The sequence below is a fragment of the Pseudonaja textilis genome, chromosome Z (assembly GCF_049901715.1).
Source record: "Pseudonaja textilis isolate UNSWEBS1 chromosome Z, rPseTex1.2, whole genome shotgun sequence".
In the NCBI taxonomy this organism is placed as follows: domain Eukaryota; kingdom Metazoa; phylum Chordata; class Lepidosauria; order Squamata; family Elapidae; genus Pseudonaja; species Pseudonaja textilis.
This window is the reverse complement of record NC_142008.1, coordinates 10,277,161-10,349,249: the sequence shown is the minus strand read 5'-3', so window position 1 is coordinate 10,349,249 and position 72,089 is coordinate 10,277,161. Positions and strand designations below refer to the sequence as shown.

The following is a 72,089-nucleotide window of genomic DNA, read 5'->3' as shown; positions in this document are numbered from 1 at the left end:
TCTCTTGAACATTGCCAGCTTGTATCAGCATGATCTTGTCTTCACTAATTTTTAAGCCCATTTTACTTGTCTCTGCGTCAATTGCCAGTGTCATATCTTTCAGTTGTGTCTTAGTGTTTGCAAGTAAAGCAATGTCATCAGCAAAATCTAGGTCAGTCAATTTGCCTTGTTTATTCCATGGAATGCCAAAATCCAACTTATTCATTGCCTTTTTCATGGTATAGTCCATGATAATCAGAAATAAAAATGGATATAGGATAAAACCCTCTCTTACACTGATATTAATTACAAAGAAGTCAGCATTGCCATTTTCAGTTTTTACATAGCATCTAGTGCTGTTGTAAAGGTTTTTTAAAAAGATGTTAACATATCTCTTAGAGATACCATATGTTTGTAATGTGTTCCATAATGACTATTGACAGAGTCAAATGCTTTTTAAAAATCAATGAAGTTAATTATCACCTGCTTTTGGTATTCTTTTCTCTGTTCAATGATATTTTACAGTGAGTGATTTTGCTGTTCACTGCATGAGTGACTTTGTCTGAATCTAGCTTGTTCTTCAAGCATAATTTGTTCAATCTTGTTTGGGAGTCATTTGAGTAGGAGAGTACATAGCACTTTTCCAGGGTCAGAGAGAAGTGTGATTCCTCTTCAATTGTTACAGTCACTTAGGTTACCCTTTTGGGGTATCTTGATAATGATACCTTCCCCCTATCATCTGGGACATGTTTATTTTGCCAGCTATCATATAATAGTTTAGTAGTCTTATAAATAACCATCTTGCCATCATGTTTCAGGAGTTCTACTGATATTTCACCTAGTCCGGGTGTTTTATTGTTCTTCAGTGCTTGTATTGTTTTCTCCAGTTCTGTTTTGGTCCCACGTTTATAGATCAATGGGTGGTAGGCTGCCCTAGTCACTTACCGTCTTGACTATTGCAACATGCTCTATATGGGACTGCCCTTGAAGAGCATCCAGAAGCTCTAGTTGGTGCAAAATGCACGGGCCACTGCATTTTGCACCAACTGGAACTTCCAGGTGCTCTTTTGTGCAGTTTCCCAGTGTACACATATTACACCTCCCCTGCAGGAGCTGATTGGTTGCTGATTTGCTGCTGGGTGCAATTCAAGGTGCTGGTTGTCACCTTTAAAGCTCTTCATGGCTTGGGACCAGGGACCATCTCTTGCCGGTCATATTTACCTGATCCATCAGAGTGGGGAGGCAGGGAGATACAGCTGGTGGGACCCAGAAGAAGGGCCTTCTTTGTGGTGGCTCCCTCTCTCTGGAACATCATTCCCTCAGAGATTAGAACAGCCCCCACTCTTATATCCTACGAGAAGGCGCTGAAGACCTGGTTCTGCCAACGGCCTGGGGGACCCAGAGCCCATTAAATGGCTCGTATGATCTGTTATCACTGGGCAGGGGCTGGAAGTTGGGGGGTGATTTTGTTATATTGTACTATATTAATTTATTTGATTCTTTTTATTGTTTTAAATGAGGTTTCATATTTGATTGCACCATGCATAATGCCAAACACTGCATTTGGAAATGGAGAATTTCTTCTGTCACTTAAGTAATTCAAATATAACACTAGATGGCACTGCAGGGTATAATGAATAACAATTCTCTCCATAAACTTGGAGAAAGGCAAAAATTTTAGCTGATGATCATTTTCTGATGTCTCTAATTTGGGCTATGGATGTGTTGATAACACTGAACCTGGAAAAATAGAGTTTTGCCCTCAAAAGACAAATGCACAAATGTAACCCAGCCATACTTTCCACCAAACAAATACAAAAGGGGAGAGGGGAATCTTGACAATTTTTTTCATAAATTAGATGCTATTATTTTCAGCTATCCATCAGCCAATTTTAGGTCAACAGCCCTGACACATAATCCTGCAGGGCAGTCCACTCGGTATTCAAAGCTGATGAATCATGTTTTGGACTAATTTTATTGCAATTTTTAAAAAAGAAAATAAGATGAATCATGCAATGTTCCCAGGAGGGAAAATTATACTTTTCAAAAGCTATGTAGAGCACAATGACATTGGGTAAGTTTAATTACTCTGACACTTAAAAAAAAAAAAGAAATTTAAAATAGAAGTAGAGAAAAAGAATCGGCATAGTACATACTGAAAACAAATGTAGTACCAAAATAAGAACATTTTCACTATGGAAATAAAAACTTAGCAATGACGTAAACAAGCTTATTTCCCTAATTGCCTTCTTGTTACAGGTAGTGCTTAAGCTAAAACCATTGTTGGGACTAGAGTTTCTGTTACTATGCAAAGCAGTTACGTGAGTTGTGTCCAATTTTATGACTTTCTGCCACAGTTAAGCAAATCATTGCAGTTAAGTGAATTATGTGGTCATTAAGCGAATACAGCTTCTCCCATTGACTTTGCTTTTTGGAAACCCACTAGGAAAAATGCAAATGGTAAATCACATGACCCTGGGATATTGCAACCATCATAAATCCTCCTTGGTTGCTAAGTGCCTGAATTTTGACCATGGGAATGCTGTGACAGTCGTAAGTGTGAGAACGTTTTACAGTGTCATTCACAAAGTTTCCCCCACACTTGTTCTGAGATGTTTTAACCTCATTGTGAACTAGGAAGAGAATTCAGTTAAGGAAATGAAAAAGAGGTGTTGGAAGAAATATCAAATTCCAGTTCTAAGACAAAATGGAGGCTGGAAGCTGATTGGAAAGAGTATCCATGTATTGATGAAGCAGAAGCGTATGGATGGTTCTGGGCAGCTGATCACATGGAGTGGAGAGTGGGAGTATTTATACCTTCTTTTGGACTTTTCACTTGAGCTTTCTGTTCCTGTGCAAGAACATGTATTCTATTGGCTGTTGTCAATCTCCTATGGGGCCATGTACAAACCCTAGGAGTTTGTCTGAGCTAAATTTGGTTGAAGTTTGAAGTGCTGGGGGTGGTGTACCTGAGATGGTGCAATGAAGGGGCTTTGGGCAATTCCTATTGTGGCTGAGGGCTAATCCTATCTTCTTTGGATCTTAGGTGAGGGTATTTGCTTATGAATAGAGCTATCTATCTCTTTATCTCTTAAGTGCTGACATATGCTGGGGGCTATTAAGAAGGTAGGGGCTGCTTTCCAAGAGCATGTTTCTCCATTTCTCATTCAGGGAAATATAATATTCTGGCTTTTAAAAATTTCTCAAAATATTTCATTCTTCTAGGAGTGGGGCGGGTGCTAACTTTCTACAGAGAGATTGATGAAAGAATGATCAGCAAGCAAAAATGCATCTGTAGTTTCACAGCAACCTTTGTGAGAATGGAAGTCACAAGACTACTTTCACTAGATTTGATAGGAGCCGGATAGGAAGTGTGAAATTCATCTAAAAGCCACCCATAATTCCAACCAGCATGCAAAATTGTTGCTGTGTAAGGACACATTATAACTACTGATGCTTGGATAGCAAGTTCATGAAGCACTGTCAAATACCATTCAAAGAAATAATTCTGGGCATTATCTCTTCAGTTCTGATTTTTATGTTCAGACTACTAAGATTCCAGTGAGAAGGTTTAAGAGAAGAACATGATGGTGCCACCCAACAGTGGTGGGATTCAAATTTTTTTCTGTGGGTGTGGCTTGGTGGGTATGGCAGGGGAAGGTTGCTGCAAAATCCCCATTCCCTCCCCACCCCACTAACCTGCTTTCCAGCTCTGTTCTCCTGTGCAGGGCAACAAAAGAAGACCCATCTGATCAGCTGGGACTCAGGAGGCAGTGAATAGATGGAGGAGGAGCCAGTCAAAGGTGGTATTTGCCGGTTCTCCAAACTACTCAAAACGTTCACTACCGGTCCTCCAGAACCGGTTGGAACCTGCTGAATACCACCTCTCAGTCACAAGACTGACAGCTGCTTTCCAGACAGAATATACATTCTTGGGTTTCAGGAGAGATGTCTTGGTGGGAGAGCTTTAATGTGTGCGTTTGCGTAGGTGTAGTTTAATGCAAAAAGAAAATCAGTTTTGCAGCTCCTTAACTATTATACTGTTTCCGACATTATATTTTGTGGTCTTGGTGCTTGGGTATTTTGCAGTGGTTTGCTTGAATGGATACGGTTAGGGCTCATACTTTCCACTAAGCCAAAAATTTACAACATTGCAGTTTAATTTATGCCACCATCAATTTGTTACTTGTTTTGCTAGACTAATATTTTCCCAATCCAGGCAGAAATGGGAAAGAAATGAAGTAAAGAGACTTAGGACTCCGTTCTGCAGGAGTATCTGTGGAGTGGAGTGTCAAAAATAAAATAAAGATGGTGCTCCCAATTATGCAGTTGAATCTTTGCACCTGTAGATGGCCCTGCTATCAGTCAATCGGTCTGATAGAAAAAACAGAAGAGGACAGATGTGTTTCATCCAAGATGGGGGAGGAAGGGGAATGGCCAGCAATATTCCAACTTCCTGTCCAACAGAGTTTCCATTGGAATAGACTAGGGGAATGAGTAGTCCTCATTTAGCGACCACAATTTTGACTGGCATCTTGGTCATAAGCGAAGTGGTCACACAGTGAAACTGACAGTGCTTTTTATCTCCCTTTCTTTTGCTTTACAGCCTTGCAAAATGCATACACATGAGTATTGGTTGCAAAGGTACTTTTTCCTCACGATCATAACTGCCAATGGTCACTATCTGAGGCAGTCACTAAACAGGGATGACCTGCATTTTTCTACTTAGGCTCCCAGCTGTACCAGGCTCATTTTCAAGCCTTTCTTTCATCAGATTTGCTCCTATTCTGTTGTTTACACAGAACGATCCTGTTGATGAGATAGATAGACAGCCACAAAGACAGACTGAGCCCACATGTTTAGGTAATTCATTTTCAACTATCCACCCACTTAAAAATAACAGGTTATTTGAGCAAGATCTCATTCTGCAAATATTGTACCATTCATGTTATTCTGGAGATTTCTATATGGCAAGATGCTAATAGATGTCCAGTTCCCACACTTTTAATTTCTGTTGATAAGACTGACATATTACCTGCCACACATTTATTTATTTTTGTTTATTTATTTGTTTTGTCAAACATTTACAATTTAATAGAAATAAGAATAAATATAAGTTTAAATACATGAAATAGAAACTAATAATTGGGGACAATAGAACAGGGACGATAAGCACAATTGTGTGCTTATGCACGCCCCTTACAGACCTCTTAGGAATGGGGTGAGATCGATAAAAGTTAGTTTGAGGGTAAAGAAGTGGTGGGGAGTGGAGTGATCATGTGACAACAGAATCAGGTAATGAGTTCCAGACATTGACCACTCTGTTGCTGAAATCATACTTCCTGCTGTTGGTAGAAATACCCTTCTGGGTTCAGTTCCAAGTGGGGAAAAAGACACTGGAAACATAGAGGCTGTTTGGAAGGTTTAATGGCCTCTGGAGCTCCAGAGTGAAAAGGAAGGGTGATCATGTGATCATCAAGGTGAAGGAAGAGATCAAGAAAACAAAAAAGGCTGAGGTGCTGAGAGTGCCTGGATTTTATAACCTTTGTTGGGATTTGAATTGAAGCTTGTTTCTAATTGGTTGCCAAGCTCCCATGAGGCCATGCAGGGGCAACTCTGTAAGCTGTCCTGAGTTCCAGGCTTGGCTAAGCCTTGCTGGATGCACTGAAAGGGCTTTTGAGCAATTGCTGTAGCTTTACCTGGAGATCTTTGTTATGTAAAGTATTCTGGCCCAGGCCTTAATGGCCCATCCATTAACAAAGGTGGGTGTTGTGGAGCGATGGTAAGGAAGAGGCAGAAGCCAGAGCGTACAACTAACAAGGCTTTATTGCAGAGAATAAAGGGTTGTCGCGTCTGCTTGCTAACTGGCAGACCAGCGGGCGACAACAGAGCTGGCTCTGCTCGACAGCCGGCTTTTATAGCCGACTGTCAAACGGAGCCAGCCAATGGGAGCGGCTGGTGCTCCCGCTCAAACAGCGGACCTGGTTGGGAACTCCAACCAGTTCCACAGACATAACACTCCTTTCCCCCAGCTGGGAACATGTGTAGTCTTGTAGGTAAGTTGGCTGCCTGCGCTGGCGACCAGAACGTCGCAGTTCGGGTGAACTGTTGGCTGGTGACAAGTCCAGGCCCTCGGGACATGCCTCAACGGTCGTTGGGGCATTGGCTTGGCCTGGCGTAGTGTTCTGAGAAGTCGGCGATTTCCCTTGCTCGGGCTGACCTGGGCGAGTCGCGATGTCCGGTTGGCAAACTGGCTCGCTCGGCTGCGGGGTCGGTGATCCTAGCCGGAAACTCGGGTCCTCCAGCAAACCCTCCTGATCGATGGGGAAGACCGGGTTCCGCAGGGAGCTTTCGTCTGGCACCGATAGGGAGACGTTGGCGCTGGCAGGTCGGGTTGGGTTGGTATCGGTCGCACTTCTCCGTCGCCTTCTGAGTTGGTCCACGTGTCTCCGCCACAAACGTCCATCTTCCAGGAGGACCCTGTAGGATCTCGGACCTGTGACTGACACGATTTGACCTGGTACCCACAAAGGATCCCCCGCATAATTCCTGGCGTACACCAGGTCTTGCAAGGCAAAGTCTCTGACCAGACTGTCAGACCCTAAAGGGGTGTCTAGGCAGTAGTGGGGGTGTAACCTGTCCAGGGTGGTTCTAAGGCGTCTCCCCATTAAAAGTTCGGCCGGGGATTTGTTAGTAGTGGTGCAAGGCGTCGTATGTTGGCTGAGCAGGTAACGAGACAGTTTAGAGTGCCAGTTTTCCTGGCCAAACCTGGCGAGTGCCTCCTTGGCTGACCTAACTGCTCTCTCCGCCATCCCGTTGCTAGCGGGGTGAAAGGGGGCTGTAAGGACGTGTCTGATGCCCAAATTAGCAACGTACATACTGAACTCGCATGAAGTGAACTGCGGGCCATTGTCAGACACCAGCGTGTCTGGAAGTCCATGGGTGACAAATAAACGGGTCAGGGCCTTAACTATTGCCTGGGTGGTGGTCGTGGGAAGCAGGGTCAAGTCTATCCACTTGGAGTAGGAGTCCACGACCACCAAGAAAGTCCTGCCATGCACCGGTCCAGCCAGGTCAATGTGTAGGCGAGACCAAGGAGCACTAGCACTTTCCCACCTGGTGGGCGTGGCAGCTGGTGGGGCAGCCCTGGTTTCTTGGCAAGGTTGGCAAGAGCTTACCCAGTTGGCGATTTGGGCATCCATGCCGGGCCACCAAACGTAGCTGCGGGCCAAAGCCTTCATCCTTACGATGCCCGGATGGCCCTCGTGAAGCACCTTCAGGATGGGTACACGAAGGGTGGCTGGGATGACTACTCTTGTACCCCACAATAGACATCCCTGTAGCTTCGACAGTTCCTGCTGGCGGGTTTTAAAAGGAACAAAGTCAACTGTACATTGAGTTTCCGGCCACCCCCTTCCCACCCAGTCCAGAACGTGGGCAATTATCTTGTCTTTTTTTGAGTGTGCCGCAATGTCCTCGGCTGTCACTGGCAGCTTGAGTTCGTTGACCTCAAAGATGGCATGAATCGGTGCTGGGTCTTCGACTGGAACTGGCAGGGGGCAGCGACTAAGGGCATTGGCATGACTTAAGTTCTTGCCAGGACGATGCACCAACTTGAATGAGTAAGCGGCCAGAAACAAAGTCCATCTGGTCATTCTGGGTGAAAGTACCTGCGGGGTTTGCTTATCTCCAGATAAAGAGTCCTAGGAGAGGTTTATGGTCAGTCACAAGTTCAAAGTGGTGGCCAAACAAGAATTTGTGGAACTTTTTAACTGCAGCAACCGCAGCCAGGGCTTCTTTATCGATCTGGCTGTAGTTCCTTTCTGCTGAGGAGAAGGTCCTAGAAAAGAAGGCAATTGGTGCCTCGGAGCCATTGGGGAGTCTGTGGCTAAGGACAGCCCCAATCCCAAAAGGGGATGCGTCAGCCGCCAGGACCAGGGGAAGACGTTGATCGAACTGAATTAAGACTGCTTCCGATGTGAGTAAGGATTTGACTGACTTGAAAGCATGGGCTTCTTTGGGTCCCCAATGCCAGGGTGAGTCTTTATCTAATAGTCTATGCAAGGGTTCAGCGACAGATGCTTTGTGCGGGAGAAATGAGGCGTAAAAGTTTAGTAGCCCCAGAAAAGCTTGTAGTTCAGTCTTGTTGGTTGGTGTGGGTGCCTCGTGGATGGCCTTCACCTTGGACTCAATTGGGTGGATGCCAGAGGCGTCAATCCTATAACCCAGAAAGTCCACCTGCCTAGTGGCGATGGCGCACTTCTCCCTTTTAAGTTTGAGGCCATGCTGCCTAAACTTCTCTAGCACTGTCCTGACCCTCTGAATGAGTTGGGGGCGGTTGGTAGCTGAGACTAAGATGTCATCGAAATAAGGAACAACTCCTGGGAGACCCTGGAGAAACCTTTCCATGAGTGATTGGAATATACCCGGGGCCACACTGACACTGAATTGGAGGCGTTTACATTTGAATGCCCCTCTATGCGTGACTATGGTTTGTAATTCAGCTGTCTGATCATCAACAGGGAACTGTTGGTATGCCTGGGACATATCTAACTTGGCGAAAATGGTGCCGGGTTCGAAAGTGTGTAACAGGTGCTGAATAACAGGGACAGGGTATGCCCTGACCTGTAAATAACGGTTGAGTGTGGTTTTGTAGTCTGTGCAGATTCTTAAACTGCCATCCTTCTTGAGTGGGGTGACTATGGGGGTCTCCCATTTGGCAAAATCAGTAGGTTCTAACACCCCTTGCTTAAGTAGCTTATCTAATTCTGCGTCCAATTTGGGACGGATGGCGAAAGGCACCCTGCATGGCTTAAGGTGGAGAGGAATTGCCTGGGGGTCTACAGAAAATGAGATGGGGGTGCCAGAATAGCAACCTAGCTCACTGCTAAACACATCAGAAAAATCAGAAAATAATGCATCTACGTCAGAAGTTGAGACAGCATGGATCCCCGTTACACTAAGGCCGAGGGAGGGGAACCAGTCTAGTCCCAACAGGCTGGGGAGGGCACCATTAACAACCACTAAAGGCAAATGGCCTTTAAAGGCTTGGAATTGAACGAGGAACTTGCCTTTCCCGAGGACAGGGATGTTCTTGCCCTGGTAGTCCCGCAGTGTCAGGTGGCATCTTTGTAGCTGCTTCCTTGACAGTCTGGGCTGGATCTTCTTCAGGTTTTCCCAGGAGATGATTGAGAGCGCAGACCCCGTGTCTACCTCCATCCTGCAGGGTTTACCTTCTAGGAAAACAGAAATTTTGATTTTATCAGGGGTTTGGGAAGTATGGTTAGCGTGGTAGCAGGTATAGCAGTCCTCCACTTGCCTTTGGGAATTAGAAGGTGGTGGAGGTCTTTGAGGCAAAGTGCGCCCTGCTTGGCAGACTCTAGAGAGGTGACCCTTCTTTTGGCAGTTCAGGCAGATGGCGTTTCTAAACCTGCAGGATGCCCTAGTGTGGGAGCCTCCGCAGGTTAGGCAAATGGGAGATTGTTTGGGGGCGAAGTTGTTTCTCTGCCCCGCTCCTACCTGTGGAGGCTTCTGATGGTTAAGGCGGTTAATGTCTGATGGGTCTGTGGGGTCTTCTTCACTGAGCACTTCTTCTGAATGGACTGTGGGATTGCTGGGCTTTAACTGGAGTGCCTTGAATCTCAGCTGCTGATTGGGCAGAGAGCTCAGCAGCTAGGGCTTCCTCCATGGCTAAGGATAGATTCAAGTCCTTTTTTACCAGCAAATGTCTTTGGAGCCTCAGGTCTCTAACCCCACAGACGATCTGGTCCAGCAGCATGTCTTCCAAGTAGTCTTTGAAACCGCACTGCAAGGCAGCTGTCCTCAGGGCTACCATGTATTCGTTGATTGACTCCCCTACTGCCTGTTTCCTAATTCTGAAGGCGTACCTTCTGGCTATCAGGGATGGTTTAGGCGAGTAGTGGTTGGAGAGTATTTCTTGTAGCTCATCCCAGGGAACGCTTCTGATGGCGCGTGGAGCGACTAACGCTGTAGCAGTGTCAAAAACGGCAGCCCCGCAATAGCTGAGGAAATAGGACTTCTTCCTATGTTCAGCAGTGTCAGCCAACCCGATGGCATTGAGAAAATGGCTGAAACGATTTTTGTAGGAGTCCCACGTCTCCTCGTTGGGCTTGAATGGCGGAAATGCTGGATTAGCATTCATCGTGAGTGTGCAGGGTTCGTCTTCTTCAGGCGTCTTTTGAATTCGTGCTCTTAAAAGAGCGCAGGCTGTGACTGTCTCTCTGGGCTACGTGGCTCTTTTTGAATTTCGCGCTCTTTGTGAGCGTCGGCGGCCGCGGTTACAGCGCCCGCGGCTCGCTTCAGTGAATACAGCTCAAGCAATGGCGGTTTGAATTTCGCGCTTAGTGAGCGTTGGTGGCTGTGGCTTCAGCGCCCGTGACTTCGCTCTTCGTGATTACAGCTCTTTGAAGCAAACGCGTCTGACTAGCCTTCGACCGATCCCATCCTCGTCGCCAGTGTTGTGGAGCGATGGTAAGGAAGAGGCAGAAGCCAGAGCGTACAACTAACAAGGCTTTATTGCAGAGAATAAAGGGTTGTCGCGTCTGCTTGCTAACTGGCAGACCAGCGGGCGACAACGGAGCTGGCTCTGCTCGACAGCCGGCTTTTATAGCCGACTGTCAAACGGAGCCAGCCAATGGGAGCGGCTGGTGCTCCCGCTCAAACAGCGGACCTGGTTGGGAACTCCAACCAGTTCCACAGACATAACAGTGGGGGTGAGTTTCTGCCTCTGAGTTTCTACTCTTTTTAGAGGAAATATTCTGCCTTTTTAATATTTCCTAGAATATTTCAATTTTCTAGGAGAGGGGTGGGTGCTAACTTCCTATACTGCAATAAAATTTGGAGTGGTTTACATTTGGTTTATATCTGTTGTGTGCTCTTGTGTTGTTGTGAAATATTCATTAACTGGTAAGACTTGTAACATATCATTTTATGTACTATGCTTAAGTCCAATCTTAGTTCAAGGTAGTCTAAGCCTAGAATCTCAAGTCTGGTGGTGTAGGGTATTCTGTTGCGAACAGAGGAGTGTAGTACTCTTCTTGCAAAATACTTCTGGACTCTCTCAATTGTATTAATGTCTGATATATTATCACATTATTCCTTGAAATCTTACCAGCATAAAATAAGCAAAAAGTGGAAATCTGGCCTGAATCACAAAGCAATTTACCAATCCCTGGTGTTGTCTTTATTGCTCAGAATCACCACGGGTAACGTAGGGAATCTTTTAAAACAAAACAAAACAAAACAGAATTACAGCCCGCGGAACATAACTGAGGAATTCTGGAAACTGAAGTCCACCCATCTTAAAGTTGCCAAAGTTGAGCAAGACGTCGATGTATTGCATTTCAACCCAAATTAATAGTGAGGTTTGTTGTTATACATTTCTGGCTTGCATTACAGTTACGCATGGGGATCATAGGAGTTGTAGTCCATCCCATCCGGAGGGCACCGATCGGGGGAAGTTAGGCTTAAGCAACAAAGCGACATCTACAACAGCGATCGGCATACGTAAGTAAATAAGAAAGAAAGAAATATTCACTGCGCACGCGCAGCAAGCCTCCGCTGCTGCTTCTTCCACCACCTCCTCCTCCCTTAGAGGGCAGTCACGAGTCAAGTTGCGCGCGCATGCTCAGTGAGATTCATTTAGCAGTGTCAACCGCGGGAGAATTTGAATCTGGCAGCGGGAAGCGCCAAATCGAGTTGGCTGTAAATACAGAAGAAGCGGGAAAATGATCCAGGCAGTCCGTGGGAAATAGCGTCCGTTTGAACTGAAGCCGGACTTGGCTGGGGTAGGGAGCGAATCCCATATTCCAGAGTCTGTAAAGAAAAGGCGTTCAAGTTACTAAGCCCGCAAGAGCCTGCAGCAAGGCGAGCCAGAAAAGCGGGTGAGTGTGCTTGTGTTCAATACTCCTGATGATCGGTCTAGGATTATGGGTACTGAGGTAATCTACGAGGAGGAGGGGGGAGAGGGAGAAGGGCTTTCATTAAGTGAGTTTCCTTGTGCCCAGGATGTGAACCTAAGGCCTCCTTAGTGTGATTCCAACATGTGTGCATGTGTAGTTGTGTTTCTGATCTAGGTAGGTGATCAAGTACTTGGGTATGTGCAGACTTGGGTGTAGCCCTTGTCTGGCTCTATGGAATACAATAAAAGGTTGGGCATCTCTATTCTAATGGTTATCTGCGCGTGCCTTGGTTTCCTGGCAGTTGGGATGCGGATCGCTAACTTTTCAATAATACAAAAGCGGGATCAAAAATGTAATAATGCTTGATAGGCAGACAAAAATGCCATGTTGGTTTAAACATCCAGCAAAGTGCAAACAATCAATACTAAGAAAATTTACGATGATCAGAACACACCCCAAAAACTTTAACTTAGACTTTAACTTAACTTTAGCTTATTATTGACTTCACCCCTTTCCTAAGAGGTCTGTAATTGATGTGCCTACCATCTCTGTCCTATTGTTTCTTTTTTATTTGTATCCATTTTATGTATTCATAACAATGCTTATACCTATTATCTTATAATTGCTTGACAAAATAAATAAATTAAATAAATAAACTGGATAATTTGTGGATCTGAAACTATAATGGATATATTTGCTACAAGAGAAAGTCTCTGGGGTAATTCTCTCAGACATTGACAAGTTTTTTTAAAAAAAAACTTTCAACAGATTCTGGATTTTTATGTCTTTTAAACTAAAGTATTATAGTTGGATTATGAATTTATCTCTACCATGCTGTTTTTACTTTGCTTTGCTGGTATATAACTTTGACATTCATTTTCAGATTGTGACATAGAGGATTGGTATAGAAATAACATCAGTGAGAAGTGAAATTTAATTCCTTCTCATAGAAGGAATTTAGAGAATAAATATGTTTTTCTTATAAAAAATAAACAGTAGAATGTATGCTTTTTACATATTTTTTTCTGAAGAGTAAAAGCTATGCAATGCATTATTTTTTTACTTTGTGTTTTATATTTGATCAACTTTTACTGTTACTGTTAAACAATTTGTTAACTCTAGGCAGCTGTTTAGCAAAATAAAGTTTGATCTTCTAGCTACTCTGTGGTAGGAGCCTCGGACACAGAGGTTAGAGTGCAGTACTACAAGCTACTCCTGCAGCCAGCTGCCTACAGTTTGGCAGTTCAAATCCCACCAGGCTCAAGGTTGACTCATCCTTCCGAGTGAGTAAAATGAGGACCCAAATTGTTGGGGGCAATAGGCTGACTCTAAACCACTTAGAGAGGGCTGTAAAGTACTATGAAGCAGTGTAGAAGTCTAAGTGCTATTTCTACCTCAAAGGCAGAACAGAAAATTGGTAAGGATTGCAAGCCATTGTTAGAGCCACTTTCTGAGGTGAACTGCTCCTAGGCAAATTTTTAATCTAGCATGCTTAAAAAGTAGGCATATTTTTGAAAACTTGAGGGCCAACAACCCAATACAGTAACCCTTAGGTGAAGTACTGAGCAAATTGAAAGTTTCTTGCCTCTTTCCTAAACAAATATTTCAGTCTACATATGATTCCTCAAAAATCAGTGTTATGTCTTTCAACATTATTTCTATGTTGTAACAGATAGCAGTTCCCTGATCATGTTTTGTTATTTTTTTCTTAGAGTTTGCCTGTGACTGGTGACACTGTCTCAAATCACATCAGGAAGAGCTTTCTGTCAGATAGTGATCAACTGTACCAGCAGATGGTTCTGGGGAGTTGAAGTCTACAAGTCTTCCCCACGGCAGATGGTTATGTCTATATAGAATGCCAGATCCCATTATCCTCAAAAGTTGCAAAATTTTGAAGTGCGATTCTAAGAAGCTGTTTCATTCTTTGCTCAGCTTATGGTAATTGCTAGACACACAGTTGTTGTTGTTTTTTTAAACTATGGCTATGTTGGGTGGGAAGGAGAGGGGAACAGTAACAGATTTCTTTGCAACTCACCAATTTTTTTAGGAACTTACAGAAAATTCCCAGAGATTGTTAGAAATTCTGGGAATTAAAATTTACTTATCTGAAGGCTGACCAGCTGGTTGTTTGTTTACTAAATTTAATACTGCAAAATTATTTTAATTCATTTTGAGGTGCATTTCCACAAGCTTAGAACTGAAATCTTGATCTGGTAATAAACTTAGGATCCTATGAAATTAGAAATTTGGCTGAATTGCAATTCATTTAATTGTCTTATTGTTTGTTACAATATTTTCCCCCTAGACATCTGAACTACAAATAGTATATCATGACAAAACGTGAAGTTTTCCTAAAGGCTGTATGTGAAGGTTCTATTAAAGAGTTTTTGCATTTCATCCAGCTTCACGTAAGTAAATATGGCTAAACTTTTTGTGTCCAAAATCGGAGGGGAGGAGAAACTCAACCTTCTTTACCCATATAAAAAAACAGGTGGAGCTTTGATCACACTATTGTGGTAACATCTTGATTTTTTTGACCATATCTTACTGGCACTTCAGGTGGCATTCCTTTAGCCTTTTCGGAAGTATTTTCTCTTTCCCTTCAGTATCTCTCCTCCTCCTCCTTAGACTAGAGCAGTGGTGGCTAACCTGTTTGGGCTCCTATGCTGATAATTGCATGCATGCTTGCCTGCTTGTGCTCGTGTGCCAGAAGGCAATGTGCACACACCCCCATGTCTCCTGCTCATGTGTGTGCAACCTGCATGACCTGTGCTTCTGCGCATGCACGAATGTCTCCTGCGCACCGCTGCACCCCCAATGCATGCGTGCCAGATACCCATCAATCAGCTGTCAGGCGGTGCACGTGCAGTAGACCTTTTCTGGGCGAGTACTCATGTTGGCAGTAATGGCTCTGTGTGCCACTTCTGGCATGCATGCCATAGGTTTGCCACAATGGGACTAGAGTAAGGACTGAAAACTTGCCAATCCTTTGCTTTGTCGAACTTCTCTGGAGGTTTGTTTGTTTGGTTTTGTTTTTTTTTAAAAAAAAACCAGTATTAAGACCAGAATAATACCAGTTCTTTTGTGTGGGTTTCTAATTCCTTGCTCTTGAATCTTATTTTTATTTAAGTTAGACTTTTTTCAGCTTACACTTAAATCTGAGTATCAAAAGAAATCACCCTATAAAAACTTACTTGAAAAATAAATGATTTGGTAAATAGATCATTTACAGGTAATAAAATAGCCATAGGGGGATCATTTCTTTTTTCTTTTTCTATGTGGTTCATTGAGATTCATTATAACAAGTGAAAATAAATATTAAGAAAAAAGAGGTTCATTCCTCATGTAAGTGTATATTTAGATTTAAGTTGCTGGTGGGCTTATATTCAATAAAATAAATCAACCAAACAAGTTGGTCAAAGCTGATAATGAAATGCCTATCTAGAGTTCTTTGGGCATAAGTGATGATTTCTTGAAATGAAATTCTTTTAGATACTGCACTTTTTGTTATTGAAAAAGGAATGTTTTTTGTTCAGCCTTTTGGTTAGCGTTTTATTTTATCAGATAGCATTGATATACACAGTAACAACTTAGTATATAAGACAAATGGTTGTCCAATCTCTTCTTTAAAAACCCTCAGTGTTGGAGCATTTACAATTTCTGGAGGCAAGTTGTTCGACTGATTAATTGTTCTCACTGTCAGGAAATATCTCCTTAGTTCTTGGTTGCTTCTCTCCTTGGTTAGTTTCTACCCATGGCTTCTTGTCCTGCCCTCAGGTGCTTTGGAGAATAGTTTGACTCCCTCTTCTTTGGGGCAGCCCCTGAGATATTGGAACACTACTATTATGTCTCCCCTAGTCCTTTTCATTAAACTAGACATATCCAATTCTTGCAACCTGTATGTTTTAGCCTCCAGTCCCTTAATCATCTTTGTTGCTCCTCTCTGCACTCTTTCTAGAGTCTCAACATCTTTTTTATATTGTGATGACCAAAACTGGGTGTAGTATTCCAGGTGTGGCCTTATCAAGGCATTATAAAGTGGTATTAATGGTTCACATGATCTTAATTCTATCCCTCTGTTAATTCAGCCTAGGACTGTGTTGGCTTTTTTGGCAGCTGTGATACAGTGCTGGTTCATATTTAAGTGATTGTATTGAGCCAGGTACTAGTATTGAGCCAGGTTCCACCTATCCTATAACTGCATTTGTTTTTTCTTGCTTTGCCTTGTAGGGGTTTACTTTTATCACCACTGAATTTCATTTTGTTAGATAGACCCAAGTCTGTCAAGATCCATCTGTATCTTCAGCCCATCTTCTGGAGTATTGGCTATTCCTGCCAGCTTCCTGCAAATTTGATGAGTTCCCCTTCTATCCTATGGTCAAAATCAGGGGTCCTCAAACTTGGCAACTTTTAAGACTTGTAAACTTTACCTCCCAGAATTCCTCAGCCAGATATCCTGGCTGAGGAATTCTGGGAGTTGAAGTCCACAAGTCTTAAAGTTGCCAAGTTTGGAGACCTCTGGTCTAAATTATTGATGAAAATATTGAAGAGTACTAGGCCTAAGACAGAGGCTTGGGATATCCCACTGCATACTTTTCTCCATGTAGATGCAATTCCATTAAGGACTACATGTTGAGTGTAGTTGGTCAGCCAATTATTAATCCATCCATGGATACTGTCCAGTAATCGTTCCAACTTACAACTGCAATGAAAAAGGTGACTTATAACTGGTCCTTGCAGCATCCCCTTGGTTATCTGATAAAAATTTGGATGGTTCGGAACTGACAAGTATTTATTACTATTGCAGCATCCCCGGGGTCATGTGATTGGCATTTGTAACCTTCCTAGCCAGCTTCCAACAAGCAAAGTGTGGGGGAGCTGGATTTACTTAACAAGTGCAGTGATTCACTTAACAACCATGCCCAGATTATAAGATTAGATGCAATTCACTTAACAACCACTTTGCCTAACAATGGAAATTCTGGTCCCGATTGTGATTGTCAGTCAATACTAGTTTACTTTATTGTCATTGCACCTTGTACAACGAAATTACATGCCATCCTCAGTGCACATTGTACATAAGAAAACTATAAAAATAAAACAAAAACATACATCTTTCACATTCTATACAATTGAATTGAAAACCCCTGATACTACATTAGTATTACACTATACAGTAGAATTCAGTATAGTTACTGCTCTGGGATAGAAGCTGTTTTTCAGCCTATTTGCCCTTGTTTTTATTGCCCTTTACCATCAAAGACTACCTGTAAGAAAGCTCATCCAAGTGGACATGTGTAATTGTAGGGATATAATTAAGATTTTTTTAAAATATAAAAGTTGAATTTCTATTTTTAAAAAATTGGTATTTGGTGGCTTTTTAAAGCTCAGAACTTGATTTTATAATATAATGATGTGTAGTATGAAATAATCTGCTATTCTTGGTCTATATTTTTAGAAGGATGCATCAGATCCCTTTGATCTATGTGAACTGATTCAAGAGCTATCAAGAAAGCAAAAGGAGATATTGTGGAATAGATTAAAGAACTTGTTATCAGAGGTTTTGCTAGATAATCCTGTAGAAGAATGGCAAAGAATGATGGATGACAGCATGGAAACTGAAGAAAATGCAGCACAGGTAATTTGCCCTGAACATGCTAGTTGCTTAACATTTGGGTGCACATATCCTTTTAAAAGTAACATACTTAAGATTAGTTTGGTGTACTGGTGAAGGTACTACCCTGGAAACCAGCAGACTGAATTCTAGTGCTGCCTTAGGCGTGAAACTTTAATTGGCTGACTTTAGACCAGTCTCTCTTTGCAGAACCCTCCTCACAGGGTTATTGTTGTAGGGAAAATAGGAAGAGGAAGGAGGATTATGTATTTTCACATTATAAAGCAATTAAGGTGGGATTAAAAAAAGCTAAAAAATTAAAAAAAGAAACAATTGAACCTTCTGGGTTTTAGATATTGTTCAAGCTTTTTAAAAAAAATAATATGACTACTTATTTACTTCAGACTGAACCAGTGGTTTTAGCTAATTATTGCCCATTTAAATTGGGTATTTCTTGATTTTCTTGCTAGAGGTATTTATATTTATATTCATTTATTTAATTTATTATAGCTATGCAATATTCTTTGAAGCAATATTCAACTCACCCCAATAAAAACAGGAAGTCTAAAACCACAAAGATAATCCGGAGCTTTATTGCGTATATTTTATTGAATGTTTATTGACTATAGAGGACACACTTAGCTATTTTTAACACAAATGAATTTATATCTGAATAACACCAAGCTTTATTTGCTAGATATTTTGTAAAAATGTGTTTGTTGAATCTTCTGAGCTGCTTCTCTTTTTAAAAATATACTTTTGTATCTTTTTAAAGTCTATAGCTTTCTTTTTATTTGTCTCTGAATTTTCAACAGCAAACTACAGCTGTGATTCAAGGTGTAACAACTGTAGTCACTGCATCCATTCCTACATTAAATGAAAATATTGACACCGAAGCTCTTTTAGAATGTGCTGTGATGTTAAACGGTATGTATTGTGGGTAGGATGAATATAATCTGTATGCCTCTGACAGCAGTCTTGGACTGATGCTTGTGCTTTTTCCCCATGGAATTGCATATTTCCTTAAAATACTTTTAATTTATCGAAGTTGTGCTTCAGTGGTGCAATTTAGAGTGATTGTATATTCTTCATAAATGCTTAGCTCTTGTTTTGAAGATTCTCTTACTAGCAAGTAGTCTAAAATGTTGATGTAAATACTCAATCTGCTGATGTGTTTATTACTTGAATTTTTGAGTAATGGCCTGATTTCCAAGCTAAATGCTCCTTTGATTGAATGAGTTTCAGATTGGAAAACATTATGGTTAATTTTTCAGAATCAAAGAAATTTGGTTGGACACCAATCTATCCAGAATTGCATTAATTTTGCATGATGAACCAGGCTATTTCTTAAGGAATATGTAAATATAGGCATAGTAATTCTAACACTAAAATAACTTTCTAAAAGGGTTTTTGTTACAATAGGCATAGTGATGTCTCAGATGTTAATGACTATCTAAACATATCTTAGTTCTGCTATATCATATGCAAAATGCAGTTTTGATTAATCAATAAGCTCAATTAATTCTACAATTTGTTTTTACTTTACACATACAGATAAACACACGCACACATTCTGTTTCTTTCATTTACACATGATCACAGTTGAACCTGAAATTAGGACCATAAATTGTTGTCTTGATAAGTCATGGCATCCATGTGACTGGAAGTAATTTTCTGGTCTTTTTTTTGTGGCAGTCATTAAACAAACACTGCAATTGTTAAGTAAACCCAATTCATTTGAATGGATGGGTTGGTTTTTTTTTTTTTTTTTTGCAAAATATGCTACAAACTGGTAAGAATCATGGTAAATTGCAGTCATGTGAGGGTGAAAAGTAACGACTGGTCCTAACCCCCCCCCCACACACACACACAACATGTCATGCGCCTGTGGGTGGAGGTGGCATGATCATTTACAGCAGCCAGGGTTGCTTCACTGGCTGCAAAACATCCTTTCCATTGCTGTCACAACTTTAAACATTTATAAATCTCGATATGGGTAGTCCATGTTTTGCAACTGTTTAAAGTTGGTCCTTGACTATCATAAAAATAGTTGATTCGTAAGAGTCATGGGAAAACTTTAGAGCCGTGATGGCGAACCTATGACACTCATGCTGGAAGTGGCACACAGCCATTTCTGCTGGCACATGAGCCGTCGCCTGGAACTGATTCACTGCACATGCACGCACGGCCACCCGCCAGCCAGCTGATTGTTGGGTATCTGCCACGAGGGGAGATGTGCATGCGGAAGACGTGCATGCATGTGCAGGGGGGCACAAGCAGGGTTTTTTGCAGAGGCACATGGCACGGGGTCATGTGCATGCACGGGGGTGGGTGGGGGTTGCACACGCACTGCATTATGGGTGCAGGCACACGCACACACTTTCAGCACGCAACGAAAAAAGGTTAGCCACCATTGCTTTAGAGGCATATGAAGATTACATTCTTTTTGTTACCCCAAAAGCCTCTGCATTTTCTTTAAATAACTGTTACAGGCATCCTTCCTGTACTACCGGATTCTGAACAATCTCTGTCGGAAGCCATTCAATGCTTTTTGCAATGCTGGTGGAAGAACGGATTAGAAGGAAAAGAACAGCTTGGGAAAACTGCTTTTTTGATGTTTCTGAAGAAGAGTCTGGAGAAGAAAACCATTGTGGTAAGCAATATGTGTTCAGTGCCTAAAATTATATGTATCTGTTTGAGATAGACTAAGCGCCACTTTTGTGTTTTAATGTACACCATGATTCATTTAAAGGAGGTTAATTTTCTTTTGCTCTGGATAAACCTGAAGGAAGTCAGATGCTTTTGGAAACATTGGCAGGAATGGACGCGTAGGTAATAAATGATATATCTCTTGGGTTGAATTATATGCCAGGTTAGAGTAACAAAGCATCTAGGCTCCAAAATTTACGTTCCCAGCAAGAAGCTGTTCATGGGAACCATCCACTGGATCAGCCCCAACCAGATGATGCTTCTAGCTTATGCGTGAATACCATGCATAACACTGATGATCACAACACTTGGCATTCCTCCTCCTCGTATTTTTTGGCAATTTATGTCTCTTGCCTCATCAGTGACATGGAATAATCTTACTTGTCTCCTTTAGTGGTCACATATAATCTGCCTATGTCACCTTCAACCGGTTCTGCAGTGTTTTGATTATGACTCAGAAGAGAGTAATGAAGTTAAAGATTTGTTACTTCAGTGCTTTATGAGCTCAGGCTACATTAAAAGAGAAGAGGTACGAATCTATGTATTTTTAATGCGCGTGGACTTCTTATATATACACCATAATGGTGAACTCGTTGGGTAAAATTGGCTGATATTTTATACTGTGTTGTGTTATTTATATTTTTAATTATTGGCTGCATTTTTATTGTTTTTATTTTGCTATAATTGTTCGCTCCTAAGAATCATGTAATTAAAATGGGTGGCCTTATAAATTTATTAAATAAATTAATTACCTGCAGTGCAGATATATCTGGAAAAGAAACTTTAAAGAAGGAGTGTAATTTAAATATGTTATTGAAAACCTGAATAATGCAAGATAGGGTTCCCTGCTTTCTTGAAAAAAAGAGGAAAGCTAACTTTTTGGGTGCTTACATTTTGTTTGCTTAATGTTTTGTAGAAACGTCTGTAATTGCACACTTCATTGTGAGTATATTTAAAAGCTTTCTAGAGCATGTTGTACAATCTAATCCTACAAATAATCCTTGACTTATGACCATAATTGGGCCCAGGAATTATGGTTGTAAGTTGTGCTGATTATAACAGGTCATCACATGGCTATGCACGATTTTACAAGCCATTTTTGGCAGTTAAGCAAATGTGGCAGTTTTGGCAGTTTTTAAATGAATGTTAAAGTTGTTAAAATTGTCTACAGTGGATATTTTTGACTTGAGCCTGGAAGTGAACACTGGTTTTCAGCAAAAAAACAAAACAAAGAAAATAAGGTCATGTTCATGTGATTGCAAGATACTGTAAATGCCCATAATTGTGGCCTGGTTCCAAAGCAATCATATGACCACAGACAAACTGCATTTCCTGCGTCAGAAGAGGAGAGCACATCTTTCTCCTTCTGTCCTGGCCACTTTTTACAGAGGCATGATTGAGAGCATTTTAAAAAACTGTATCCCTGTTTGGTTTGGTGGCAGCAGTGCCTCAGACAGAAAGCCCGTACAAAGAGTGGTAAGGACAGCCAAGAGGTTCATAGGAAGTTAACTTCCCATCATTCAGGATGCTGCTTATAAACGATGTATACTTAGAGATCCCATGTGTCCACTTCACAGTCTGTTTTTGTTGCTTGCCCCTGGGAGGAGGTTTTGAAGTATTTCTAGCAGTTCCCTATGCCATCCCTCTGGTAAACTCACAAGATTCATTATTCTCACCATGTACATGTATACATCCAAACTAGACTTTGTTGTTTCTCTGTGTCATATATCTGGGTGTATGAATTATTTAGTTAGTTAGTCATGTTTATGTAGTGTATATTAGAGGTGGAGACCCTTTGAGAGTTGCATGCAACAAAATTTCATTTTAATGTATGCCAATTAATATACATTCAAAGTGACAATAAATTATTTTAAATCTAAATCATTTCCCCAGCAATTGGAACTTCAAACCTGGCTTATAAATAGTCTGGGAGAAATCCATCATAAATTCAAATAGTTGTCAAACAACTGGTTGTAAATGAAGGATACTTTTATTAATAATATTTACTGAAGAATGAAGTCCAATGATTCTAGCCTTAGGTAAACAGAAGCAGTATGAATACTACAATGTAGGAGGTAGTCCTCAATCTACGACCACAACTGAGCCCAAAATTTCTGTTGCTAGGCAAGGCAATTGGTAAGAGTTTATAAATTTTTTGACGCAGTTGTTAAGAGAAACATGTGGATGTTAAGTGAATCTGGCTTTCCACATTGACTTTGCTTGTTGAAAGTCAGCAGGAAAGTTTAAAAATATTGATCACATAGCCCCAGGACAGTGCAGTTATTGTAAATGCACGCCAGTTGCCAAACACCCGAATTTTGATCACAAGATAGAATAGAATAGAATTCTTTATTGGCCAAGTATGGTTGGATACACAAGTGTACAGTGTACATAAAACAAAAGATACATTCATTAAGAGTCAAGAATCATAAAGTACAACACTTAATGATAGTCATAGGGTACAATAAGCAATCAAACCATACTAGGAAACAGTCCATATAAATCGTAATGATACAAGCAACAAAGTTAGAGTCATACAGTCACAAGTGGGAGAGGATGGATGATAAGAAATGATGAGAAGATTAACAGTAATAGTAATGCCGACTTTGTAAATAGTTGGACAGTGTTGTGGGAATCATTTGTATAGCAGAGTGATGGCTTTGGGGAAAAACTGTCCTTGTGTCTAGTTGTTCTGGTGTACAGTGCTCTATAGCATTGTTTTGAGGGAAGGAGTTGAAACAGTTTATGTCCGGGATGTGAGGGGTCTGTAAATATTTTCACAGTCCTCTTTGTGATTCATGTAGTATACAGGTCCTCAATGGAAGGCAGGTTGGTAGCCATTGTTTTTTCTGCAGTCCTAATTACTCTCTGGAGTCTGTCTGTCCTGTTGGGTTGCAGAACCAAACCAGACAGTTATAGAGGTGCAGATGACAGACTCAATAACTCCTGTGTAGAACTGTATCAGCAGCTCCTTGGGCAAAATCATGAGGATGCTGTAACCGTGGAAAATGGTGATAATTTTTCAGTGTTGTAACTTTGGTGACTTTAACAAATGGTTGTCAGTCAAGAACCACCTGTTACTGAATTTAAAAGAGTTTGTATCTACTTAAGAAGTGATATTGTCTGGCTATTTTTCCAGGGGAGAAGATTCTTGAGCTTTCTTTTCACATGGAATGTAAATTTCATTAAATTGATACATGGGACTATTAAAAATCAACTCCTGTGTTTTCCTAGGTAAGCTTCTCTTCTATCAAGAAGGTGAGTTGGGGGTTTCTTTAATTCTGGTGTTTCAGCAATGGGCAAGTCCTGCAATCTGTATAATTTGCCACGTTGCCCATCTTTGCTTACCAATTTGAAACACTAATAACTTTGCAATAGTGGCGAATATCTGTAGCTCAGATGTAGGATGAGGGTGAAGGTTTATTTTCTGAGCTTGTGGGTTGGTTTCCGAACGTTTTGTTACCTGGCTAGGTAACATCTTCAGTGGAGTTTAGGGGATGTCAATGTTCTTCTGGGTGTGTCAAGTGTGGGTCTTTGATTGGAGTAACACAAAAACCACTGGCCATGCTAGTGAATTCATTGAAGCCTGGCACTCCACAAGCAATTCCATCAACAGACACATTGACCTACGAACCCCTCAGAATCCAAATCAACTGTAGAGCCAGCCAGACACAGCGCTGACTCTCAAATAACCCACACAACTCTGCTCCAACAGTTCACCTCCCAATGACCCTGACCTGATGTAATCTATTATTTTGCAGCAGAAATTCAAATCCAGAAAGCACACACAGATGACTGATTCAACAGGATTCATTAACTTCTTTATATACATGATAATATGAGTAAAATGTACAATACCAATAGTAGATTCTTCCAGTGTAACACAAGCAAAACACAACCAGCAGCTTCAAAATTGAGAGCAGAGACTAGAGCTAAAGCCAGGCTACTTCCAGTTTCACTTTCCAATTCAGCTCCCATTGGCTGGTCTATTGCCACACCTATTCATTCATTTCTTACTAAGCTCTATTCCAGTTGATGAAAAAACTCTGACAACCCCGCCCATCACAAGATGACCACTGATGATTCACAGCTGACCCATTATAAGATCCTCACTTGACATCCCCACACTTAAAGTCCTTATTAATAGAAGAATACTTAGTGATATTGTCTGAATGGGGCTGGGGAACCCAGAGCGGGATAGAGCCCATCAAATGGCTCGCGTGATCTGCTCTCATCGGGGCAGGGTGGTGGTGGGAGTTGGGTGATTTTTTAATTATTTTTTCCAGATTTTGTTCTATTGTACTTTATTTATTTGATTCGTTTTGTTAGTTTTTATTTATATTTTTTAAAAAATATGGTTTTACATTGTGTAAGCCGCCTCGAGTTGCCATGGGCAAATAGGCAGCAATATAAATTCAGTAAATAAATAAATAAGCTGAAGGGTGTTACTTAGCCTGATAATTAAATGTTCGGAAACCAACCCGCAAGCTCAGAGAATGAACCTCCACCCTCATGCTAATAACTTGCAGAAAAATGCTTAGTGTTCCATTTGCAGAGAGATTCGCCTTACCTATTTGGGTACGTAAAATGGCGAATGTGTGAAGATGACAAATGCTTCTTTAAAGGTAGCTGTTTTTTTAGGAGCCTTGCGAACTATTACTAGGATTTATCTCAACCGTGATTAGGAAGAAGTAGGAAGAAGAGCTAAAATGTTAGAAGCACGTGTTCACAAATATTAGAAAATAAATGTATTATTAGAAGATGCAGAGTGAGATGGTGAAGAGACTTGAACAGAGCACTTACTAGATATAGTAATTTTAGATTTAGAGGCTATAGGAACGCAACAAAAAATAAAATAAAATGAAATCCCGAGGCTTAAGCCAAATTGTTTTATATTCTACCAGCTCTCAAAAGTGCTGAACTAGAATTTTAATTTGCAAAAGGCCTGGATGCCTTCTGAATCTAAAAAAAGTTCGCTGAACTTTGTCTTTTATTTCACTGTAAGTTCGCTGAACTTTGTCTTTTATTTCACTGACCCAGGTCCCAGATGAACCATGTTGCTGAGGTTTACTTCAGAGCCTGGAAGAAAAGTTCAGGGGAAATACTAGAGGTAAAAAGCTTCAGAATAATTATTATCATTACAAAATGGGTTTAAGCAAAAAATAAAGAAACAATTAACATGTTTCTTTTCCAGATGTGGGAGTACTTTCAGTGTTCATATCAATACAGATAGTCCTTGATTTACATTTTTGCCCACTTGTCTAGCCAGGAGAGTCCCAGTATGACTGCATCTGTCATTTTGGGGACCGCTACAATTGAATTGTTTCCCAGTGATCCGCTAGCTCTAGCCTCACTGATTCGGTTAAGTGTGTGGCATAGGCTCCTCCCAATAGGGAACCATTGGCCTGTTCGAACCAGATCGGGTGGTCCAACCCTTTTGCTCTAATCCCCAGTTTCAGAGCCGTGGTTAGGGTGATTAGGCATCTAGTACAGCCTGAATCTGTTAAGGCTTGGAAAATCCCCTGAGTCCCTGTTTTTGGGGCTGTGAGCCATATTGGGAAGACGAAAGGGGGTACCGGTCCACTCACCATTGGGTCGTTTTCGCCCTCGTCCTTGCTGTCTTCGGAACCATTTGAAGTTATAACAGAACACAAACAAAGTGGGACCAGTCCTCACACTTAACCACCATTGCAGTATCCCCATGGTCATGTGATCAAAATTGAGCAAGTGTTTGTGGTAGCTGGAGGGCCCAGGGTCATGAGATCACCATTTGCAAACTTCTCAGGGGCTTCTGGCAAGCAATGTCAATACATGGTTTCATTTAATGGCCATGTGATTCACATAACAACTGCAGTGATTTGCTTAACAACCGCAACAAAAAAGAAAAAGGTTGTAAAATTGAGTGTGATTCACTTAATAACCACCACACCACTGTTGCTTAGCAACAGAAATTCTTCTCCCAATTGTGGTCATTGGTTGAGGATACCTTTATAGGTGTCTCACAGTGGCAAATAGCTGGATTCATGTAACATACTAAGCTTGCATTTGAATGGTTATTGGTATGAATGCAATGTATTTGGGGCTTTAAAACATTGATTTCCTATTTTCGTTTGACATGGGAGCCCAGGCAATTATGGCTTGTTCAATAAACCATGGTTAAAAAAATTTGTCTTAGCATTACACGAAGGGAAACTTTTCTGGAAATCTCATTCACATATATATAGAGACACCTATAAAGGTATCCTCAACCAATGACCACAATTGGGAGAAGAATTTCTGTTGCTAAGCAACAGTGGTGTGGTTATTAAGTGAATCACACTCAATTTTACAACCTTTCTTTTTTGTTATGGTTGTTAAGCAAATCACTGCAGTTGTTATGTGAATCACATGGCCATTAAATGAAACCATGTATTGACATTGCTTGCCAGAAGCCCCTGAGAAGTTTGCAAATGGTGATCTCATGACCCTGGGCCCTCCAGCTACCACAAACACTTGCTCAATAAACAAACGTTGCTACAACTTTAAAAGCACAACTATAATGACATGGGAAAATACCCGAACAAAGCTGAATACCATACATACATACATACATACATATTTTCATAGATTTTCACGGGTACAGGTATGCAGGTCTTGGCGTGTTCGGGTCTTTTCCCGTGTTAAGATATATATATAAAAGCTGGATATGAATATTGCAGAACGTTATTTTATCTGCAAAAGAGCTTTTAGGAAAATTGGCAGTTGTTACTTTTAAAAGGGGGATTGATGAGAACAAATGATGGCTTGTCCCCTGTGTGGGTCACAGGGAATCTGGAGGGATGGTGATTAGAATAGTGGCGCTGACCATGCAATCAAAGTCTCTTTTGTACAGTGATTGTAAGTACCTCCAAGGAGTTCTGTTGTAATTTCAAATGGTTGCCAGTCTGAACCTGAAGACTATCTATATGCAAGATAATAGAAACTGCATGGATTAGGATGAACGCCCAGCCTCTACCAAGGAAAAAGCAATTTAAAAAAAAAAAACCTTTCACAAGTAATTAATTAAAACATTAATAAAAAAAGGTTGAACTCCTAAATTGTAAATATATCTATCCTTGGGTAACTATTTTGGGATGGCACTGCTGCTGTCGCTTCTTCAGACACCTAAATGTTTCTTGGGTAACTATTTTGGGATGGCACTGCTGCTGTCGCTTCTTCAGACACCCAAATGTTTCTTGAGCCTAGTATTATGATCTTAACTATGGTTTAGAATAGATTTAAGCATTAAACCTAAGTAAGTTGAAATTGAGGTGCGTGACTTCTGTGGTAGCATGGTAGAGGAATAAATAATTCCTGTTGGTAGATGATTACAAGTAGTGCTTGAATTATGGCAGTAATGGAGTCCTGACCATTGCGATTGCAAGTCGTGATGATCATAAAGCTGGTCAACATACAGCTGATCCAATTTTACAACCTTTTTTTTGTGGTTGTTAAATAAATTCTGTGAACAAGTGAACCCATTGTTCCCTGTGGGGCCAGTTTTGCTGAAAACCAGAATAATGCCTGTTTTTTTCAGAAAAAAAATGTAAAACATGGTCAAGTGAATGTGGGATGTTGCAAATGGCCATTAAATGCAGGCTGGTTGCTGAACACTTACTATGGGGGTTTGCTGTGACTGCAGCCCTCAGAACTTCAGAACCAGGTCATAAATATTCCCAGGGAGTCCATTGTAACTTTGAACAGTTTCTAAGTAACCGGTCGTAAGTCGAGGTCTGCTTGTATATCTTCATTGAAAAAAGAATAAATAGCCCCAAACTAAACTAGTAAAATGAACCAGACAAAAATTAAAAATGTGGTCAAGCTATTACAGAGCAGTATTACTTGACATACTCTAAAACAGTGGTTCCCAAACTTTTTCAGTCCACTTGGTTGCTACAAACTCATCCTCAGTGCCCCCCACCCAGAGGTGGGATTGAAATTTATTAACAATTGGTTCTGTAGGCGTGGCTTGGTGGTCATGTGACTGGGTGAGTGTGACTCGCTGCCTGGGCGTGGCTTGGTCACATGACCGGATGGGTGTGGTTTGGTCGTCATGTGACTCGGTGGACGTGACCATGTGACTGGCAAACCAAATATAAGTGGTCTTCGCTTATGGCCAGCTGCTTAGTAAGTGTTCTAATTAATGACTGGCCTCCTCAGAGCTACTTGACCTGTTTTGGGAGTTTTGACAGCCATGTGCGCGCACGCGCGCGCGCACACACACACACACGCACACACACACAGCCCTGCTGGAACAGGTGGTTGGACTATATATCTCATTCATTTTCTCCTCCCTCCCTTTTTTCTTTCTTTCTTTCTGTCCCTTCCATCCCCCCTCTTTCTTTGTCTACCCTTTTTCTTCCTTTCTCTCCCTCTTCTTTCCCTTTTCTTTCTTTTCTTTGTCTCTGCTTTCTCTCTTTCCCTCTCTTTCTCTTTCTCTCTCCCCTCCCTCCATATTCCATTCACTTTCTCCTCCCTCCCTCTTTCTTTCTTTCTCTCTCATTCCCTTTCTCTTTTTTTCTCTTTCTCTCTCTCTTTTCCTCTCTATCTTTCTTTCTGTCCTTTCCTTCCATCCCCCTCTTTATCTATCCCTTTTCTTCCTTTCTCTTTTGCTTTCTTTTCTTTCTTGTCTGTTCCTTTTCTTCCCCCCTCCCTCTTTCCCCCTTTTTTTCTCTCTCTTTCCTTTCTCTTTGTCCCTCTCTCTCTTTCTTTTCTCTCTCTCTTTCTCTCTTTCCCCCTCTCTCAATATCTCTTCCTTAACCTATCTACCTATTTTCTGCCCAGAGAGGCGTGGCCTAATCTGTCAAAGGCCTGAGCTAATCCTGCATCACCCCGTTTCCGCTTTCAGAGGTCCAAGCCCTTAATCTCCCTGTTTCCTCCCCCATGACTGCCTCTTTCATCGTCCCATGACCATGACTTTACCTTCCTCCCGCAGCTGGCTGCCACGGAAGGCAATCCAGGGCGGAGCCATTGTTGTCGCTGGGCTCCCTGACAGCCCACATCACCCTTGTCACAAATGCCTGTAGCAGCCACGAGTTTTTTTCAGTGCGGCTAGACTGCATAAATTAGGCATGACTCACTTAATCATCTTGTTTAGCAGCAGAATTCTGGGAGCAATTGTGGCCGTAAGTTGAGGACTATCTGTGATATTTGCTGTAGCAAATAGGAAAGGGTATTTACACTGGTTCAATTGCTGAACCTCATTGATAGGCACTGGAATGAAATCAATTTTATTTAATTCCTATATTTATAGCACACCTTAATTGTATATTACTGAAAGCTGTGTTCTCTCTCCTTTCTTCCCCACAACAACTTTGTTAGGTAGGTTGGCCTAAGAGAGAGTGACCCAGGCAGCTTTAATCCCCAATTGAGCAATTCATGGTTTCCCCGTTTCTAAGTCAAAATTAAAGACAAAGACCACAGAATTTCAGAGAGTTATTAGCAGAGACAAGCAGTATTAGAACAATATCTGTAAAGACGGTGAAGAAACAGACATGGAAACCCAAGGAAAGTTATCCAAAAATTCTCTGAACTCAGAAGGAGGTCACAGCCACAAATTGGGTAGTAAAGGATGCTAATGGACAGATAGTAACCAGTTCAAAGGAGATCAAACAAAGATGGAAGGAGTACGTGAAAATACTATACTATACAGTACAAATGTCACCATCTTAGAAGATATTCCTTATATACCTCTTTCTTTCTATGATCAATAATAATTTATGAACTTTGAATGCTGCCTAGCTCTCAATGCCGCTCATACACCATGTATCTTGAAATCTAGCCCGGTGTAAACTGGAGATGCTGAAGGTGTGGTTAACAACTTACAATTTGGTGTAATTTTACGATACAAACCTAAACCATCAGGATGGTTAATAGGTTAACGTTAATCTAAACCAAATAATTAGGTTAACTTATGCTGTGCTTTAGCTAACCATGATTTACCATGAAAGCCAGAGGTTTTCCTTTGTTTTTCAAAACCTGGCTGCCTTTTTGCTGGAAATCTTGGCGTAATGAGGGGGCGTGCATATGCCTTCCTCACACCCCACCCGAGAGAAACCCTTTTGTCTGCCCGCGGAGGAGGCTTCGTCTCCGGCTGCCACCGGAAGGCTCTTGGTGGTGCCAGGGAAGAAGCCTGGCTTTCCATCTCTCTTGTTCTATGGCTCTGGGCATCACACATTGAGCTTCCTGGGTTACTCGGAGGCATCAATGGACCAGGCTGGGAGAACCGCCTCACTGTGGGTCCATCCCGCCAGCCGCCGGGATACCTTCCTTGCAGCTGGCTTAACCTGGACCATGTGGCTCAGTGCAGGCAGAGCTTCCGGGGTGGGAAGGGTGAATCCCGCCTGCAGTGCTGTGCTGATCCCCTGTCCCTGCAAAAAAACCTCCAGCTGCCGCGTGTTTTTTTTGGTGTGGCTGGAATCTAGCGCCCCTCTGCCAGCCCCCTTGCCTCTTAGCGCCACCCTAAGTCATGCCACCGCCCCCCAGGGAGCGATACCACCCACTTTGGGAACCACTGCTCTAAAACAATTCAGTAAAAAGATATTTAATAAAGGCGGTGCGATGACCTGGGGCCTGGCACAAAGGCAACACAGTCAGATAATCAATAAGAATCCCTTTATTAGTTCCAACTTTGCCCCCAATGTCCAGGTTACCTTCTGGCTAGAGAAAAACTCCCAGGAACAGCCTTGGGCTGCAGGGAATTAAGTCTAAAACATGGTCAACACAAACTGTAACTTTAAGTCCAATCAAGCCAAACTGAGGTAATTAGTTGGACAGGGCAGGAGCAAGAATTCCAGATGTGAAGGCATGGCAAAATTTACACAGTTGGGAAGACGCCAGGATCACAGATAAGCAATGACAACACAGGATAAACTCATGTTTGCCCCTGCAGTCAGCATTCAGTTCTTATAAACTTTCATCCCATGTGTGGCTAATGAAGAGAATCAGGGCCTTTCCTTCCTCCATAAGTCACACAACCCACGTTGCTCTCTTCTCGGTTCCTCTCTGCGTGCCCTAGGATGAAGAGGGGGTGGGCCTTCCTCTGAACTTTCTCTCCCTTGTTCTATCTCTCCCCTGATCTGCCCAGCCAGACTTTGCCCTTCCCCAGACTCCTCCACAGCCAACGTAGCCACACTCCCATTCGCTCTCAGCTGTTCGGTTTCTTCCTCGGATTCAGACTCTGACGGGCATGACAGGTGGTTTCAACATCTTGGCAGAAAGGCAAAGCAAATGTCCTAAAATGGGGAAAAAATGAAATTGTCCCTAATGCTGGTAACTATATTTCAATAGAGGCAGGCTCAAGACATACAGGGGGTCCTTGACTTGTTCACTTAGTGACTGCTTGAGGTTACAACTATCTGAAACCAGATGTTCTGATCTAGGCTTCCTTAGAAAGCATAAAACACAATCTTCGTTCCGGCAAAACCTCTTTTTATTGCCACAGCTGTGAATTACATTCATTCACAGCCTGCAAGTCTTCACAAACAGTCTTTCAGGGGAATGTTTATAAACACCCACCTTATCGCACTTGGAATGCTGCCAGAGAACTAATTGCCAAATGCAGGGCAAGGCCAAACTTGACACAGAGTCAAACAGAACTTTTCAAAGCTTGAATTGAAGAGACGAACTAATTGCTTCCTGCAAAAGGTCACTTCCTGTTCGCTCCTCTTTTATGTCCTATGGGAGGGGCCGATCATCTCCGAGATGTGGCCTTACTCCTGAGTCGACCCTGCTTTCTCAATTGTTCTTGTCTTCTGGTAGCCCTGCGCATGCACAGGCTGGGAAACAGTTCCAGAAACTCCCCCAACTCATTGCTATCTGAGTGAAGGCAACTGATGACTGCCAGCCTGCCCGGGCCCCATCTCTGCCTCCGATGCCCTCATCCGAGCCCTCCCTAGCCTCCGAGACTGGCCCAGGTTCCTCCCCAACCTCCTCACTACTGTCCGACTCTGCTGCCAGCTCTGTCAGCCGCCGGTGGGCCACAACACCTGATCCAAATTTCTGATGGTCCCCTCCTGGGCAATGTCCCACAGTCATATGACCACATTTTACAACACTTGTTGTCTGAAACTGATGCTTCTGATTTATAGCAAAGTCTTGCCATGCCAAACAATGGTTTTGCTTAATGACAGTGATGTTCACACTTACAATAACGGCACTCGCTTAATAATTGCTGCAAAAACCATAGTAAAACAGTGTCGTTCACATTACTGATCTGTTTTATGACTGTTATCACTTAGGACCGTAATGGGGAGGGTCCATTATGGCCATAAGTCAAAGACTCCTTATAGTTAAATTGATTGAAAAAAGGATTTCTTGACCCAGTCTTAATGTGCTTTGTAAAAGGGCCATTGCGGAAGCAAGTTGGAAGTCAGCATGATTGTTTCTTTAAAGTGCTTTTTTCAACTTTTGAATATTTAGCAGGATGTGTATTCTTATTTCAGGTAATTGAATATAGCTGCATTCAGGATTTCATGCATCATGCGGTTCATCTTCCCCGGAAATCCCCCCTACATGCTAAAGTGCGAGAGGTGAGGGGTTTGTTATTCCAAGCCATTCTTTCCAGGCCAGCTTTTGGGATTCCTTCTCAACATCAGTTTTGAAAGAATTCTTGATTTAGAACAGCCTGTCGTTTAGCAAATAGGGAAAGGCTGCTTGGCTACCAAGACTTAGTTGTGTGAGATTCTCTTCCTGGTTGACACACCTGTATTTCATTTATGTATGTTACTTGAAAGGGAAAGCAAATATATACCATACACATGATAGAGATCTATTCTGCAGAACATTGCAAATTTCATCTATAGGTATTATGTGAGTCCTATTTTTCAAAGAGCTGAATAAAATTGGCTGGAGCTAATCTCTTCAATTATTTTTATTTATTTTTGTTTATTAGATACTGAGCTATTTCCACAAACAAAATAAATGTCGCCAAGGAGTCGAAGAAGTTCTTTATAGACTTTATCAACCTATTCTTTGGAGAGCTTTGAAGGTAATGTATTTCTATCAAACTGTCCTACTTTTGACCAGATAATTTTCAAAAGCTAGACTAAATTTAATTTAAAATTAAATTGTACATGTATTTTATCAGGCCAGGAATTCTGAGATTCGTTCAAATGCAGCACTACTTTTTAGTGATGCATTCCCTATTCTGGATCCCAGGTTTAACACAAAAGATTTGCAAAAGGAAATCCAGAGGCAATTTGATGAACTTTTTGTAAGTACTTTTAAAATTCTTCCTACAAAGTTTTATTTAATTTTTGTGTGTCTCATTATCTGGATAGCCCTCCTCCTCTCCTCTCCTTCTCATTGTCAGTTAGATTTTCTTTTTCTATATGCTTCAAAGGAAAAGGGGGGTAATATAAATGAATATTTCTATATTTCTTAGCATGGGGATTACATCCAAAAGTTATCAGCCGAATACTGAATACTATTTCATTCTTCTGCACTATATAGTCTTCTTGGTTCAGAATATAAATTTCTGATGAGCATCGTACTAACAGTAGTAACAAATAAAGTAGTAACAAATAAAGTACAGATTATGAGATATTTTGAAGGCAGTAAGTTATACATAACAGAATAACAAGAGTCGGAAGGGACCTTGGAGGTCTTCTAGTCCAACCCCTGCTCAGGCAAGAAACCCTGTACTATTTGAGACAAATGGTTGTCCAATCTCTTCTTAAAAACTTTCAGTGTTTATTGGTTCTGATATATAAATATATTTTGTACTATGGGAACTCTGATATTCTATAGGTATGGCAGGCTACAAAACTAGTACATTATGTCTAAAAATGTTAGACAACATCCAGAATTATAAGCACTTTCCTTCTTCTCTTTTACATGTAACCTCCTTAGATCAGGTCCAAGGGGTGGTTGCTGAATTTTCCAGATCAGATTTGTACAGCTGCAGAAAGGGAAGCTTAATTTTTTGCCCATCTGCTCATTGTTTCTTCTGCTAATGGAAAGATACCAGAAGATGAAACCAATTCAAGTTAATAATGAAATAGTTTCCAGCATTTTGTTGACAAGGAGCAATGCAAATGCAAAATAGAAAAATTTAAATGCAAAATAGAGTGAATATCATAGTATTGTTGCTGTTTACTTGAATTTTATTTGCAGATTCTTTTAGACGATCCTCAACCTTTAATCCGTTCAACAGGAGTACTTGCAGTTAGTAAAATAACGTATAAATATTGGGAGTTGATTCCGGCAGTGATGCTTGCTCAGCTTATGAAAACTTTGATTGAAGATCTTGCTTTTGATGCAAGTTCTGCTGATGTGCGGTGTGCCGTTTTTAAAGTAAGAGAGTAAATAAAGCATCTTTTGTTTAGCCATTACCATCTATCCTTGAAGAAAATTACTGTAGTTTTCAAACTATAAGACGCACCTTGGTTTAGAGGAAGAAAAACAAGAAAAAAATAGTTTTTTGCCTCCATGTGCCCCATTTTTGCCCTTCCCGGCATCTAGAAGCACTCTGCAGGCCAAAAACAGGCCTATTTTTGGCCTCTGGAGGCCTTTGCGGGTCCTGTTTTCAGCCTCCCCGACGCTGGTAGGGCAAAAACGGGATGCACGGAGGCTTTGGGAGGCCAAAAATGGGCCCATATTTGCTGTATAAGATGCACAGGCATTTCCACCCATTTTGGGCAGGGCGGGAAGTGTATCTTGTAGTCTGAAAAATACGGTACATCATGCAAGATAACGGCAAATGTTCACTTGCTTAATGCACTTGGGCTTTAGTTTGCATGTATACCTAGTCCTCAACTTATGACCACAATTGGGACAATCATTTCCATTGCTAAGCAAGGCAGTTAAGTGAGTTGCACTCAATTCTATGACCTTTTTGCCATCTTTGTTCAATGATTCACTGAAATTATTAAATCCATGCGGTCCTTAAGCAATTCGAGCTTCCCCCCGCTGACGTTTTTTGTTGAAAGCTGGCTGGGAAGATTACAAATGGCAGTAACATAACCCAGGATATTGCAGCTGCCATAAATACATGTTAGTTGCCAAGTACCTCAATTACGATCATATGACCTTGGGGATCCTGCAGTGGTCGTAAGGGTGAGGACTAGTTGTAAGTCACTTCTTCTAGTGCCATAGTAATTTTGAACAGTCATTAGACAAATGATTGTAAGATGAGGACTCTAGTAGCTTCTGGTGAGCATGAAATAATGTTCTGAACATGGTAGGCTATATCATTGCACAACACCAAATTCTGGTTATGGATGTTGGTTTGCTGCAATAGATGCAAAATGCTATATTATCTAAGTGTATATTATTATCTAAGATTATATATATATTATATATATTATATTATCTAAGATTATCACAGCAAATTGATCTTTAGGGTCGTTGTTGCTCCCTGAGCTTGATTGTTGTTGTTTGTCCATACATTACATTGCCCAACAGACGGTCTGTGTTTAGGAAAGTTATCATCAAAGCTGTTGCTCTTGAATGATGAGTATTCTTAAGCTTCCACTGGCTAAGATGAATCTACTCACCTCCCTAGGTTGGGTATTGTAGCATCGTTTCCTTTTTAAGAAAACGAAAAATCTTCAAAGTAGGGCCACGGGAAGCATATCGTAAATCAAAAGCATGCTGCAAAGTGTTGGTGAACTGTTATTTCATTAGAATTTTAATATCCAAGCAATATTGTTTCAAGAACTCTGGATCAATGGGTACCTTAACCCGAAATAAAACATAAAAGCTAGACATAGAACCTTCTAAAACATTAGTTCAAGATTCCTTTATCCGTATATCTGATCTTTTTGTTCTGCTTCACTAGCACATTCTCTTGAAGAGAATTAATAGAGAATTTGTACCCTCACCCCACATGCTACTTTGCATTTAAATGACATGTTTAATAAAAATGGATTGTCTTGCCTCTTTTTCATTCCCCAGACTCTGTCCTCTTAGCTTCAGGTATTTGGCAGGTAGAATAGATTCAATGCAAGTAGCCCTGTTTTCTTGTGATAACCTTTTATTGATGTTTTTCTGTTTCTCTTCCAGTGCTTGCCTATAATTTTGGACAATGTACTGAGTCACCCATTACTGGAACAGCTTCTGCCAATCCTGAAATACAATCTCCATGACAATTCAGAGAAAGTTAGGGTGGCATATGTTGATATGTTGCTGAAAATTAAGGCCACGAAGGCTGCAAAGGTGGGATAAATTAGTTTGCTAGGCTGCAGACAGAAACTAGGCAATTTATTCTGAAGTGGGTGCATTCATCAATATTTTAAAAGGAAAATAGTCCAAAGAATTCATTAACATTTCACCCCAAACAATTTGCCATTGTTACGTTTTTAAATTAATCAATACGAAAGAACTTACAATATTCTTTCTTCCCTGTAGTCTTGTTAGCAGTTATCTTTATGGCAGGTCCAGTAGTAAGGTAACAGTTAAACAGTAGTATTTGATTATATTTCTGATGATTTATTTTTTGAAATCATGTGCTCTTTCTTTGCAAGAGATTCAAATTATTTTTAGTTGTAAAGTAGCATCCTGCTGAAGGATGGCATGAGTTTGAGATGTCACTGAATAACCTGAGAGGGCAGAAAATAAGTCAGGGTTATATTGTTGATTTATTCCCTATATCAATAAGCCAGATCAGTAAAATATTCTATCTAATAGAAGTCTCTATGGTCCAGACCTCATTCCTGGAAGATGTGCAATTATTCTAATACAGCTGTACAGTATTTAATTGAACAATGAACTGGTTTTTGAGTCAGAATGCAAAGTTTGAAGTATCCCTTGGTTAAATATAGGCTACCTTAGCGGAGGCAATATCAAAAGAACTCTGGCCATGAAGGACCAAATAGTTAATTATGCTTATTTTCATGGTTGGAAAACAAAGTATTTTTCCTATCTAATACAGGTAGACCCCAATTACAGGTAGTATTTGGCTTACAAAAGTTCATTTAGTTACAATGGAAGTGAAAAAAGTCCCTTACAGCTGGTCCTTACATGACCACGGCAACATCCCAAAGGTCACATGATCAAAATTTGGACACTTAGCATGTATTGACTTTTGTAGGCAGCTTTAATGTCAGTGGAAGAAACCGGATTTGTTCAACAACCACATGATTTACAACTGTAGCCAAAAAGGTAAAATCAGACACAACAATAACCTCACTTAGCTATTGAAATTCTGGTTCTAACTGTAGTCATAAGTCGAGAACTGCATATAGTATCAGCTCTAAGTTGGACATTGATATAATATTGCTATGATGTTCTGTCTACAAATGGCTAATCTAAAATCAATGAGTACAATGCAGATAAAGGCAGATAAACTGTCTTGATTCCTAAACAGTAAAAGACAAATTGACGTTGCAAAATGTAGGCTGCTTTTCATGGAACAGGTTTGTAAAAATTTGTGGACAGAAGAGACAGTTTATGAATTTGTCTAAGAATGCAGGATCTTATATAATTATTCAGCAGGAAGTTCATCTGAAGGTACTTCACCTATCAAATTTAATCACAATAACTTTGTTTCTCTCCCGTTCCCATCCTCTCCAATCAGTTTTGGAAAATTTGTCCTGTACAGCACCTCTTAACTCGCCTTGAGATTGATACACGGCCTGTGTCACGGCGGCTAGTAAATCTTCTGATCGGCTCATTCTTGCCCATCAGTCAACCAGAAGTGTGGTGTGAACGTTGTGTGTCACTCATCCAAATGAATGCATCTGCAGCTAGAACATTCTATCAATACGCTCACGAATATGCTAGTCCAACCAATATAGGTAATTCTGTAGAAAGCAACCTTTGAGATATTCACCTGGGATATGGAACTATTGGTGTATTACAGGTAGTTCTTGACTTGCGGCTGATCCCTTAGTGACCTAATGACTAGTTGTGACCTACTCTCCCCCTTTCTGTAGTCACATGACCACACTTCATGCCTTGTCAACATATCCATATTTATGACCACATTTTACAATAGTGTCAGCTTTGGAAGCCATATTAGCATCAGCTTCCACGCTGCAACATTCTTGAGCCTGGGAAGATGGGAGTGGGGAGGGGTGGGGTTATGGAGTGTATGTGGTTAGACATAATAGCATTCTTCTTTAAAGTCAAGGTCAAGTTATTCCTGCACCTGGCTGTGTAGTGGTTGAAGGGATGTGCCAAGTTGGGATGGATGATGACTGGAGCATGTGATAGAATGATGGGTGCAGGGGATGGATTTATAAGTTTTTACTTATTGGAGGGAAATCCAGAACTTTCAGATTCGGGATTTCCCAGATGTGCCAGTAAACCTCCTCTAATAAAAGGAAACTTGGAGGAAAAACTTGGAGTTTTTAAGGGGTTTTCTGGAACCCTGACAGATAGTTTTGCTGCAGAATCACGCCATAGAGAACAGTGGGCTTGCTCAACAACTATAATGTTCACTTAATTATCATGGTTTTGCATTTACCACCACAGAGTTTGCTTAATAACTGTCACAGAAACATTGAAAAATCATTAGCCATGTGACTGACCCATTTCATGACTCTTATGACTAATAGGCATGCTCCATCACGCTTGTGTGTTGAACACTTATATTTCCACACATTCACAAAGAAGCCCTCTATTGCATTTTTGTAAATGATCAAGGACAGTAATTGTTTCTGAGGAATTCTGGGCTGAACTGAATGCGTTGGGAAGAAAGAACAACAAATTGATTGTAACGCATGCATAAAAGGTGCTAATTACTGGACAGGCATATTTTAAAATGAAAACAATACTTAACTTTTCCTCAACATATTAGCTTTTGGGGGATAACTACAGTCCCATTTTAAATAATTTATTTTGATGTGGTTTTAAGTTATACAGATGTGAACGTGCTCAAAACTATTTACAAATTGTGGAAGTTCCTAATGAGAAAAACGGTTGATGAAATATTAATCTAAACAGCTGTATACATTTATTAAATTGCTTTTATTTATTTTGCTGAAGTGTACATATAGTATGCTACTTTTTAAATGAAGCAATATTTGGGCCAGTAGCTTTATGTCTGCAGAGACACTTGTCATAACTGAGATACTTTGTTCTTTAATTCTAGCTAAACTTATGCTTGCCATTCGGAATTGTTTGAACAAGTGTATCCAACAGCAATTAAAGGAATCCGAGAGTGGAGATGGGCACAGTGAGAAAGAAAACATGAGTGTAAGAACAATGTTTTCATTGAAAATGGTTTTATGACAAGTGGATTTGTGATGTTCTATGGATTAATACAGCTAGGATCTTTTGCTGCTTTAGCTAATGAAAATATTTCTCAGCATTATAGTCTTCCATTTCAAAGAGGATCTTACATAAATTGTATTAAAGGGTTTGCTTAAATTTCAATCTTGCTTTGAGTGGGTAGCAACTTCATGAGTTGTGACATAGTGCATAATCTAGCAGGTTTGCCTATGAGCCATTATGTTATTTTTTGGGAATGTTAGTTAATAATTTTAATTTTTTATGAATAAAAATTCCCAGTCAACACTGCCTTTGGCAATCATGATAGCAAGCTGATGTAGGCTGTGCTTTTGATGTCACCTACCTGTTCATTTACCTTCTAAAATATCAAGATGATATCTGTATCAGCAAGAAGGTGATGGTGTAAATCAGTGGCCCCCAACCTTTTTTGTGCCATGACCCGGGACCGGCATCACAAAATGATCCGCAGCCCGGTACCGGCATCAGCACGCATGACAAGGCAAGGCGAGCCAAGAGACCGGCCAGCCAGCCGTCTCCCACTTCTCCCCGCCACCTTCAACTCCTCCTTTGTACCTTTGCCGATGGGCTTCTCTTCGTGACGGCTTTGGGACAGTCGCTCGGCTTGCCTTGCCTTGGGTGCTGAAAGAATCCTCACGCCTTAGTTTCGTTTGAACCTCCCCCCCTCGATGAAACCAAGGCGCGAGGATTCCTTCAGGACCCAAACACCTCTTTCCAACTGGAAAAGCTCACCCGGAAGCACTTTCTCATCAAACAAGATGGTGGCGCCCAGCAAACCGGTGGCCTGGTAGGAAATGTTCCACGGACCGGTACCGGTCCATGGACCAGTGGTTGGGGACCCCTGGTGTAAATTATATATTTTGTGTGATGTCACAAGTGAATTATATACCTTGTATGATGATGACTTGTGACATTGTCATATAAAATATATAATTCACACAAGATATATAATTCATTGCAGGTTTGTTAGAGATGGCAATGAACTGATTACTTCACGCAGATCCATTAATGTAGCCTTAAAATAAAGTTATTGGTGGTGCTTCTTGGTCTGCTTATTGTCTGGACTACCTTGTCTGGCCAATTCTGACATGAATCTTGCAATTCTCAAAATATGCAGGCAGTCCTAGACTTACAATTGTTCATTTAGCGGCTGTTCAGAGTTACAGTGGCACTGAAAGAAATGATTGGTCCTCACACCTGTGATTATAGCAACATCCCCACTGTCACGTGATCAAAATTCAGGCACTTGGCATGTAATTATGACAATTGCAGCATCCCACGTTAATGGGATCGCCATTTGTGACCTTCATAGCTAGTTCCAACAAGCAGGGTAAATGAGGGAAGCCAAATTGGTTTAACTTCTGTAGGATTACTTAACAGCTACAGTGATTTGTTTAAAACTCTAGCAAAAAAAGGTAAAATTGGATGTAACTCACTGAACAATTACCGTTATCATTTACCTGTACAGAAATTCTGGCCCCAATCGGTCATAAGTTGAGGACTACCTGTATCTCTTCCCCTTACTTTTCAGACTAAAAAATTAGGGAGAGTCTCTTCTAAGATGCTTGATACTTCCCTGTCCTTCTGCAGACTTTATACTGCTTGTCAGACTATTGCCTCATCTACAGCTCTTCCTTCTGTTTCCCAAGATTATTTTCACATAACATTATACGGTCGTGACTCCCTTTTTTTTTTTTACTCCCCCTGGGAGCACCCCTAGGAGTACTGATTCTGCCTTAAATAATGCAAGTCTTAACATACACATTATTCCATTTTTAAAGCAACCTTAATTTGAGACGTATAATTTAAGAATGGCACCTCCTTAATTAAAATCTATTTTGCATTTCAGGTAACAAATAACTTATTTTCGGTTGATGACATATGTTCCATGGCCGGCTTGCTTGAAATTATTGTAATTCTCTGGAGGAGTATTCAGAAACCACTTGATGGCAATAAAGAAGCAAAAAATCACATTGTCCAAAAGTTTGCTTCTGTGCTACCAACATATTTTAAAATATTTAAGGTAAATGTCAGAAAAAATTGATTTAATTTGTTCTTTACATGAGTATTATCCAACTGTGGTTGACAGTTGAGAACAAAATATCAAATAACATTACTAGTTTCAGATCCCACAATGTTTGTTCCCATGAGCTGGAGCAATCCATATACTGTCATTAAACACATGAGTTTAACAGCAGCACATTGCCAATATAATGGCTGGAATTGCAAAGGCTTAATGCCATTCACAAAAGAGATGAAACTAAGAACTAGCATTTTCTAGGAAAATCTCTGACTAGGCCCAAGTTAAGGATTGGGATAGAGAGAAGCATAGTTTTGAGATTGGGGAAAGGATAAGAAGTTTTTGATCAGTGGGCAGGAATAAGGAAAATAATTCTGTCAGTGTTCTATGAACACTGCTTATACCTTGTTGTAGATATCTCTTATCTGATACAGTAATTGTAATCTTCATCTACATTTGATAAATCTTATTCTAATTTAAGACATGAGAAATGTTTCAGCCCAGAGCTTTTATTATTAAAGGATCTAAAATGAGTAGGCTCTTTTTTAAATACAGGACTACTATAATTTTATGAAAATGCAATTATCCGGCTGTGAACATTTTCATCCAAATCAAATGTAACTTCCAATAGGGTTGTTAGTTTATGTTTGTGGCACAATCTAGACAGGCCAAATTATTGGGTAAGTGTTGCTGTATAAGAAGATGCTTTAATAAGTGTCAGGCTCACACTTACTGATTTACCTTTCTGAAAGCTTATTATGCTTTAAAATACAGGGATACCATTTAATGTACTCTCAATTCTTCTGCTTAACAAAGATTTATAGTGGATTTTTGTATGTGTGTGCTTCTCATAGGATGATCGTTGTGTGTCTCCAATAACTATTCTGGCATCTTTCATCCCACCTACTGCTATTCCTACATTCAGGTATGGCTTATTATTTTGTAAAGCCAAAAACGTAGATCAAAAGCTTTTCTTTGAAAAGAGGGCTCTCAAGGTTTGATTAGTGGAAACAGAAATTCTATAGCTGAAAGGCTGGAAAGATTTTTTTTGGAGACAGATTTTTCTCTTTGATCTAATTTAATGAATCACCTTTTCTCTACCGGTTGGTAGTTGTGGTGTGATTTCAAAGCTGAAGAAAATGGAAAACGGCACGGCTGAAAAGAAGTATTCTATCCTGCTTGACTGTCTGTGTCGATGGGGCAAATTAGGACATATCCTTGAATTAATCTGTGATTGGATCACGGTCGAGTCAAGGAATAGAGAGGTATGCTGTACAGATTTGTGCAGCTTCTGGAGTGGGTTGGTTTTATTGTTCTCTATCTCATGCTTACAAATGAAAGGATTTTATTCCCTGTTCTTAGACTAATCAGACTCAACGGCGAGTACAAATCCAAGAAACGGATGAGTCCAAACCAGAACTGGCCCTTGATTATTTTGAATATTTACTGACTCGTTCTATGAACCGACACTGCCTTTTGTCCCTCTCCAGAGAAAAATTGAATGAGCTTCTGAACGTTCTGGAATGCGGAAAGGTCAGCTCCACCATTATTATACAATTGTCTGAAGCAGTTCTAATGGATTCTCCTAATAATGCTTCCTTTACATGCAATTGATTTCTTCCTGGGTGTCCTTTATAGGTAGTCCTTGACTCATGAGCGGGACTGGGCCCAGAATTTCCATTGCTAAACAAGATAGTTGTTAAGTTTTTTCCCCCCCATGGCTGTTGTGTGAACCGCTGCATTTGTTAAGTAAATCATGCAGCCACTAAGTGTATCGGGTCATCTCCCAATTGACTTCGTTGGTTAGAAGATGTCTAGGTTGCAAATGGTAATTGCACGGCTCTGGGGTGCATGCTCTGTAAATACATGCTGATTGCCAAGCATCCCAAATTTGATCACATGACACTAGGGATCTGTGATGGTCGTAAGTGTGAGGACATTTTATTTCCAGCACCTTTATAATTTCAGACGGTTCCTAAACAAATGATTATAAGTTGAGGAATATCTGTATTTGTCCCGTAAGTGCTTAATAAAATTTTAAGCAGTTTCTTCCAACAAATGAGGACCCAGATTGCTCGGGGCAATATGCTGGCTCTGTAAAACCTCTTAGAGAGGGCTCTAAAGAACTATAAAGCACTATATAAGTCTAAATGCTATTGCTAAATGTAGCAAACAGTCAATTGACTCAGGTGTGCTGTTCTTCCTAAAAAGGGCTATCTCCTTGCACCCAGTATGCATGCCAAAATGGGGCAGTGCTGATTAAGATAACATTACCTGGCCATGTAGAACAGAGATCTCTGCATGATATGAGGGAATCTCATATCCATGCGCATATCTTGTGTGCTGCTGGCTCCAGTCCAGTATCTGCCTTTACATAGGGACTGGAATCTGCTGACGTGAGAATAACCCCAAAATAAAATCTCTATTTCTTCATGAAATGAACTCTTAAAACTCCACAGTGCATTAATATTGGATTGTTTATTGATCGTTGAACCAATTGGATGCTGGGTTGGATATTTATACCCAAGTCTGGTGTGAAATTTGTTTTCTGCTTTAGGATGACACTAAAGTTGCTGTGGGTGGACATGATACTGAGAGGTATAAAAAAATTCTGTACGGGCAGAACATTTTCCTCTTAGGTAGGGCTCAGTCGTTATTTTTTCCCCACTCTTTTTAAAAATGTGTCGGGAAGCGCAAAAATTTGGGGGAGGCAGAAGAAACCTCCATTTCAGAAGCAAACTTAGTAGACTGACCTCTTTTGCATCAATGGCACTGAACTGGCTACGTCCTACAAAACCATCAATTAGAAGGAGAGCAGTCTGTGCAACTAACTCCCAGTTTTCTTTATTATTAAATGTGCAGCTACTCTGCTGCTTTTAAAAACAGTCAAGCCCTATTGCAATTAGGGAACTAGAGAATATAAAGCATAACACTGAGGTCATTGCAGTTAAAATAAAAAGCAAAAATTAAGATCAACCCCCATCAAATATGATCCCAGCATTATAGCAATAGCACTTAGACTTATATACCGTTTTACAGTGCTTTACAGCTGTTTACAGAGTCGGTCTATTGCCCCCAACAATCTGGGTCCTCATTTTACCCACCTCGGAAGGATGGAAGGCTGAATCAACCTTGAGCCTGTTTGGATTTGAAGTGCCAAATCTCAGGCAGTTGACAGTCAGCAGAAGTAGCCTGCAGTACTGCACTCTAACCACTGCGCCACCAAGGCTCTTATTATATACTTTTAATTATTGCAATACTGGACATTTATGTTTCAAAAAACAATATAAAACATTTCAAAATAAATAGAACATCTACAAATTTGAACGAAATGGGAAAGATTTCAATATTTCAAACCACCTATCCATAGTGGGATTTTTTTTTTAAAAAATAATAATTTAAATGTTTAACGATATAATTTAGTTTAATATTAAACATGAAATATTTTTTCTCCCAATTTGTAGGATGCGCTAGATTCTTATATTCGAGAGGGCAACCCAGAATATTGTGGCTTTTATCAAGCAACGGCAGTGAGAGCCTTTAGCCTTTACTGTAGATTCAGTATACATCTTTTACATCAGGTATTGTAAATCAAAGAGCTCTCTCCATTTGAGTAGAATGAATCTTGAATCCCGCAACTCCATTGTAGCTGGATATGTTTCTTTCTCTTAACAGTTTGTCTCTGAAAAACAGAATTATCTGTCAGCTTTGGAAAAGTTAGGGACCTGGATAGAAAACAGCATTCTGCCTCATTTTTTGTTAGAGGAAGAAGAGGGCTATTTGAAGCCATCCAGTGAAATCTCTCAACTGGTGATTCAGGTATTCTGTTTGTGTGTGTGTGTGTGTGTGTGTGTGTGTGTGTGTGTGTGTATTGGTTTCCTATTTAGCATGCTCCTTATATCTATATACATAAAAGCGAAATACCACTTGCGCATCATCACAAAATCTCCAGAACCATAAAGCCTACAAACTTGAAATTTGGCATGTATTCTAGGTGCTCACTAAGAAAGGATTTTTCAAAATGACCATCAGAACATTAGTATTTCATATATTATTAACACGCTCTGATGCTGAGGAGTTCTACTCCCCCTCCCCACCTGAAAAGAAATCTGTTCCAAATGCAAAACACAAGCAGAGGAGAGGAGTTTCAGTTTTAGTTTCATAGCACCAAGCAGCTTTAGGACAGAACAGTTGAGCTAAGCCTTGCTGTCTCCTTGCTCACACAGCAAATACTGTTTCAGTTTCCAAACAGCCCTCAACTCTCACACACTGACAGGAAGCTAGCCAGATGAATACCGATTGATGCTGAGTAAGGCAGAGGCACAATCCCCCCTTATTTTCCTCCCCCAAAACAGCCCGATCACATAGTTTTGTAGCGAAGCACGAGTATAGAGCTAGTATAGTGATATATTATTTATTAGATTTTTATCCTGCCTTTATTATTTTATAAATTACTCAAGGCAGTGAACTTACATAATATTCCTTCCTCTTCCTATTTTTCCCTCCAACAACAACCCTGTGAGATAAGCTGCACCTAGTTAGACAAGCTGGCTTTAATTGTTTGTGAGTAATCTGTCTGACTCAGTGTAGACATCACTCCCATCGTACACTGTATTAAATTTAGAGTAACCCAAAACATTGTTTGTTTTCCCAGTTCAGAGGCAACTGAGGATTTAGAACTACTTCTGCATTTTAGTTTTCCATCTGATCAGAAACACATTATTTTATTTTATTCATTGTATTTACATTACAGTTTTCTTCCAGGAGTTCAACCATGTTCACTTCTCCCTCCTTTCATTTCATTCTTTAACAGTCCTGGGCAATTAGCCAGGTGGGGCGATTGTGACTGGCGCATACATTGGACGTGATAACAAGGCTGGGCATCCTTTGTTCTTCACTGTGTTCTCTGTATGTGATCACCTGGGGTGCGTGCCTGTGGAAAGCTTACGGAATCGTTTGTCATAATTGATTTTAGATACCTTGATAATGTTCCCTCCCAGTTTTCTTTTCAAGCTAATGATTTCTAAGCATCCGTTCTTTCCTTGCATAGATCATTTTGGTTGCTCTGGTTTGACATTCCAGCTCTTTTAAATCCCTTTCTCAGACATGACAATTAGAACTCTTCACATTACTCTCAGGGTCGATGTACCACAAATTTGTATGAAGAAATTACAAAGTTGATGTATTTATTTTCAATCCCGTCAAATTTCCTAGCATGGAATTTGCCTTTTTCACAGGTAGTCCTAGACTTACAATCAATCATTTAGCAACCACTCAAAGTTAATGCAGACCTTCAAAAATGGATGTTTGATCCAAGTTGGAAATTTCAATAGTTGGGTGGGGGGCATTGACACTTGACTGCACTTTATACGCCCATCAATATGACCGCAATAATGGCCATTTGCAGCGTCCCACAGTCACGTGACTACATTTTATGGCTGTCACCTCTGGTTTTTGATGAAACTGCACCTACAGAGAACCATTGGTTTGTTTAATAATGACAGCATTCACTTAATGACCATAGTGTTCATTTTACAACCGTCACATTGATCTAATGACTGCTGCAAAAAGACATAAAATCTATTTAGTCATGTAATTGTCCCATTTTATGACCATATTGACATTCGACTTTGTCCTTTGGTTGACTCTCCATCCATTTTAAAGAGATTATTATGGAGGTTTTCTGATTCTTGTTTTTCATCACTCTGAATAGTGTGATATTATTTGCAGGCTTAACTAGCTATGGAAGAGTTGCAGTGCTTATGAACTTAAAAATCAAGGTCTTTTTATGACTGTTTAGAATTAAGTGAAGAATTTGTTCTCTTGGATCCTTATTTACCTTTAAAGAGAAAAAAAATCTATTTTGTTCCTACTCTTTGTTTTTTGCATTTTAACCAGTTAACAGTTCATAAAATGGGGGATCCTCTTATCTCATGGTCTCTAAGTTAGCCCGAAAGCTTTTGATGAGAAACTTTATAAAAAAAATTTGAAAACCCATCTATCTGCATGGCCACCTTTATACATACACTTACAGACACACTTTAAAAAAATCACCTTAAAAAAACCATGTTTTTTTCCCTTTTGCAAAATCCATATTGTTTTTCCTTCAGCAGGGCTGGTATAACATTAAGAAACTGGGATTCCTAAAAATAAATCTGGTGAAAGCATTTAAATCACTTTTAGTATTTTCTACTTTATTGAGAACTTTTGTTAGTAACTTTTGTTTCTTAATAAATCACCTGAAAAAAATGACCCAATCTTAGCTGTTCTATTTTAGAAGTATAAAAAAAGTAAATTTTTGTTGGTTTATAAATGTAAAACGTACCTTTTTTTTGTTTTTGTATTTAGACTTACCTAGTGGTATGCAAAGATCTTATAGCTGTTGGACTTGGTGATTTCGAATTTCAAGCTAGTCTTCTGAACTTAGCATCTAGGATCATATACAGAAGTATGATTTATATATCTATATATACATATTGTATTTCTTCCCCTTTCTATACAATTTATATGAAATTTATACTGCCTAACAGATAGTAAAGACTGATGTTGCCTTACCCCAAAACTATTAGGATAGTATAAGATCAGTGACAGACATCACAATCTATAAATGTAGTAACAGATAACAAAATTCTCAAAACTATGTCTTATATGATATAGATATATCAGCCTTTACTGCTAGTGTGCATTCCCATGTGTTTTATATGTATGAAAAATAATACCCTGTTTCTCCAACAATACGGCCTCCCACAATAGGAAGTCCCAGCATGTTTTGTAGGCATGAAATGAAATTAAGCCCCTCCCCCCAAATTAAGGCCTATATTAAAACATGCAAAATGGGGGGGAATGGTGGGGGGGCTTGCCATTAGGAAGTACTTTTGTTGCACACCCGGATATGTGTTGACCCCGATACGAAGTGCCCCACCAACGCCGAGATCAACATCCAAGCCGTCACTGCCTGCTCAAAGATGCAAGGGGGGGGGGGAATTAAGTCACCCCCGAAAAGACGGCCTAGCCTTTTTTCGTGGCTTAAAAAATAAGACCCAGCCTTATTATATGAGAAACACGGTATGATGAAATGTAACTGAAGTGTTGCTGTTTTCTTAAGAGATTCTGGGTTCTATCCATTATTTTGTATGTCTCTTTATTGAAACAATACAAATTCAACAACTTCCAGGAATTAGTAAATTCATTGCCCTCCTCCTAGAGGACTCTCTAGATATATGAGTTTCAAATTCAGAATTTGAAACATCAAGACTGATGCTGAGAATTCTGGAAATTGAAAACAGTTGAAAAGTGTCCATATTGGGGAAAACTCTAACAATATATTTGGAATGGAATAACTAAGTTTACTGTCTGCTATATATCTTTCTTCTTCATAGAATGGAAAGTAGACTCTTCCAACCTTACATTTCATAGAATATAAGATTGGAAGAGTATTTAGAAATCATTTAGTGCAGGGGTCTCCCAACCTTGGCAACATAAAGACTTGTGGACTTCAATCTCCCAGAGCTGGCTGAGGAACTCTGGGGGTTGAAGTCTACAGGCCTTGAAGTTACCAAGGTTGGAGACCCCTGATTTAATGTACTCCTCACACTGTCCAGGAAGCCACTACCGTGGCATCCATGACAAGTGTCGTATTTGAACATATTCAGCGGAGGAGAGTTTACTGCCTCCTAAGACAAGCTGCTCCACTTTTGAGCAGCTCATGGGATTTATTTCCTGACTCCCAACCAAAACTTATTTCTCTGTCATTTTAACCCATTGTTTCTATAACAATTCTGAGGACCCAGATTGTTGGGGGCAATATGCTGACTCTGCAAAGCTCTGTGAAGCTGTATATAAGTCTAACTGCTATTGCTATTCTGAACAGTTCTACTCCACCTTCAGGTAGCTCATAGTCTTTTCCTCATTAAGCCTGCTCCATGTGTCCTGATAATATATTTTTCCTGGTTGTTTATCACCTTGTTTCCTCTCCCAGGGATCCCCTCCAGTGTGTTCAACATTTCCCCAAAGCATAAATTTAATAAATAAAACAAATAAATAAAAATAGGGTTTGCAGAGATAAATGGAAGGGGTGGTCTAATCAGTGCTGAATAGGCAGATTCAATTTCTTTTGCTGATCCAGACACTACACTTTTGAAGATACAACCTTAGAGTGTGCTTTCTGTTTTCCATGTTGTTTTGTTTTGTTTTGTTAGGAAAAAGCTTCGTTTTAATTCCAATGTTGCTTTCTATCCTGAGAGAGATTGTTAAAGCTTCCTTAGCCTGTGACATCGTCAACACTGATTGTATAACAGAACTTCTAAATAATGTTCAGAAAATGTTCCAGAAAATTCTAGAGTCTATGGTGCTTAGGCTCAGGAGTCGAAAAGAAGAAGGGATCCAGGTACCGATTGCATCTGAACTTGGCCATATTTTTATTCCCCTTCTCTCCCCCGCCCCACCACTCCCCTGGTTTGAATTTTTCTATTTTAACAATTGTTCTTAGTTTTAATAATCAATCCCGTTCTGATTCTTGTTTATAAAAGAAATAATTCTGCAGCCGTAATTGAGAGAAATGGTCCTCCACCGTAGCTCCAGACTTTTAAGTTTTGCTTTGAACATTTCTCGTATATTTCAGACTCTCTCTTCCTTTTAAAATACCAAAATCCAATTACTTTCTAACCAACTCATATTAGCAAAGGTGTTCAGTTTTCTAATGAAAAAACTGACATTGGGTGACATTTTGTGACAGAACTAAAATCGCTCAGAACTTGGTGGTGTTTTAAGTGGGAGCTTTGACAAGTCCACATGAAGATCATTATACAATCCCACACTTTCTGAGATAACACTTACCCTTGCTTTATTTTTTTTAGTTTTCTTTGAAAATCACTTCGTAAAAAGGCCAGTAATAGGCAGGGTAGGAGTGTAAAAAAAACCAAAATCCTTTCAGAGATGGTAGGATAACTTTTTCATAGATGATAACATTGGTTTGAGAAATAAAATTATTGTTTCTTAAAGGGACAGCACATGCACAAGATGCCATGATAAGACTTTCAATTGTTTTATTAGATAATTGTGCTACATAGTTTCTTTAATGTCATCTTTTATTGTCTCTGCTACCTGCCTTTCATATTTCCAATTCGTTGTAAGGCTATTAAGTTCTTTTCTCAGCCTCAAGTGGGTTTTTTTTTTCCTGAGTATAAAGATTCGTGACTGTTTCTTCTTGAGCCTTTTAATACCTTTTTATATTGAAAAATAATTCTATAAAATGATTGCCCCTGGACTCTGATATTGATTTTAGCCTCCTTTAAATAGCCCTGGGAGAATTGGAATGTTTGTTTGTTTCTTTTGAAGTTTGTGCTGTAGCGACATAAGGAAAAGTAAATACAGGTAGCCCTCAATTAATGACCAATTGTTTAACGGCTATATACAGAGTTATAACAGTCTTGGAAAGTGCATTATGGCCGATAAAACATCTCCAGCCATCTTAAATATTGCACTCTCCTTATCCCATTCCAGCAGTTCTTTGACTGCATTTCAGGCACTTGGCAATCGGCTCATATTTACAACTGGTTGCAATGTCCTGCAATCATGTGATTGCGATTTGCAGGAGGGGTTGCTAATTTCCAGGAAAATTACCTATTTGGGAGAATTGATATGGACTTACGATCACCATTAAAACAATAATAAAGCTGAGAGTCATGTGGATATCTCCACTTACAACTGTCACAACATAGCACCGAAATTCCAGTTCCAACTGGTTGTAAATTGAGAAATATAAATACTATTAATGTGTCTATATAAAAAGCTTAGACAGATGCTAGATTTGCCTGGTCCCTTCAGAGTAGAGAGACCTATTTCTATATGAAAATAGAAGTATTTTACTGCAGTTTTTTAGGAAAGAATCAGAAAATAATGCAGCCTTTAAACTAAAAACTTTTCTGGAAGCCTTGTATGTTTTTAATCTGCGTAGTTGTGCATTTTTGTCTCAGCTTCTTTAAAAGACATATAGGTATCATATAGGCTTGTTGACTATAAAGCTGTTTTTTTCCCCCTCCCCCCAGTTAATTTACTCGGTTCAAGAGCATCTTGGAGAATTTGTACACGTAGTCCAGTCCTGTGTGTTGATTTTTCCAGCGGTTTATCAAGGAATTATGTCTTCTCTTTTGGCTGGAGTAGTGGTTGAGATGAATTGCAGCTTGAAAAAAAAGGTAACATGTTTTGCTTTACTATTCTGGAAGATATTCTGTGTGTGCATCTAAGAATGGGTTTAAGCCAGTGCTTCTTGACCTTTGTAGTTTGAAGATGTGTGGACTTCCGCTCTCAGAAGGCTGGCTGAGGAATTCGGGGAGTTGACATCCTCATAATTTCAAGGTTCCAGTGAGAAACATTCGTCTAAGCAAAATATTCAAGGGTTTATCAGCTGTGATGGAGATCAGACCTCTTGAGGCTCACTAGTATAACTATATCATGTGCCTTCTTTGAGTCATAATTAAAAATAATCAGGGGGAGACAACATCATAGTGACATGATCTGCATATTGTGCTATAATGTACAGTGGTACCTTATTACTTTATAACTTGTCAAATTTAGCCTCCGTGCACACGGAGGCAAAAATGTTGTCCCGGTACCTGTCATTTATTTGGTACTGGACACACTGTGAGAGGAAGAGGGAGATGGCCACAAGGAAAGGACAGGAAATTGGCTATGCCGGGGAGGTCACTGCAAAAGGAAGTGGGGGATGGCCAAGAGGGGTGGGCAGGAAATCAGTCATGCTGGGGAGGTCACTGACATAGGAAAAGGGACAGACATAAAGTCCTTCCTGGCTGAAACCAAAGTTCATGTGATAAGTCCTATGGTTTGTTTGGTACTTGTCATTTTTGGTACTTGTCGCCCCCTCTGGAACCAATTAATGAGAAGTTCTAGGGTACCACTGTGCTTTGTTTGGTCCTAGCTTGTTATATGAACCCATACCATAGGGTTATGAGGTACGTTTTATGGCTTGCTGTAATGTGTGAATTTAGCAATTGATCTTGCTGGCTATGAAAGCCAAACAAGCAACAACTAACTTGCTATGGTGGCTGGAGAACTTTGGGACTTGAAGTCCACATTTCTTAAAATTACTATGGTGAGAACTATTCCTTATTCGCACAGAATCACAAGCAATGTCTTTCAGGCAAGGTCTTTTCAGTATGGAATATGTGGGGAGAGAATGCCCAGGAGTGGCTGGAAATGGAAATCATTTCTATCATGTCAGTCTAGTTCAATGTTGGTATACCTGTTGGGCTTGGCATGTTAAAAATTCAGAAAAGGCCTACCTTGACTCACTGTGTCTCACACACACACACTCCACCATAGACAAAAGAGGCCTCTTGACTGCCTATCTGGACTCTCATCTCCTGGACCAATAGCTAACCTTTTTGATGTCATGTGCGCATGCACACACGTGCCTGCACCCATAATGCAATGTGTGCCTGACTCCCCCTGCACATGCCCGTGCGACCCCACATGTGCACAGCTTACCCCTGCAACCCCCTGCATGCACAGCTTACCCCTGCGCATGCACATGTGTTTTTCCTGTGCGCCCCTCCCCACGCATGAGCAGCAGATACCTGACAATCAACTGGCAGAAGGCACACATGCATACACAGTAGATCTGTTCCGGGTGATGGCTTGTGTGGCACAGGTTCGTCATCACAGTCCTAGACTTGACTCTCCTCCTCTCCCAACCTCCAAAAGTTAAATAGAGGGGTCTCTGGAGGCTCAGAAAATCACATGAGAATGCTCATGCGATTTTCAGATACCTTGGAGCAGAGGCCCCTAACTGGTACTGACCCATGGCCAATTAGGAAACAGGCAACGCAAGTAGTGGGCAAGTGAGTGAAGCTTCATCTGCCCATACGTAGGATCTAGGTTGAGTGCAAAACCATCCCTTCCTAGTTCGTGGAAGACAATTTTTATTCTGAAACTAGTCCCTGTTTTCAGAAGGGAGACTGTGTCAGAGCAAGGTCCTCTTGCGTGGCTTCTAGACTCTAGCTAATGCTGTGTTTGCCAAGATAGTGTAGTTTTGAAAGCCTTTTCTAAAACACATCCTGCCTTCATATCTCCTCATAATTCACATCTCAGGTTTCCAATTTTTTTTAAAGAGCTGTAACCATCAGAGGAGAACGCTGTAATTCCCCTTAGTCCAGTTTTTGGTGACCAATTGTTCATGGCTAATATAACTTTCTGTACCTGTAGAAATGAGGGCTCTCAAATTCTAAAATGGCCCTTATTGAATGCACGTCTGTTGTTAAAAAAAACAACTTCACTAAATATTTTGGAATTGATCCTGATGGTGTGAAGGGGCTGAGCAGAAAATGGTTGGCTCTAACCCCTTTTCCCCCAAGCCTCAAGACTAGCAGTGCTGAACTGTCAGTCAAGCTTTTAGCCTTCAAAGTGGGCTGATGTTACATGCCTTCCAGAAAGCACAATTGCAGCTTTGCTGCTGTTATTTCTTTTCCCACAGGATTATTTGCCTGTCTTCCTCCTCCTCCTCCCAGACTGTAGCTCTTTCAAGGATCATAAAAGACTGAGGACAGTAATATCAAATGCCAATTGTTGTTCTATTTATTGCCTTCTGATTTTCCAGAAGCACTTCTTCATATTTCTTTTGCTTTAGGTATCAAATACAGAAGAACTAATAACACCTAAGACGTTCTCAGATCTCCCACCACTTTCAAGTGTTTTAATGACAATTGTGAATAAATCAGGAAATGGGCTTAGGTAAGGTCTTTTATAGGTGGGGGTTCTTGATCCAATTTCCCCCGTTTTCCCACAGTATTGTTTCTGTTCTCAATAGGCATGCTAGTATTGACCAACTTATATGCAGTTCTGGTTTTGAGTTGGATTTTTATTTTATTTTTTTGAACTACTGAAAATATTCTACAGAACTGGAATTTCATAATTTCAGTCTACTAATCTTTCTTAAAATAAGAGCTGCAGTTTAGTAGTAGTTTGTACTGAAGATTCATTAAATGCTATTAAAACAACAGATTTTAAACATTCAAGCATCTTTATTACATAAACACTGAAATAATTAGTATTTCTGAGTATAGAGCAATGTCTGAGGCAAATTGATTTTACAAAAACCTACATCTGTTATATAACTACACTGGAATATAAGATGTTGATAACATTAACAAGTTTCAGCCAATTAGGTTATGCTCCAGCTGACCACTGTGGTTAAGCTAGTTGGAATATAACAACCTCTCCCTCCTCCTCTTCTATCTATCTATCTATCTATCTATCTATCTATCTATCTATCTATCTATCTATCTATCTATCTATCTATTATAACAGGGCTTTTTTTAACTGAAAGGATGTTGCAAAATTGCTTCGAAAGCATCAGTGCAGCTAAATAAATATGGAATGCTATTTCCTGCATCTGAATATAGCTTATGATTTCTGGAGACTTGCTGATTTTGTGATTCTCAATTCCAGAACCCCCTCACTTTTTCAAAAGCATAAATTAAATTCTAGAAATAAAATGTCTTCTATTTTGTTCCATTCCCCTCTTTCAAATTTGTTAGAAGCAGCAGCAGCAGTAGAGATTGTGAAAGGGAGAGGATAATGGCTTAAATGTTAAGGGTGGAAGCAATATTTTTTGAGGAAGAAATGTGCTTCAGAAAGCTGCTGATTACAGCAATATGAGAACTACTAGAAGGAAATTTCTAGAATCTGAGTCTAACAGTCTTATGAAGACTTCATAAAAGGTTATAAAATTTAAACATTCTGCAAGGTCATGAATTCATACTTTGTTAATCTGCCTTAAATTTCTGTATAGCTCATGTTTTTGTATATTTCATGCATATATTATTCAGGTATTTTCTGAATGAATTATTGGAATACACTGAATCTGAAGAATGTGAAGGAATTATTAGCCTTACCACTTGTGTGTACATTATTGCTTTAAGTAAAGGTGAGTAATAGCTCCATCTCTCTAATCCAATGGAGTTGTACAAGTTTAATTCCAGTTTCTAGAATTCCAGTTTCTAGATTTCAGGGTGAAGGAATTGAAGTGATTACTTTTCGCTTCAGGGAAAACCATGAAACTTCACTAGGCTGTATATAGGGTCAGTAGCGTTTGTTTTAAATACCGTGTTTCCCCGAAAATAAGACTATCCCGAAAGTAAGTCCTAGTTTGATTTTTATATGTGTGCCCAATATAAGTCCTACCTCCCCCCCCCCAACAAGTGCTAATTAAGACCCCGCCCACTCCAGGGTGCATGGGTAAAAATTAAGCAAGGGTTGGGATGGGGATGGTAGAGCTGCCCTACTACTTACCTTTGGACAGTTGCAGCCAGACCCTGCCTACCCCGACACCTGCCTTGCCGGCCCATTTCTTCTGCAGCTGGCAAGTCTTTCCTGAAGGCCTCTGCAGCTGATAACGGAGCTCCAGATTGATCTTGCCGGCTGCAGAAGAAGTTCCACGGGCGACGTGCAAATGAGGTGAGTCCATGGACGACATTCCTCCAAAATAAAACCTGGTGCCTTTTTTTGGGGTGGCAAGAAAACCCACATGGTATTATTTTCAGGGAAACATGGTAGTATACCTTCAGGTGAAATAATGAGATTTGCTACATATACCAAGTTATTCAGCACAATAAACACTTAAGTGGACTGGGAAATGCTGTGGAAAGATTAGGCACGTACTCTTTTAAAAAAGTATATAAAAATATTGGTATAATCATTGATGGACAATGAAATGAGCCTTCAGTCTTCACAAACACAGGTGAAACTCAAAAAATTAGAATATCGTGCAAAAGTTCATTTATTTTCAGTAATGCAACTTAAAAGGTGAACCTAATACACTGCTCAAAAAAATAAAGGGAACACAAAAATAAGACATCCTAGATCTGAATAAATGAAATGTTCTTCTTAAATACTTTGTTCATTACATAGTTGAATGTGCTGACTACAAAATCACACAAAAATTATCAATTGAAATCAAATTTAGCAACCCATGGAGGTCAAATTAGTGGAAAAAAACACTACAGGCTGATCCAACTTTGATGTAATGTCCTTAAAACAAGTCAAAATGAGGCTCAGTAGTGTGTGTGGCCTCCACGTGCCTGTTATGACCTCCCTACAATGCCTGGCCATGCTCCTGATGAGGTGGCAGATGGTCTCCTGAGGGATCTCCTCCCACACCTGGACTAAAGCACCTCCCATCTCCTGGACAGTCTGTGGTGTAACATGGCATTGGTGGATGGAGCAAGACATGATGTCCCAGATGTGCTCAATTAGATTCAGGTCTGGGGAATGGGCGGGCCAGTCCATAGCATCAATGCCTTCGTCTTGCAGGAATTGCTGACACACTCTAGCCACATGAGGTCTAGCATTGTCTTGCTTTAGGAGGAACCCAGGGCCAACCGCACCAGCATATGGTCTCACAAGGGGTCTGAGGATCTCATCTTGGTACTTAATGGCAGTCAGGCTACCTCTGGCGAGCACATGGAGGCTGTGCCACCCCACACCATTACTGACCCACTGCCAAACCTGTCATGCTAGAGGATGTTGCAGGCAGCAGAACATTCTCCACGGCGTCTCCAGATCCTGTCACGTCTGTCACATGTGCTCAGTGTGAACCTGCTTTCATCTGTGAAGAGCACAGGACACCAGTGATGAATTTGCCAATCTTGGTGTTCTCTGTCAAATGCCAAACGTCCTGCATGGTGTTGGGCTGTAAGCACAACCCCCACCTTTGGACCTCGGGCCCTCATACCACCCTCATGAAGTCTGTTTCTGACCGTTTGAGCAACCCATGCACATTTGTGGCCCACTGGAAGTCATTTTGCAGGGCTCTGGCGGTGCTCCTCCTGAGGGCCCAAGGTCCTTGCACAAAGGCGGAGGTAGCGGTCCTGATGCTGGGTTGTTGCCCTCCTACGACCTTCTCCACGTCTCCTGATGTACTGGCCTGTCTCCTGGTAGCGTCTCCATGCTCTGGACACTATGCTGACAGATACAGCAAACCTTCTTGCCACAGCTCACATTGATGTGCCATCCTGGATAAGCTGCACTACCTGAGCCACTTGTGTTGGTTGTAGACTCCGTCTCATACTACCATTACAGTGAAAACACCGCCAGCATTCAAAAGTGACCAAACCATCAGCCAGAAAGCATAGGAACTGAGAAGTGGTCAGTGGTCACCACCTGCAGAACCACTCCTTTATTGGAGATTTCTTGCTAACTGCCTATGCTTTCCACCTGTTGTCTATTCCATTTGCACAACAGCATGTGAAATTGATTGTCAATCAGGTTGCTACCTAAGTAGACAGTTTTATTTCACAGAAGTGTGATTGACTTGGAGTTACATTGTGTTGTTTAAGTGTTCCCTTTATTTTTTTGAGCACTGTATATGAGATAGACTCATTACATGCAAAGCAAGATAGTTCAAGTCGTGATGTGTCAAAGTTGAGATGATTATGGCTTACAGCTCATGAAAACCTCAAATCCACAATCTCAGAAAATTAGAATATTGTGAAAAGGTTCAATATTCTAGGCTCAAAGTGTCCCACTCTAATCAGCTAATTAAGCCATAACACCTGTAAAGGGTTCCTGAGCCTTTAAATGGTCTTTCAGTCTGGTTCAGTAGGAATCACAATCATGGGAAAGACTGCTGACCTGACAGTTGTGCAGAAAACCACCATTGACACCCTCCATAAGAAGGAAAAGCCTTCTTAATTGCAAAAGAAGTTGGATGTTCCCAAAGCGCAGTATCAAAGCACATTAATAGAAAGTTATGTGGAAGGGAAAAGTGCGGAAGAAAAGGTGCACAAGCAGGCAGGGATGACTGCAGCCTGGAGAGGATTGCCAGGAAAAGGCCATTCAAAAGTGTTGAGGACTTTCACAAGGAGTGGACTGAGGCTGGAGTCAGTGCATCAAGAGCCACCGCACACAGAGGGATCCTGGACATGGGCTTCAAATATCATATTCCTCTTGTCAAGCCGCTCCTGAACAACAAACAATGTCAGAAGCGTCTTACCTAGGCTAAAGAAAAATAGAACTGGTTTCTTGCTCAGTGGTCCAAAGTCCTCTTTTCTGGTGAGAACAACTTTTGCATCTCATTTGGAAACCAAGGAGCCAGAGTCTGGAGGAAGAATGGAGAGGCACTCACTGCAAGATGTGTGAAGTTTCCACAGTCTGTGTTGATTTGGGGAGCCATGTCATCTGCTGGTGTTGGTCCATTGTGCTTCATTAAGTCCAGGGTCAATGCAGCCATCTACCAGGAGATTTTGGAGCACTTCATTTTCCAGCAGGACTTGGCACCTGCCCACACTGCCAAAAGCACCAAAACCTGATTCAATGACTGTGGGATTACTGTGCTTGATTGGCCAGCAAACTCGCCTGACCTGAACCCCATAGAGAATCTATGGGGCATTGCCAAGAGAAAGATGAGAGACATGAGACCAAACAATGCAGAAGAGCTGAAGGCCACTATTGAAGCATCCTGATTTTCCATAACACCTCAGCAGTGCCACAGGCTGATAGCTTCCATGCCATGCCACATTGAAGCAATAATTTCTGCAAAAGGGGCCCAAACCAAGTACTGAGTACATATGCATGCTTATACTTTTCAGAGGTCCGATATTGTTCTATGTACAATCCTTGTTTTATTGATTGCATGTAATTTTCTAAGATTGTGGATTTGGGATTTTCATGAACTGTAAACCATAATCATCTCAATTATGACAAATCATGGCTTGAACTATCTTGCTTTGCATGTAATGAGTCTATCTCATATTAGTTTCACCTTTTAAGTTGCATTACTGAAATAAATGAACTTTTTCACGATATTCTAATTTTTTGATTTTCACCTGTGTAGGTAATCCTTGATTTATGACTGCAATAGAATATGCAATTTCAGTCTTACGCTCTGATGGTTGTACAGTGGGTCACCATGTGACCATACAAATGCAGCAGTCATTAAGTGAACATTATGGTTGTAAAGTGAAATTGTTCATTATAGGGTGATTTTTGCTGGAAACTGGAAGTAATAGGAGGAGGAGGAAGAAGTATTGTGTATGTTTGCCATCCTGGTTAATTATACTGTGAAGTAAAAAAGATGGGGTAAAAAATTAATAAATTAATGCTGGTTTCCAGCAAAAATATCAATTTCAATCACATGAGTGTGGATTGCTTCAAATGGCATAAAAGCAGACAAGTCATAACCAGTTGTAAGTTGAGGACTACCAGTGATAGGTTTAGAACATGTTATTTGAGAAGAAGAGAAATCTTGAGTTTTTAATTTGCTGCAATAGAGAACAAATATATTTCTCTTTTCCAATAAGACTCAAAAGTCTTCAACATAATCACATATTTTTGACAGGTAATCAAAAACCTTCCTATATAAAGGCCATTGCAGCTATTCTTCAGAAAAAAATAACAATGTACAGCGAAATTACCAAGGAAGACCTGGAAAGGTAATTTCAAGGGATTTTAGATCTTTAAAAAGTTCTGTTTATTTGTGCTGGGGGTAATGCATGGTTTCTGGACTATTAAAATGATGCAGTATTGTTAATAGCTTAATATCATTGGTTTTAGGTGCAATAATAACAATAGAATTATTTTGAGTTCAGTTATCTAATTTGAAGAATAAGAAATGAATGTTTTGAAGTTCATTTTCTGAATCTAAATTGGTAGATTAGTACTGGGTTTTCATCTAGAAGCTGAGCAACGTCTATGATTAATTTCATGTGAAGCGTATTTCAATAAACTATCTGCTCATGGGAAAAAAATTCACCTCTTTTTGTTGCATTAGAGAAGAAGAAAGAAATTTCTTTTCATCATGTTAAACCACAGTTCATCATGGTAACTCAGAATAGTTAATGAGCTGGTTAATACAAATCACAAGCCAGCAGTCCCAATTCTGGGCTTTTTCTATATTTTTGAACTCCTGAGTCTCCAAGTAATGGCTATGTTAAATGGAGAATTCTGCAGTTCTGCTCCACAAGTTGGGAAGGCCAGGTTAATGTGTCATGTTCTTCTACTTTGATTTAATTGGATCATCAAAGCTTAAAGCTGCAAATCAAGTCACAATGACTGAGCCAATCGGGAATGTTTTTAAGAATCCTTGCTTAGATTTGTGAGCTTGGCCACTATTTCATTGTTATGGGAAATTTGAAATCCCTTGGCAACCTTGGATCCATCAAAGTCAACCAGACAAATGCCAATAAAGAGTTCCCATTCTAGTCCAGTCCAGTCCAATTTTAGAGGCTGCTTTATGCTAACTATTACATACAGACACTACATTTATCTGGAGATGCAGTGTGAAGTAGGTTTTTGGGGAGAGTTTCTACTAATGGCATACACACAACTCCCATCTCTTCATAAAGTTTTTTTTTGCCTGTTCTTGCAAATGGATGAGAGCATTAAGCAAACAGGAACATTAAGTCATAGGCCTAGTGTTAATAATGGAGCCATAAAATAATTAATTTTTGGTGATATTTCAGTATCAGATGTTATTACAGCTAATGAAAAATAAGTGTACTTACCGTCGTTCACTATTCTTATTTTTCAGACTGCTCTGTAAAGCTGCTTTGGGCATTGTGAATGAAATGCTAGGTTCTAGATCACAGAAACAAGAGAATGGGAAGCAAGATCTTTTTAAAACTTAAAAGGAACTACATGCCTTATTGTGTTGTGCCTCAAGTAAAACAGAATATTGTTTTAACTGGTTTTTTTAAATATTTTAGTTGTAGGTTAAAAAAACCAGATTGTGGTTCAAAAAATTGATTTTATAAAAAGTTACAGATTTTTTAAAATGCTACTATTTTATACTGTAAGTGCTCATATTATTCCTTGTACGTATATTTTAAAGAAGACGTGACCAAGTTTTTAATTTGCCTTGGTCACATGAAATGAAGAGGATTTGTCTTAGGCTGTATATAAAATATCAAATATAGCCAATGCGTATAAATACTGCAAAAATTACTTAATAATGTTAAATTTCTGTAGGAGATAATCAGGCTGAGCCCAAGGGAGGAGGGGCCAAGTGCATCATAAGTCTCCAGTTCTTTCGCACCCATAAGAGTCTGCCCCTCCTTGAATTCCATAAGCTTTTATCCATTTTACTTCGACCATTAGCAATTCAGATTTTTTACAGAATATTTGCATTTAATAAATACATATTCATTTGAACCACTCTGGCTCCTGATTTCTTATGTTTGACAGTTTATGATTTTGTGGGGAAGTATTACTAGCTGTTCAGGGTATCATGCAGCCCACAGGTTGGACACTGTTGCTTTAAAGAAATCTGTGCTTTGAATAGTCAGAACTTTTCTCATTAAATTTTATTTTTAAAGAATCAGAAAGCACATATTTTCAAGTACTAATACTTAGCTAAAGGATTGTATATATTAAACATTGAGTAATTGTGGCTGCTGATAGGATCAATGATAGTAGACATTTTTATTCCAATAATTGATGCTAATGAATAAATTAAACTTTATAACTTTGTAGCATTTTGGATTCTTTTTTTTTTTTCAAAACAGTGCTTTGAATTGTGTGGGAAGGGGAAAATGGAATTTTTCTACAACTCTTTAAAGGAGTCGTGCCCTTCTAGGATCAAGGGGAAATTGCATCATTATGAGAAAAGACATAGCTGCTTTAAAGAGTCATCGGTAAGTGTTACATTTGTAGGTGTTTTAGAAAACCTTTCCCTGATTATTTATATAGCATTAATTAAAAGATACATGCTATCTGTAAGGAATATTATTGAAAGAAGACACTCTATAGTTGTTCATGCATGTTTCTATAAGGATCTCTAGAATAATAACAATAATAGATAATTTTATATAAGACTGCTTTTTGTATGATAATCTCTGTGGGTGAAATAGGTTGGACTTGGAAACATGGAAAAGAAAAGGTGTGCCTGACTGCCTGGGTCACCAGAGGGAAATAGGAAAGAACACCATATTTCAATTCTATCTTACACATGTATCCATATAGTTAGTGGTGGGATTCAAAAACTTTTACCACTGGTTCAGTGGGTGTGGTTTGGTGGGCGCACTCTGCGTGCTTGTACACACTTTGCATGCACCCACGTACCAAACGCCACTTTGCGCAGGTGCAGAGGCGTTCCAATTCACCCCCTGCAAGCCTGCACTCTCCCGGTCGCTTCAGCAGCTGCCGTGTGGCACAAAGCAGCTGCGCTTCAAAAGCAGAGGATAAAGGTGAGTATGGGAGCCCGGATAGGCGGGCAACAGAGTGGTGGAGAGAACTGGTTCGGTGTCTGCTGCTCATCACTGCTACTGGCTCGGCCGAACCGGTAGAATACTATCACTGCATACAGTTTTATATAAATGCCAGAGCAACCTAACTCATTCTGCTTCCATTCATATTTCTGCTGCAATAGTGCTGGGAGCACTCTAGCCTACTATGATCCTGCTCTTCATCTGCCCTCCGCTGAAGTTTATTCAAGCTTTATTTAAAATTAGTTTAGGAAGGCTTGTAGGCTTAACATTTTGCAAAAATAAATGTCAGGGTTCCAGAAATTGTTTGGTTTAATCAGTAACTCCAAGACAGGCATATTCTCTAAAACCAAAAACCTGGCACGTCTGTGAGATTTCAAAAACTAAAGTTTCCTCCCAGACCTCCCACAATACTCAATCAACATCCACCCATTTTCTCCCACATCATCAATCATGTGAACCAATCTCCCTTCAACTACAATTCTTGCTGTGCCATAAAGAATGACCTTGATAGTCTCAACGTATGTATTATGTCTACTGAAAATTACTCAAATACCAACAACTTCCCCTTCCATCCTCCGTATCAGTGTGGCAGCTTTTAATAGGGATTACAAAGCTGACAAATTGTTCTAGAATCTAATCCTGTTACAAAATGGCAGCACATTTCCCACAGTCATAATTTTGTATCCAAACCATTGAGCAATCAATTTGACCCTTTGATCTTTTGTTACTAATAATCAGAATTTGGGAGACTGGGTAATGTAACTGATTCATTATTATTTTTAAAAACTTTTTTTGTGGTAGTTATGGACATTAGGTGAAACTGAAAAACATGGTCATTAGGTGAAACTGAAAAACATGGTCATTAAGTAAGCCAATTATTCATTATATTCATTATTCATTTATTATTAATGGGTGTGGTTCAGTCAGTCATAAATTGAGAGTTATGTGTATTTTGCAAGATTAAACTTGTTCAGTTTGCTTGTATTGTTTTCTTCTATATCTTAATTTCTATGGTTTAAAGAACAGTGACTCAGCTTGACCAATTCAGAGTACAGCTGGAATGGTTATTTCCCTTGATTTGTAAACGATACTTCTAAGTATGTGCAATTCTTGTCATCTTCACCCCCTTTTTTTGTGTGTGTGACATCAAGAGTATTTCAAAAATCCATGGAGACAACTACACTCTAAACCAAACAGCCTGAATTGTTCTTCCCATTGTTTGCAATACGCCTATCTCTTTCTTTTTCTTTTTGTTGCATGGAATGATTAATGGAGGCCATTCTGCTCTAAAAAATGTCTATTGTTCATGCTATCAAGAAGGAGCATTGTCTGCAGATTTATAGGACCATTTCCTTTCTGAGCACAACTGCGTGGAAAAAAATCTTAGCCTTTTTTGTTAGTCTATTGCTGACAATGATTGGAAGCTTAGGCTACAAAAATGCCACTATTTAGTGCTTTAAAAAGCATCCTTATATAAGTAGTCCTTGACTTGTGGCCACAGCTGGGATAGGAACATCTGCTAAGCTGTATGTGAGGCATGTGACAATGCTGATTTTATGTACTTTTTTTGCAGTGATTAAATGAATCACTGCAGTTAAGTGAACCCCGTTGACTTTGTTATCAAGGGAAGGTTAACTGATGGCAATCTGATAAACTCAAGACACTGCCACCATAACAAAAGTAAGCTGGTTATGATCATATGAGTGTGGGGACTTTATAAGAATTATAAATTTGAGGATTGGTCATAAGTCACTTTTTCATAACTTCAAACATTAAGTTGAAGACTACCTTTAATTGTAAATAGAACATTATAGATGCTGGCGAAAAAAGCTAGATCAAAAATAACCAAATAAGCAAAGGTAAATTTTGGAGCCTACTTTGTGGGATGGATCAGTGGGGAGTTCAAATTTTTTTACTACCGGTTCTGTGGACGTGGCTTGGTGGGCGTGGCAGGGGAAGGATACTGTAAAATCTCCAGTCGGAGGTGGGATTTGCCAGTTCTCCGAACTAAAAATTTCCGCTACCGGTCCTCCAGAAATGGTCAGAACCTGCTGAATACCACTCTGGGATGGATATAATGTCTTTGCCACTGTATCCACTTGAAGTGGATTTAGGTCATTGGAATTTTGTCTCTATCTGATTTAGAATTCTTACTCATTGCAATATTTCATGGGTAAAATCATTTGCACTAACTCTAATTTAGCTGTTGTACTTTTTCAATATAAGCCTTGGTCCATCCAACTGCTTCTCTTTGGATGCATTTCATTAGCGAAACCAGAAAATGTCAAAAGAGTTGATGTACGGTTCTTCTGTACATGAATATTTATTATTAATATTTAAGTCGAGAAATTATGCCGGTTACTTTCTCTGAAAAGAGGTCACTTCCAGGCTGGCTGTGAAATTATTTCTTCGGTCCTATAGCCCAAAACTTGGTGGTGATTCTCACCAATATTCCTTTTTAGGATAAAATATTAGAATTACTTCTCACTGGGAAAATTATGGTACCCGTTAAAAAAACTGGGACTTTGTATGGTTTTGATCATTCTCTTTTAATATGGCCATTAACCCTTCACTAACAACAATGCAGATAGCACTAACAATAACATTTAGACTTATATACTGCTTCATAGCTCTTTACAGCTGTCATGCCCCCATCATAGAGTCTGAATCTGAGGGGGGAAGATGAACAGTTGACAGAGCAGGAGAGTGGATCCATTGGCTGTGGAGGAAACTAGAGAAGGGCAAAGTCAGGCTGAGCAGAGCAGGGGAGAGGTAGAACAAGGGAGAAGGGACTCAGATGAAGACCAAGGCCCATCCCCTCCTTATCCTAGGGCGCGCCAGGGAAGAGAGCAACATGGGTGGCATGGCTTATAAGGAAGAAAAGAGCCCTGATTCCCTTCACAAGGCACACCTGGGGATGGAGTTTAAAAGAAAGGTAGTTGGGAGGGGCATTTGCTGGGAACAAACGCTGAATTCATCTATGTTGAGAGGTGTGGTCTGCATTCCTGGCATTCCTCCTGGTGATTGAATTATTGCCATGCTTCTATGTGCTTATCTTGCCTTGCTGGAATTATGATTTTTCTTGGACTCATTATCTTGCCCTGCTTGATGAGTCAGCCTGCTTACAGCGTTTGGACTGGAGTATTTACAGCCAGAAACTACTGCAGATTTGTGGGAGAGCTTTCCTCCAGACTGGAGAGTAAACGGGACGTTGGGGATAAGTTGGGGGCAAATAAAATATCTGTTCTCTGGCTGTGTTGCCTTTGTGCCACCCCCCGGGTCATCCCAACAGCCTTCTAAGTGAAGTCAGCATACTTGCCCCCAACAATCTGGGCCCTCATTTTGCCAATCTCGGAAGGATGGAAGGCTGAGTTGAACTTGAGCCGGTCAAGACTGAACTGCTGGCAGTGAGCAACGAACTGCAACGTTGCATTCTAACCACTGCACCATCCTGTCTAAGGTAGTCATGTTCTTTTTATAACAAGGGTAAGAATGAGTAACATTTTCTGTGGAAACATCACCCAAAATTAATAAACTCATAACAACTTGGTAGAGCTATTGTACCTGCACAACAACTCATAGAAGGCTGGAAATGCATATCATGAAGACATGCACATTCAAAGAATGACTTGGCAAATAAAAACTAAGTAGTTTTATGACTTGTAATTAGGACTAGAATTTCCATTGCTAAACATGGTGGTTGTTAAGTGAGTTTTGTCTGATCTTATAATCTTTTTTGTTGTTGTTGAAACTAATCATTGCAGTTAAGTGAATCATACATTCGTGAAGTGGATCCTTTCACCCATTGGCTTTGCTTATCGGAAGCTGCCTGGGAAGGTTGCAAATGATCAGATGACTCTGGGATGCTGCAAATGTCATAAGTACCAGTGGCCAGGTGCCCAAATTAAAACAGTGCCAAGAGACTCAAGCCAACCATTCCCCCTTTAAGAAAACCAAGAAGCACCAGCTGAAAGGAAAATTCAGAGCAGCCCTTACAACAGAGCTGACAACAGAAATACCTAAGTATAGCCATTAAGATAAGAGAAATCAGGCTAAAAATAACTCACCAAGGCAAAACCAGAACATCCTTTTTCCTGCCCAATGAGAGGATTAACCCTTAGGACAAGAAAACACAAAGAGGAGGGACCACGATTAACCCAGGAAAACAGGAAAACAAAACCCAGGGCAATTGGAAGCACATCAAAATCCATCAAACTGCAGGAGCTTCAAAGTGGAAATAAGCATAAGATCTATACTTAGCTGCTTGCAAACCAGGAACATTCGTGTCACTTTTTGCTTCTTGCCTTCCTACATTAAAAAAAAAATCCCACTTTCTGGCAGCTGGCTTCTGCATCCATTTCTTCTCAGCGTCTGTGTTGTGTCCCAGCTGAGAACGAACTCAGGAAATTTCTTTCACCAGCACAATGGTCATAAATGTGAGGGCTGGTTATGTGCCGTTGTAATTTTGAACAGTTGTAAAATAATCTGTAATCTGTAGAGTTAAAAATATCTTAAAGGACCAACCACATCATGATTCACCATTCTGATTTGTCTTTTTAAATTGTTAACATTAAGAAGAGTTAGGAGAGACTTAATGGGAAGGAAGAGCAGAGGCTTCGTCGCAAGCTAATCATAATGCTACTATACACTAGAGTATCTTTAACATGTGCAGACTTCCCCAACAAGCATGAGGATTAGAAACATTCTGCTAGACCAGGGGTGTCAAACTGGATTCCTTGGAGGGCTGGGTCAGCATTGTAGTTGTCTCTGTGGGCCAGACAGGGTAGGAAAGGAGATGGGCTGGATGGCTTCCTGCAACACCCTGCTGGCCAAAACAGGGCACGGGGGCGGCCATGAGCAGCCCCTGCGCAGCCCTTTTTCAGCCTGGATGGCCTCCTGCAGCAGCCTCCCGCCAGCCAAAACGGGGCACAGAGGAGCTGCCTGCCATTTCGGCCAACGGTGCTGTAGGAGGTTCACTAGTAGAGGCACCCCAGGCTGGTCCTTTGCTATTTCCAGGCCGGCTCTGCGGGCTGGATCCTGCAGGCTGGGGCCAACAGGATAGATCTAGTCTGTGGGCCGTGAGTTTGACACCCCTGTGCTAGACTGTGGTCAGATATATTCATGTACTTGTTCTGATGTCTAAATCAGGGGAGTCAGGTTTAAAAACATTTCTATGGTTTTAAATTTGTTTTCTCCAGGGAGATGGTAAACCTGCAAATGACTTCCCTAAAAACTCCTTCATTCCTAATAATTCCTGAAAGCGTTTTTAGTTAAGCTTGGCTGTACTGAAAATATCCTAGAGTAAACATTAAACAGATGCTCAGGTCTGTGGTTAATTCTCACTCTTAGTGAGATACAACTCTTAATTCCTCTCTCGATTTTCTCTTAGGTAATTACTAACTACACTTTCAGAAATAGGAGAAACTCCCTTTTTAATGGTATTTTGTAGATGCTTTTTCATTACTTTGTGGAAACATCATCATTTAGCTGTAGCCTTGAGAACAAAATATCATATTGCAAACTACTGGTAGTTACTAAAAAAAGATCAATATTTTTAATACTTCACTGAGCTCAATCAAGCAAAATTTCTCTATTTTTCTTCCCTCAGTCAGCTATTTGGCAAGAAAGACAATGGAATGTGTTTACCGACTTAAGGTGCAAAGAGAGTTATTTTGATGTGGTTTTAATGAGCTATTCAGAATATAAGAATCTCTTCAAATATTGCAGGAAATCTCAATCCACTCCTACCATTATGAAAACAGTTTTGCAACATTTCCCCATCTGGATGATAAATGAATTCATCTTAATTGGTGATAAAACTCTAGAACAATGCAAGACTAGCTTTAAAATGTATCTTATGTCCTCCTGCGATTCATTACAGTGGTAAGTCTTAAGAAGTTTCCAGCTCTCAAATGGTATATTATTATATTCTCAGGCTGAACCACCATTTTCAAATAATATTTACTAGATCAGCAAATATAGATTACTTCAGGTACATAAATTAGTGTAGCTTCCGCTATCAACATTTGTAAAAAAAACCCTATATGAATAAAATTAAGGGGATAGGTTTAAACAAAGATGACCCTCATTAATAACACACACACACACACACACACACACACACACACACACAAGGTCTTATGCTGATATAGCTGGCTGGCTGGCTGGATAGGTAGGTAGGTAGGTAGGTAGATAGATAAACTGATACATATACATGTATATGTATAAATGTATACATATACATATAAGCTGATTATATATATATATATATATATATATATATATATATATATATATATATATATATATATATATATATATATATATAATCATTTATTGTCATTGTACATATATACAACAAAATTTATTTTAGCTTCTGCTGGTGCTATCCATAATAAAAGTACAATACAACATGAATAACATAGAAAATAGTTGTTATACAAGTAATTATGGAGAAACCAGTCATATGTTTCCATGTATACATGGAGTGATTTAGGAGTCTGACAGCCCGTGGATAAAATTTATCCAACTGGCTATGCTTCTGTGTCTTCTGCCTGATGGTAAAAGTGAAAAGGACACTGACCAGGATAGGAATCGTCCCTAAGTATCTTCCTTACTCTGCTGAAGCAATGAGTCCTGGCGATGTCATCCAGTGGTGTTAGGGGGCAACCAATGGTTTCTTGTGCCGAATTAATCACTCTCTGTAATACCTTCCTGTCTGCAGCTGTTAAACCAGCGTACCACACTGTCATACAGTATGTAAGGATACTTTCTATCATGGACCAATAGAAAGAGGTCCCCAGCCGTTGTTCTACCCAATTTTTCCACGGGATTCTAAGGAAATGAAGTCTATTGAGCCTTCCTTACCACCAGGGATGTGTTGTTTTTTGAGGTGAGGTCTCGACTAATAAGGACACCCAAGAATTTAAAAGAAGAACCCCTCTTTGCACAGCCCCCCTTGATATACAGTGGAGCAGGTTCCTTTGTATTTCCGGAAATCCAGCACCATCTCTTTTGTCTTGCTAGAGTTTAAATTTAAGTTGTTTTTGAACACCATGTGGATACCTTCTGGACTTCTTCCTTGTATGCTGATTTGTCCCCTCCACTTATAAAACCCATCACCATTGTGTCATCTGCGAACATTATTATGATGTTGGATGGATCAGAGGATATGCAGAGGAGATATATATATAGAGAGAGACATCATGGAGATGATAGATAGATAGATAGATGATAGATAGATAGATAGATAGATAGATAGATAGATAGATAGATAGATAGATAGACAGACAGATAGACAGACAGGTAGATATGGTAGGTAGATAAGCTTATATAGAGAGAGAGATGAGTCCACCAGACTCAATTATCTGGAAGCCTGCACTCCCAAACCAAAAAATCTCCACACCACAAGCCAGGCAAATACCTGGGCACAAACAGACCCCCCCCCCCCCCGATACCTCCTGCTCAAACACACACCAACCAGGCACCCAGATGAAACCTAGCTTCCTAATAAATGATAGCCGTCCGTTTACTTGGAGCCAAGCTGCACTAAAAGCCTCCAATACAGGAAACACAGTGTTGCCAGCCAATCAAGACACAAAAAGCCACAAAACATACAGAAGATATTAGAACACCAATCAAGCAGAACACTCCAAGACCAATAAACACAGACCAAGACTCCCAACCAATCAGGATGAAGAAAAAAACCATTCTGGCACAGCAGTAGGCTAGCCCCAAATTTAAAACTGAAACGGCTGTGAAAGCCTGACTCACAGACGAACACAATACACAAGCCTGATGATGCCAGATGAGATTCCGCCAAAATGTTGCTACAACTTTAAAAGCACAACTATAATGACGTAGGAAAATACCCGGACAAAGCTGAATACCATACATGTAAGTACCCGCAAAAACTTAAGAAAACATACACACACACACACACACACACACACTTACGTGCATACATGCACACATATGTATAAACAAAGAAGAAACAAAATAGTGGACTATATATATCAGCCATGATGTGTGAATAAATCCCACTATCTTGTTTCTTCTGAATAATTTCAAAAATAGTGGTTTCAGGAAACTGGTTAATGGTTGAAAGGACTACAACTGGGAATCTTTATCTTCCATGAAAGATAAACTGGATTTACACTTGGTAAGAGTGAGGAAACAGCTCTAGCTGTGACACATATGACATAATATATTATCTTTGTGTGTAGTATTTCATGCACCCAACATGCAATCTATATTATATGCTGTAGTTTTGAAGAAGGAGAGCATAAAAGAAAATAAACATGTTGGATATTGTGTTAGTATGACTTTCCAGTTTGGTGTAGTGGTTAAATCATTGGGCTAACACTGGGAAACTGACTCCTTTGGCTAGTCATTCCTTCTCAGCCCTGAGTAGCAGGCAATGGCAAACCACTTCTGAAAATATTGTTAACAAACCTATACAAACTTATCCAGGCAATTGCTAGGAGTCACAACTTACTCTGAAGTCATATATACGCACACACAACCATATGAACACACATACTGACACTATATCTTGTTTTAAGAAGTCATAGTTCCAAGCTCCAATGAATGAATGAATGCTTGGTTTATACTATGCCTAATCTCTGGTTTCCGGTGAGGTCTCCCATTCAAATGTATTTGCAGACATTTCCTTATCCAACTAGGTAATGGCATCAGTGCAAAAAGGGAGTGGGATTCACTTTCTATTTATGTAAAATAACTTGTCCCATCAGTGTTTTGCTCCCCATCTCTTTGCACAAATATTCATTGCAGATGTTGAGTTTGCCTTAGTTGATGCAGGCACTGCGATGAAATTTTCATTCTTATTCAAGACTGCTTTAATATATTGCCATTTTCTCTCTTTGTTTGAATGGATGACTGATATATACAGCCTCCTTTATTTCATATTAACTTTCAGAGAGAATCTTCGCACGTTCTATAGTCAAATTGAGGCAGTACAAAAATGATACAAACCAATAGCAATATTGATTTTTCTAGTTTTTTTTAAAAGGCAGTTATCAGAAAAAGAAATCCTTTTGGTAACTATCTCAGGTCTGGTGGTTTCCACTGTAAAATATTTTGATTTAAAAAGGCTTGGAGCTTTAATGCTAGTTGACATGCCAGCCACTCTCAAATCTCCTGGGTTTGGCACAAGAGTTTCCTTATTGGTTATGAGTTTGTATAAATCTGGGTGGCTGAACTAAATGTGCTTTCTTTTCTAAATCCCTCATGCCAGAGGTCCCCAAGTGGCAGTTCAAATATTTGAGAGAACCTGGAAAAAGATATGCGTTATTTCTTTTATTCCTATAAAGTACTGAGGTTTTTTTATGGCATCTACCATCTGGAAAACACTTATTTATTTATTTATTTATTTATTTAATCAATTGCTTACAAGA

At 40.1% G+C, this 72,089-nt stretch overlaps 1 protein-coding gene and 1 long non-coding RNA gene across 6 annotated transcripts; one reads left to right on the top strand and one right to left on the bottom strand.

The window, feature by feature from the left end:
- Window positions 1–11,631: 11,631 nt before the first annotated feature.
- NCAPG2 (non-SMC condensin II complex subunit G2) lies at window positions 11,632–61,940 on the top strand. 5 transcript variants are annotated; one of them, XM_087917876.1, is made up of 29 exons: window positions 11,632–11,786; window positions 13,613–13,838; window positions 14,206–14,308; window positions 17,359–17,538; window positions 18,330–18,441; window positions 20,007–20,167; window positions 20,618–20,752; window positions 23,363–23,457; window positions 25,264–25,333; window positions 32,685–32,771; window positions 33,134–33,229; window positions 33,329–33,454; window positions 34,357–34,536; window positions 36,247–36,399; window positions 37,760–37,979; window positions 39,278–39,381; window positions 41,285–41,458; window positions 42,310–42,380; window positions 42,567–42,720; window positions 42,818–42,988; window positions 44,920–45,036; window positions 45,131–45,274; window positions 47,804–47,903; window positions 49,654–49,841; window positions 51,502–51,648; window positions 54,099–54,202; window positions 55,300–55,397; window positions 59,808–59,901; window positions 60,999–61,940. In XM_087917876.1, the coding sequence occupies exons 3-29, from the start codon at window positions 14,231–14,233 to the stop codon at window positions 61,093–61,095; spliced, it is 3,456 nt and encodes a 1,151-aa protein (XP_087774002.1). In that variant the 5' UTR covers window positions 11,632–11,786; window positions 13,613–13,838; window positions 14,206–14,230; the 3' UTR covers window positions 61,096–61,940. The 5 variants fall into 5 exon arrangements, with proteins under 5 accessions (XP_087774002.1, XP_026574112.1, XP_087774004.1 ...); XM_026718327.2 differs by having other exon boundaries at window positions 11,668–11,882; XM_087917879.1 differs by having other exon boundaries at window positions 11,722–11,882; window positions 20,007–20,164.
- Window positions 44,987–47,894, bottom strand: LOC148123903 (uncharacterized). The gene is made up of 2 exons (XR_015740365.1): window positions 47,810–47,894; window positions 44,987–45,137 (listed from the first exon to the last, which is right to left on the bottom strand). It is a non-coding gene; the product is annotated as an uncharacterized LOC148123903 (long non-coding RNA).
- Window positions 61,941–72,089: the final 10,149 nt, after the last annotated feature.

Bases quoted from the DNA above. Each gene is read 5' to 3' on its own strand.
- NCAPG2 (XM_087917876.1), top strand. From the start codon at position 14,231: ATGACAAAACGTGAAGTTTTCCTAAAGGCTGTATGTGAAGGTTCTATT. The intron at 41,459-42,309 runs GTAAATGTCAGA...TGCTTCTCATAG, and splicing joins CATATTTTAAAATATTTAAG to GATGATCGTTGTGTGTCTCC. The intron at 59,902-60,998 runs GTAATTTCAAGG...CTTATTTTTCAG, and splicing joins ACCAAGGAAGACCTGGAAAG to ACTGCTCTGTAAAGCTGCTT.